General features: G+C 33.6%; 1 protein-coding gene and 1 long non-coding RNA gene across 3 annotated transcripts; both read right to left on the minus strand.

Annotated features, from left to right (window-relative positions):
- Positions 1-15458: 15458 nt before the first annotated feature.
- LOC139866205 (uncharacterized) lies at positions 15459-19175 on the minus strand. 2 transcript variants are annotated; one of them, XR_011765304.1, is made up of 3 exons: positions 18715-19175; positions 16106-17295; positions 15459-15933 (listed from the first exon to the last, which is right to left on the minus strand). It is a non-coding gene; the product is annotated as an uncharacterized lncRNA (long non-coding RNA). The 2 variants fall into 2 exon arrangements; XR_011765305.1 differs by having other exon boundaries at positions 17803-19175.
- Positions 19176-23458: 4283 nt separating this feature from the next.
- LOC139865603 (uncharacterized) lies at positions 23459-24915 on the minus strand. The gene is made up of 3 exons (XM_071853672.1): positions 24816-24915; positions 24280-24704; positions 23459-24146 (listed from the first exon to the last, which is right to left on the minus strand). The coding sequence occupies exons 1-3, from the start codon at positions 24871-24873 to the stop codon at positions 23784-23786; spliced, it is 846 nt and encodes a 281-aa protein (XP_071709773.1). The 5' UTR covers positions 24874-24915; the 3' UTR covers positions 23459-23783.
- Between the last annotated feature and the right edge of the window lie 47174 nt (positions 24916-72089).

Here is a 72089-nt window from a genome sequence, read left to right on the forward strand (position 1 = left end):
GCAAGTCAAAAGAAAGTGGGAGGAAAACGGTGATAAGAATCACCAATACAACAACAACAGCAATTATAACAATAATCGCAACAACTATCCCAACAATCGCAACATAAATCGCAACTACAACAAATGGCCCAACAACAACAACAACAACAACAACAACAACAACAGCAACTACAACAATCATCCCAATAACAATAACAACCGCAACAACAACAACATTCAGAAGCAGCTATGTCAAAGGTGTGAAAAGTATCACTCGGGGTTCTGCACCAAATTTTGCAACAAGTGTAAAAGAAATGGTCATAGCGCTATGAAGTGTGAGGTCTACGGACCAGGGGTTAACAGAACGAAAGGAACAAATGGTGTCAGAACGAGTAATGGTGGAGCAAGTAGTGTCGGAGCAAGTTATGCTAATGTAGTTTGTTATAAATGTGGAAAATCGGGCCACATTATTAGAAATTGCCCGAACCAGGAGAACACGAATGGACAAGGCCGCGCAAGAGTTTTCAATATTAATGCGGCAGAGGCATAGGAAGACCCGGAGCTTGTTACGGGTACGTTTCTTATTGACAATAAACCTGCTTACGTTTTATTTGATTCGAGTGCGGATAGAAGCTATATGAGTAGAGATTTTTGTGCTAAATTAAGTTGTCCATTGACGCCGTTGGATAGTAAATTTTTACTCGAATTAGCAAACGGTAAATTAATTTCAGCAGATAATATATGCCGGAATCGAGAAATTAAACTGGGTAGCGAAATATTTAAGATTGATTTGATACCAGTAGAGTTAGGGAGTTTTGATGTAATAGTTGGCATGGACTGGCTGAAGAAGGTGAAAGCAGAGATCGTATGTTACAAAAATGCAATTCGCATTGTACGAGAAGAAAGAGAACCCTTAATGGTGTACGGAGAAAAGGGCAACATGAAGCTACATCTTATTAGTAATTTGAAGGCACAAAAACTAATAAGAAAAGGTTGCTATGCTGTTCTAGCACACGTCGAGAAAGTACAAACCGAAGAAAAGAGCATCAATGATGTTCCCGTCGCAAAAGAATTTCCCGATGTATTTCCGAAAGAATTACCGGGACTACCTCCACATCGATCTGTTGAATTTCAAATAGATCTTGTACCAGGAGCTGCACCAATAGCTCGTGCTCCTTATAGACTTGCACCCAGCGAGATGAAAGAACTGCAAAGCCAACTGCAAGAACTATTAGAACGTGGTTTCATTCGACCAAGCACATCACCATGGGGAGCTCCTATTTTGTTTGTCAAGAAGAAAGATGGTACATTTAGGTTGTGTATTGACTACAGAGAGTTGAACAAACTTACCATCAAAAACCGTTATCCACTGCCGAGAATTGACGACTTATTTGATCAACTACAAGGCTCGTCGGTTTATTCGAAGATCGATTTACATTCTGGATATCATCAAATGCGAGTAAAGGAGGATGATATTCCAAAAACTGCTTTTAGGACGCGTTATGGTCATTACGAGTTTATGGTTATGCCGTTTGGATTGACTAACGCACCAGCTGTGTTCATGGACCTTATGAACCGAGTGTGTGGGCCATATCTTGATAAGTTTGTCATTGTTTTCATCGATGACATACTTATTTACTCAAAGAATGATCAAGAGCACGAAGAACATTTGAGAAAAGTGCTAGAAGTATTGAGGAAAGAAAAACTGTACGCTAAGTTTTCAAAGTGTGCATTTTGGTTGGAAGAAGTTCAATTCCTCGGTCACATAGTGAACAAAGAAGGTATCCAGGTGGACCCGGCAAAGATCGAAACCGTTGAAAAGTGAGAAACCCCAAAAACTCCGAAGCATATACGTCAATTTTTAGGATTGGCTGGTTACTACAGAAGATTCATCCAAGATTTCTCCAAAATAGCAAAACCCTTGACTGCATTAACGCATAAAGGGAAGAAATTTGAATGGAAGGATGAACAAGAGAAGGCGTTTCAATTATTAAAGAAAAATCTAACTACGGCACCTATATTGTCATTTCCTGAAGGGAATGATGATTTTGTGATTTATTGTGACGCATCAAAGCAAGGTCTCGGTTGTGTATTAATGCAACGGACGAAGGTGATTGCTTATGCGTCTAGACAATTGAAGATTCACGAGCAAAATTATACGACGAATGATTTGGAATTAGGCGCGGTTGTTTTTGCATTAAAGACTTGGAGGCACTACTTATATGGGGTCAAAAGTATTATATATACCGACCACAAAAGTCTTCAACACATACTTAATCAGAAACAACTGAATAGGAGGCAGCGTAGGTGGATTGAATTGTTGAATGATTACGACTTTGAGATTCGTTACCACCCGGAGAAAGCAAATGTGGTAGCCGAAGCCTTGAGCAGAAAGGACAGAGAACCCATTCGAGTAAAATCTATGAATATAATGATTCACACTAACCTTACTACTCAAATAAAGGAGGCGCAACAAGGAGTTTTAAAAGAGGTAAATTTAAAGGATGAAATACCCAAAGGATCGGAGAAGCATCTTAATATTCAGGAAGACGGAACCCGGTATAGGGATGAAAGAATTTAGGTACCAAAATTTGGAGATATGAGAGAAATGGTACTTAGAGAAGCTCATAAAACCAGATACTCAATACATCCTGGAACGGGGAAGATGTACAAGGATCTTAAGAAACATTTTTGGTGGCCAGGTATGAAAGCCGATATTGCTAAATATGTAGGAGAATGTTTGACGTGTTCTAAGGTCAAAGCTGAACATCAGAAACCATCAGGTCTACTACAACAACCTGAAATCCCGGAATGGAAATGGGAAAACATTACCATGAATTTCATTACTAAATTGCCAAGGACTGCAAGTGGTTATGATACTATTTGGGTAATAGTTGATCGTCTCACCAAGTCAGCACACTTCCTGTCAATAAGAGAAGATGACAAGATGGAGAAGTTAGCACGACTGTATTTGAAGGAAGTCGTCTCCAGACATGGAATACCAATCTCTATTATCTCTGATAGGGATGGCAGATTTATTTCAAGATTCTGGCAGACATTACAGCAAGCATTGGGAACTCGTCTAGACATGAGTACTACCTATCATCCACAAACTGATGGGCAGAGCGAAAGGACGATACAAACGCTTGAAGACATGCTACGAGCTTGTGTTATTGATTTCGGAAACAGTTGGGATCGACATCTACGGTTAGCACAATTTTCCTACAACAACAGCTACCATTCAAGCATTGAGATGGTGCCGTTTGAAGCACTTTATGGTAGAAAGTGCAGGTCTCCGATTTGTTGGAGTGAAGTGGGGGATAGACAGATTACGGGTCCAGAGATAATACAAGAAACTACTGAGAAAATCATCCAAATTCAACAAAGATTGAAAACCGCCCAGAGTCGACAAAAGAGCTACGCAGACAGTAAAAGAAAAGATATAGAGTTTGAAATTAGAGAAATGGTCATGCTAAGGTTTCACCTTGAAAAGGCGTTGTTCGATTTGGTAAACGGGGGAAACTAAATCCAAGGTACATTGGACCATTCAAGATTATAGATCGTGTCGGACCAGTAGCTTACCAACTGGAGCTACCTCAACAACTCGCGGCTGTACATAACACTTTCCACGTCTCAAATTTGAAGAAATGTTTTGCTAAAGAAGATCTCACTATTCCGTTGGACGAAATCCAAATCAATGAAAAACTTCAATTCATTGAAGAACCCGTCGAAATAATGGATCGTGAGGTTAAGAGACTTAAACAAAACAAGATACCGATTGTTAAGGTTCGATGGAATGCTCATAGAGGACCCGAGTTCACCTGGGAGCGTGAAGATCAGATGAAGAAGAAATACCCGCATTTATTTCCAGAAGATACGTCAACACCTCCAACTGCTTAAAATTTCGGGAAGAAATTTATTTAACGGGTAGGTACTGTAGTGACCCGAACTTTTCCATGTTTATATATATATTAAATGAAATTGTTATTTACATGATTAAGTGTTTCCAACATGTTAAGCAATCAAACTTGTTAAGACTTGATTAATTGAAATAGGTTTCATATAGACAATTGACCACCCAAGTTGACCGGTGATTCACGAACGGTAAAACTTGTAAAAACTATACGATGACATATATATGGTTATATATATAGTAAACATGATTTTATTATAAGTATGTATCTCATTAGGTATTTTAACAATGAGTTATATACATAAAAATGAGACTATTAATTTAAGAAACTCGAAAACAATATATATAACGATTATCGTTATAACAAGGTCTTACTAGGTACATATTAATCATATTAAGATATTGATACACTTGGTTAATGATGTTAAACGATAAGTAATTATATTATTAAGTGTATTAACAATGAAATACATATGTAAAAATAAGACTACTAACTTAATGATTTCGAAACGAGACATATATGTAACGATTATCGTTGTAACGACATTTAACTGTATATATATCATACTAAGATATATTATATATCATAATATCATGATAATATAACAATTTAACATCTCATTTGTTATAATAAATAATGAGTTAACAACATTCAACAAGATCGTTAACCTAAAGGTTTCAAAACAACATTTACATGTAACGACTAACGATGACTTAACGACTCAGTTAAAATGTATATACATGTAGTGTTTTAATATGTATTCATACACTTTTGAAAGACTTCAAGACACTTATCAAAATACTTCTACTTAACAAAAATGCTTACAATTACATCCTTGTTCAGTTTCATCAACAATTCTACTCGTATGCACCCGTATTCGTACTCGTACAATACACAGCTTTTAGATGTATGTACTATTGGTATATACACTCCAATGATCAGCTCTTAGCAGACCATGTGAGTCACCTAACACATGTGGGAACCATCATTTGGCAACTAGCATAAAATATCTCATAAAATTACAAAAATATGAGTAATCATTCATGACTTATTTACATGAAAACAAAATTACATATCCTTTATATCTAATCCATACACCAACGACCAAAAACACCTACAAACACTTTCATTCTTCAACTTTCTTCATCTAATTGATCTCTCTCAAGTTCTATCTTCAAGTTCTAAGTGTTCTTCATAAATTCCAAAAGTTCTAGTTTCATAAAATCAAGAATACTTCCAAGATTGCAAGTTTACTTCCAAGTTTTCTAAATCCATTCCAAGTAATCATCCAAGATCAAGAAACCTTTGTTACTTACAGTAGGTTATCTTTCTAATAAAAGGTAATAATCATATTCAAACTTTAATTCAATTTCTATAACTATAACAATCTTATTTCGAGTGGAAATCTTACTTGAAATTGTTTTCGTGTTATGATTCTGCTTCAAGAACTTTCAAGCCATCCAAGGATCCTTTGAAGCTAGATCTATTTTTCTCATTTCCAGTAGGTTTATCTAAGGAACTTGAGGTAGTAATGATGTTCATAACATCATTCTATTCATACATATAAAGCTATCTTATTCGAAGGTTTAAACTTGTAATCACTAGAACATAGTTTAGTTAATTCTAAACTTGTTCGCAAATAAAAGTTAATCCTTCTAAATTGACTTTTAAAATCAACTAAACACATGTTCTATATCTATATGATATGCTAACTTAATGATTTAAAACCTGGAAATACGAAAAACACCGTAAAACCTGATTTACGCCGTCGTAGTAACACCGCGGGCTGTTTTGGGTTAGTTAATTAAAAACTATGATAAACTTTGATTTAAAAGTTGTTATTCTGGGAAAATGATTTTTATTATGAACATGAAACTATATCCAAAAATTATGGTTAAACTCAAAGTGGAAGTATGTTTTCTAAAATGGTCATCTAGACGTCGTTCTTTCGACTGAAATGACTACCTTTACAAAAATGACTTGTAACTTAGTTTTCCGACTATAAACCTATACTTTTTCTGTTTAGATTCATAAAATAGAGTTCAATATGAAACCATAGCAATTTGATTCACTCAAAACGGATTTAAAATGAAGAAGTTATGGGTAAAATTGGTAACAAATTGGATAATTTTTCTCATTTTAGCTACGTGAAAATTGGTAACAAATCTATTCCAACCATAACTTAATCAACTTGTATTGTATATTATGTAATCTTGAGATACCATAGACACGTATACAATGTTTCGACCTATCATGTCGACACATCTATATATATTTTGGAACAACCATAGACACTCTATATGTGAATGTTGGAGTTAGCTATACAGGGTTGAGGTTGATTCCAAAATATATATAGTTTGAGTTGTGATCAATACTGAGATACGTATACACAGGGTCGTGGATTGATTCAAGATAATATTTATCGATTTATTTCTGCACATCTAACTGTGGACAACTAGTTGTAGGTTACTAACGAGGACAGCTGACTTAATAAACTTAAAACATCAAAATATATTAAAAGTGTTATAAATATATTTTGAACATACTTTGATATATATGTATATATTGTTATAGGTTCGTGAATCAACCAGTGGCCAAGTCTTACTTTCCAACGAAGTAAAAATCTGTGAAAGTGAGTTATAGTCCCACTTTTAAAATCTAATATTTTTGGGATGAGAATACATGCAAGTTTTATAAATGATTTACAAAATAGACACAAGTACGTGAAACTACATTCTATGGTTGAATTATCGAAATCGAATATGCCCCTTTTTATTAAGTCTGGTAATCTAAGAATTAGGGAACAAACACCCTAATTGACGCGAATCCTAAAGATAGATCTATTGGGCCTAACAAACCCCATCCAAAGTACCGGATGCTTTAGTACTTCGAAATTTATATCATATCCGAAGGGTGTCCCGGAATGATGGGGATATTCTTATATATATGCATCTTGTTAATGTCGATTACCAGGTGTTCACCATATGAATGATTTTTATCTCTATGTATGGGATGTGTATTGAAATATGAAATCTTGTGGTCTATTGTTACGATTTGATATATATAGGTTAAACCTATAACTCACCAACATTTTTGTTGACGTTTAAAGCATGTTTATTCTCAGGTGAATACTAAGAGCTTCCGCTATTGCATACTAAAATAAGGACAAGATTTGGAGTCCATGTTTGTATGATATTGTGTAAAAACTGCATTCAAGAAACTTATTTCGATGTAACATATTTGTATTGTAAACCATTATGTAATGGTCGTGTGTAAACAGGATATTTTAGATTATCATTATTTGATAATCTACGTAAAGCTTTTTAAACCTTTATTTATGAAATAAAGGTTATGGTTTGTTTTAAAAATGAATGCAGTCTTTGAAAAACGTCTCATATAGAGGTCAAAACCTCGCAACGAAATCAATTAATATGGAACGTTTTTAATCAATAAGAACGGGACATTTCATCTTAACACCTCGATGCTACACCCGAGTGGCATCTTAACACCTCGATACTACACTCTTCACGTGAAACGTGGTGTCTTAACACCTTGACACTACACATTTCACGCTACAACAAATAGATACATTATATACCTACGCATATAATTATTCCACTTACCTCAAAGTCTTGTGAAAAGATACCCGAGCTTGCAAGACCTCAAAGTAACGTACCTATCATATTATACACATCATCAATCGCAAACTCAAGTTAGTTAACCAAACCCTTTCACCATTCTAAGCCATTTTGACCCAAGGTGCAATTTCAACCCATTTGCACCCTTAACCCTAAATTGGGTCAATACACACTAAAACCCTAATCATTCGTCAAGATGGGTTTAAAACACACTTAGGTCACAAGGCTAACTCGTTTTCATACTTGCTAGGCCACTTAGGTCATTAAAGACTCATTTGACACATTTCAAAGTCAACACACCCATTTGGGTCATCCATACCCAATAACACCCATTTACATATTATAAAAGTGTTCTAGCCACCAACTAACCAAATTTAAGACTCAAAAGTCCAATTGACACATTCAAACCCTAGGTTAGTCATCAATGAGTCTTCATAACCCATAATCACCCAAAATTCCCAAAATACTAATCAAAATGGGTCTTTGGTTCATCACTAGCCCAAAACCTAACCCTTAAAGCAATTAAAGTAAGAAATTGGGTTTTATAACTTACCAACACAATCACCATGTAGCTATCGACTAGATGAACGACTTTAAAACTTGCACCAAGACCCGATTCAACCTCTTTCACCCTTTAATGGAGCTTTCTCTCTCAAGGATTGCACTCTCTCTCTAGAGTTTAATTGGAGAAGATAAGATTGTTGGGAATGGAGTGAATGAAGCTCCAAAACTGATCCAAGGTATTAAATTCGGGCTCCAATGTGTTTTGACCATAATGCCCTCAAAATATCTATTTTAAAAGAAAAGGAGAATCTGTCGCAGACAGATGGCGCGGCGAGTCAACAGGCCGCGCGGCGTGCGACACATCCAGTTCAGCTTCTTTCGTGCTTTTAAATATATAACCAAAACCCCGTTTCAAGTATCGAACATTACACTTATGTACACTACAAATACTCGGGTCTTACACCAGGGAAATAACATGAGATATTCTGTTCATCCTCTATTTCTCTTATTTTAAATAGAGTACAGATCCTATTAAAAGTACGAAGATGTTCATTTGGATCTTCCTTCGGCGCACCACTAAATTGGCATTGATTAGTTACCATGTGCAGGATTTGTCCTTTTATTTCATAATCTGGCGCATTAATGTCTGGTTGAGTAATTGCGTGACCTTGGCCAGTGCGTTTAGCTCGCATTCAGTCTTCCATACTTAGAGGTTCCAGATTTTCCATGATTGAATTTGTTGAATCTGAATCACTAAGGGATTCTAATTTAATGGGTTGTTCCTCAACAATCTCTGTTTGAATGATTGGTGGTTTCGGAGGAAAGATTAATGGTTCAGGATCTCTGAATTGTCCCTGAATATCCTCCGGATTCTCAATTGTGAGGTCGGGTTCAAAAAATGGATTATCAGAAATTTGAATTGGAGTACTTGGTCGACTTGATGACGATTCTAAAGAAAAATCAACGGTGACAATATTTGCTAGATGTCTTGATCTGGTTACAGGTGGTGAACTTACAAAAGGTGGTGAACGTTTTGCTCGGTGCATTCACTGAATATCCTATTAGTTATAAAATATAAAAATTATATAAGTTATCAAGTTAATAGGCTTTTCTGCTTTTGCCCACGTTTCGAATAGCCAATAGATGTAGCAGGTAGCCAGGACCCTTTAAATCGGAAGCCCACAACTCGCCTCTAACAAATCCAACTATTACTACGAACCAGAAAATTTTGGATGTCTATCAATTTAACCACTTGAAATAATTTTTCGTTGAAATTTTAAAGAAATTTTAGAGAAGAAATAGAAAATTCTATGTCCTAAAAACTAGAGTGGCGAAAAATAAGAAATAAAAAGAGTGCGTCGAAAAACGTCGAAAAATAAAAGGTTGAAAAATAATAAAAAGAACGTAGCGCGTTGAAACTTAAAAGTCTAAAAACTAAGAATTAAAAGTTGCGTCTAAAGGTATTAAAGCTTAAAAGAAATTCTATATCCAAAATGGTATAAACTTAAAAAGTACTAAAATTTATAAAAACGGCGTCGCAAAATTCTAAAGCACCTAAATCTTAGTCTAAATAAAAAGTACTTAAGGAATTTTACGGCAAAGCCTAAAAATCTAGAAATAAAAAATAACTATGGCAAAAACTATGACTTAAAACTAAATACGAACGAAAAATACAAACATTACGCTAAAACAAATAAAAAGTTATAAAATATAAAAACAAACTTAAAGTTGTAAAAAGTACAATTTTTATAAAAATATTATTTTTAAATTATTTATTTTATAAAACTATTAATTTTATATTTTATATATTAATTAAAACTAGATTAAAACTAAATAAAACAAACTAAATAATAAAACTAAACTAAATAATTAAATAATTATAACCTAATTAGAGTTTTAATAATAATTATAATTAATTTAAACCCTAAACTGGTCGGACAAGGTTACCAGACCAGTCAAATCACCTCATGCGATCGCATGAGGTGTTAGTTGGTTTCCCATGCGATCGCATGGCTTGCGAATTCGGGCCAGACTTTGGGCTGCAACAGTGATCGGGCCGAGTGGTTTTTACTACTTTTTTTTTAAAATTCTGTTTTAATATTTATATAAAATATTTATATAAATTAAATAAAAAATTATATTTTTACAAACAAAAAATAGAAATAGAAATATTTATAATTTATATATTTTATCAAACTCTTAAAAATATAAATATATTGTTATTCTTTTTATGGTTTTTGTATTTTTAATAATTAAAACGTATTTTTACAAAAGCGTATTTTTCCAAAAGTAAATTAAAAAGAAGTAAAGTATTTTTTCAAATTTTTTTTTTATATATATATAGCGTTTCGCTTTCGGCGTTTTAGTGTCCCCGGCAGCGACGCCAAAAATACTTGATGTGCGTAGAGGTGTATACAAAATAGTTTATATTTTACAAGAAAAATACTATTAAATACGATACAATTTTACACAAGTTGTTTATTTATTTATAGAGTGGATATACCTAAACCTTGCTACAACACTTATAGGCAGTGCACCTAATCGTACAGTAGTGTAGTTTTTAGTAAGTCCGGTTCGTCCACAGGGAACTCGCCAAGTTTAACGCTATATTAGTTTTAACTTATAATTATAAAAATACAAAAATATATAAATAATATTATTATTATAAAAGGGGGATTTTACCGTTTAATGACCGGTTTGTTGATTTTAAAACTTTAGTCGCAGTTAAAACCTAATGTAAAATATTAAAAATAAATATAACTTAATTTAAAGCGTAAAATAAATAACGATAATGAAATTGCAATAAATAAAAGTGCGATAACATAAAATTGCGATAATTAAAAGCACAATTAAATAAAATGACGGTAAATAAAAGTGCGATAATTAAAAGTGCAATTAAATATGAAATATATAATTATGCTTATTTAAACTTCCGTAATCATGATGTTTGACATGTTAATTTTAGTTTATTCCCATGGGTTAATTGTCCTTTGTCCTGGATTATTCAATATGTCCATACGGATTTGTCCATAATAGTCCATCAGTCATAATCATAAAGTGCGGAAGTCTTCGTCAAATTATTCTTATTCCCGAAGTCAAATATTCCAACTAATTGGGGACTCGAATTGTAACAAGGTCTTAATACTTTGTTTAATGAATACACCAGGTTATCGACTGCGTGTAATCCAAGGTTTTATTACTTTGTTAACAATTACACCAATTACCCTTGAATGTAATCCACCCCTGTTTCAACAAGTCTATTAACTATTAATCCAGTTCCATGTCCTGTAAAATGAACAATTATTGGTATTTATAGATATCCCGCCCACCGTACCCAGTCAAGCGTATGTGGTTATATATAAATACGTCAAATTATAAGTCTATATATTAAATTAACGAGGTATCGTTTAGTTAATATAAAGCCCATTAATAGCCCATAGTCTAATTTCCACAAGTGTCGTTCTTTTATCCAAACTCCAATTATGGTACAAAGCCCAATTACCCAATTTTAATATTTAGCCCAACATCATGATTACTTCGGCATTAAATAAGCATAATAATAACTTAGCTACGAGACATTAATTTAAAAAGGTTGAACATAACTTACAATGATTAAAAATAGTGTAGCGTTACACGAACAGAATTTCGACTTACACCCTTACAACATTCGCTAACATACCCTTATTATTAGAATTTAAAATTAAAATTAAAATTAAAATATAATATATATCTATATGTATACGTGAGAGAGATAGAGAAAAAGATATGTTAATTTGAGCCAAAACACGCGAAATTTATAGATGTAGCCTGACTTCTGCTGCCATGCGATCGCATGGAATTTTAGCTTCCAGGCCATGCGATCGCATGGTCTACTTTTTCAGCTCACAAGAGTTTGTTTGCATCTTGCCGACGGTTTATAAAAATATATATAATATATAAATAAAAATATATATAATATATAAATAATTTTAAGAATTATTTAAATATTATATTATATTTATGTGCATAGTTGACTCGTAATTTTTAGTCCGTTTCGTCGAGCGTTGAGAGTTGACTCTGGTCCCGGTTACGGATTTTCGAACGTCCTTGCGTACAATTTAATATATTGTATTTTACGTTTTGCGTCTTGTACTCTTGTAATTTCGAGACGTTTCTCATCAATAATTGGAACCACTTTGATTGTAATTTGTACTTCTGAGCTTTTTGGTCGGTTGCGTCTTCAATTCGTCGAATCTGTCTTTTGTCTTCACCTTTTATTATTTAAGCGAATATCACTTGTAAATAGAACAATTGCAACTAAAAGCTTGTCTTTCTTGAGGGATAATGCTATGAAATATATGTTCGTTTTTAGCATTATCAATTGTATTTGTTGCATTTTCTCCTATTTTTGGTGCTCTTTTTTTATGTGGTAGCTCGAGTGTTGAGTCGCTGTTTTATAATAGGCTTTGCGACCGTCTTTATAGAACCCACGCATTAGGCATTATGCAACGTTGACATAACTAGGAACACTGTATTTATGGAGTAGGACGTTTAGAGATGTTTGGAGTTTTGAAATTTTATTTTACGTTATCTCTTCTTTATTCTACGGTTTATCTGTTGCTTTTCTTAGCAGTTACGAGAATTTCTTAATCTATCTAAAGTCCGCATTTTTAAGTTTATGAGGAGGACGTGTCAACCTGATAAGAAGGTTGGTTCACGAAAAGCACCGGATACACAAGATTATAAAACTCTAAAGATTATAATTGGTCATAATGAAAAACAGAAGAAACCATTGATGTTGAATATGGACTCCACACCAAAAGATAAAGGTTTGTTCAAAGATCAAGATTTTGGAATTATTGGATTATTCAGGTTAGTATGCCGGCATCTAATATTATTTAATTGTTTTTAGTTATTTCTCTAAAGTCAATGTGCTTGGTAAATGTTTAAAAGGGCTGTTGAAAGTCAAAGGCAACTACAGACCTCAGTAAACTTGCACAAAAGTTGCTCATTTCTAACCAACTTAATGTGAAATAAAATGCCACCGTTTCTGGCAAAAATCACATTAATAAAATTACTTGGGCAAAACTAGCCATGGGACACAATTTGGTTTCATTGTATGTAGATGCTCAGTATGATTTGGATATCACGAAACATGTATTTGATGAAATGTTTAATATCTTGATGGTTATTTACTAGGTGGACATGTTCACATGAACGGATGCAGCTGTGCCAACGCAGTGGTAAGATATATTAACATTTCTTAGTCTTAGCTATCATTTTTATAGTAGCAAGTATGCGACTCAGGTGGGTTGAGTAATGATTCAAAACATGTTTGCATTCGGACGGTTTGTTTTACGTTTGTGGTTTGTTGTACGTTTGTATCACACTATGTAATCGATATAAACCTACGTAATGTATGTCACTATCAGCAGCTTTCAGCCAACTTCTTTCAACGTAATGTATGTGACTAAGTGACAACAACGTTTTGTAATGTATGCAACGCTATAAATTATATAAGAACTTCTGTATACAGCCATTTACAATAAATAAAATTGGTCACCGCAGCAGCGCGCAGTCGACCAACAGCTTGTTCTTGTCATTTGCCCAAACTTATCATTACTTGCTTGCTTTGTGTTATATTTGCTATTGTTACTTTTTGTGATAAAATGTATCAACTTTGCGTTATTTTTTTTTTCAGGTTATAATTTGTTGCTTTATCATGATTAATTGAACATTACTTGACAATTCAAATTTTGATTCGTCCGTAAGAAAACCTCGCGAATTCGCGGGTTTTAAGCTAGTATATATAAAAGCTACATGTAAAATGACTTAAAAGTTAATTTTTTTTTACTTATATGTAATATTATATCTAATAATTATTATTGTATTATAACTAAAATCAGTTTTAAATTTAATAATTATATGTATAAACTTGCGAGTAAATTAAAAAAAAGTGCACGGATTTGCTGATCGGGTTTTACCCATGACAGGTAGTATATACCCACGACCCGCCCGCGACCCGTCAGCGGGTATAAATTTTTACCCGTGCCCGTGGGTAAGAATTTATGATGTTACCCGTCCGTCGCGGATCGAATACCCGCGAGTTACGGGTTTTTTCTCGCCCGTTGTCATCCCTAATGTCATCCCTATTTAGCACATAGCTTAGCTTTTTGAACTTTTTTTTTTTTAAATCTTACTTTTTATGAAAAAAACTCCATCAAAATTTTGTTCGATTAAAAGAGCTTAAACTTTTTAGACATATGATATGTTTGGATGAAACTAAAGTAAAGCGTATAGGAGCTTAAAAAATTTAGAACCTTATTATTTTAGAGCTTATAGTTTTAACTTTTAAGCATTGTTTGGTAAAAAGAATGGTAGAGCTAATAAAAAATGACAATGATCCCGATACACGGATACACCATACACACCATTTATAGTGAACTACCAATTCTACCCTTTTAAATTAATCCTCCGTTAATAATCATTACAAATTAGAGATGGCAAATTGACAATGGATCAGATATGGATCGGATGAGACCGTATCCATATCCATATTCATTTATATTTTTTCATCCATATCTGTATCTATTTATAAAAATTTCATTCATTCATATCCATATCCGTCTGGTGAAGCAGGTTAATGGATAATCATCCATATCCACTTAAATTTATTTCATTATTAACAAATATGATCAAAAGTAATATTTCTTAATAGTTTATGCGACCGAAAGTTACATTTTTACTAATCAATATAATAAATAGTCTACAAATTGCATATTAAACGTGTAAAGATATCGATTACCTGTAAGTTGCTTACTATTTAGTTACATGGAATCATCTTTAAACCACCAAAGTACGATAAATTCATTTAAAGATTTAAACAAAACAAAATATGTTTAGAGAAAATATATACAAAGAGGAATATAATTAATGAAATATCACTATATAAATGATATTAATTCTAGTGATAAATCTATAAATTTAGTTATTTCGGATTAAAGCAGGTTCATCAATGGATAAAACTTTTTATCCATATCCATAAAAAGAGGTTGATTTAGCGTAGAATTATGAAGAGTAGATTTGAAAATTTACAATATAAAGTGTGTTTGAATCAAAATTAGGTGTGTGAGAAACTGAAGATCACATCCCATTAAAATTGTAGAGCTTAAAAACAAAGCTCATTTCAACTATTTTATGAAAAAGAAAAAAAAAAATACAACTTATGAAACATTAAGTTACTAAAGAGCCCTTCAATATATTATTTTACCGTTTTATATTTTGTCCATTTAAATCATTTCCTAACAATAAGTTTTTAGCTTCAGTTACTTTATCAAATACTTGAAAAAAAAAATTAAACTTTAACTTTCAGCTTGAAAAATAAGCTCCAGCTCCAGCAGAAATGACTTGAAGATAGAAATGGCTTCATTTTTTTTTTTTTTTTGAAAGGCAAGAAAACTTTTATTAAACACACAAAATATTACAGTACAAACTTGAAGAAAGGAACAAATCAGCTCGACAACTCAAGAAGCCTTAAAACTCGAGGTGTTGCAAAGAAGGCAACACTATCGAGTATCGACTATATACAATCACTAAATATTAAGAGACTCCCGGGTTGGATAGCCATTCGAGCCACTCGATTTTCCTTTCTCTCATTCTATTAGAAATCCACTCGAACGTCATAATTTGAATTTCGTTTAACGCGACCGGTCCATTCCAACATTTGTTGTTAAACACCTTGTTGTTTCTATTGTTCCAAATGAGGTACATACAAATCCATCTCGTTGCTTGCCAAATAGTAGATCCCCAATTTGACGAGTTTACATTATTATCGATGTTGATTAGTTCATTCAGACTATAACTCGCAAAGTTACCGGTCCATTCCAACATTTCTAGGATTTGCACATGCTTTTGTAAACCTGCAGAAACAACACATCTCGAATTTGAAAATGCGAAAATTAAACAAACGAGGATGTTTTTTTTTTTTCTTTTTTTTTTTTTTTTTTTGTTTTGAAAAACTAAATTTATTGGAATAAACACACACCCACAAGTAGAATGAAAACAACATACACCAAAGTCCAGATTACATACAACTACAAGCATGCTCCAGCTTTTGATTATGGGCCTTTAGCTCAACTCCACTGTTGACTTTGGGTCTCCTTTCCACATATCAAAATTTGAGGAAACTTTGGAACTCCTATTTGATATCCAAAGATGTGACAGAACGCGCAAACTTGAGAAGATATCTTCATTTAAAAGTGATGCCCTGTTGTTGTTGTTCAACCCGTATATCAATCAGTTTCTCCATTTCCAAATAAGCCACAAAAGTGTGTAACGTGTTGCCAACTTCACCTTGTTCATTATACTCGATCCATGATTAATATTAGCAAGGCTGATCAAGTTGTATGCTCCATTTGAGATTTGAGACGAGCCGTTCCATCAATCTAAAAAGGATCTCCAAAGCGGTAATATGACACGACATTGAGTAAACAGGTAGCGACTGATTGTAATTCAACACCTCTACTTAATAGATTTGGCCGGTTCGGTAGCCTATCCAAGTTAAGTCTCCATATAAACACATTGACTTTCTTAGGAAGCCAATTTACTCACTTGCTTAATGTTAGATTTTAGCACGAACCCAACATTTGACCCAGGGGCGGATCTATAGTGTGTCCAGTGGTTGCACGGGACACCACTGAAATACGCGATGTAGTGGAATTTTTTTTGGGTTTTTAACTAGTAATACTAGTGGATAGTGTAATTTTTTTTTGTGACACCACTGCAATAAGCCATTTAGTAGAATTTTTTTGGGTATTTTAACCGGTGACACCAGTGACCACCAATCATAGATCCGCCACTGATTTGACCGTCTATCAGAAGAGGGAATTTATGAACAGAGAAGATCCCGTTTGACCGTCCATCCATCTTGATCTGAAGTCAGTAAGTTGCAGTTGGTTAACTCAGATTCTAATGCATCTAACTCGTCAATTGATCTGCCTCTGATTTCTAATGTCTAGCTCGGATTACCCTTTAATCCGAGTTCGTTGTTAGTAACCCGATCCATCACCTTGGATAGTGTTGTCGAAGACATAAATCAGAATTATAGTTATCCATCCATTTGTCATGCCAAAAAAAAAAAGAAAAAAAAAGTTGAGTCCCCCTTCCCTACCTTTCGGACAATAGAGGCTGTTGCTCTAGCTCTAACATGATTTTAATTATCTCTTAGCTCAATTCATCTGTTTATTCATTTGGCGATATTGTATAAGGAGCCAATCCATTGTCTACACAAATAAACCATAAGTTCTACATTGTTCAGTTTACTGTTAAATAAATTACATAATAGGGTTAATAGTTTTACTCCTGTTGATCATTTATGGATTCATTTAAGAAAGGAGTGTTAGAATGTAGCATCAAAAGTCAACAAGGTCAAATTACTTTTTTAAGTAATTTGACTTTAGGATCAGAAGCTGCAAACTTCATCATCTCCCAAATTAGTAATTCACAAGAAGACATCTACAGCTGGACCAACGGATACAAATCTGACCACAAAACAGCATCTTTTCCTTTTATACAAAAGTGGTTCCAAAAAGTGTTATGTAGCCTACTTAAAGTAGAAATAGCTGTTGTAGTTTAGGTGTTTATAAACACTCATAGCAACATGTAAAGAAACCAATTCAATTTGTATCAATTACTAAAAATCAATACAAAGATCAGTTTCATTCTAAGTATCAAATTCTCAATTATTATCATGGTATCAGAGCTTATGGTGTAGATCAAGGGATCATTACATTCATTAGTGCAGCTTAAATCATTTGCCATTAAGTTTGGGTCACCATGTCTCAAGACGGCAGCCCACCTTCAATACAATCAACAAGCACAAGTCAAATTAATGACTTGACTAGCCAATTGGCTAATCTGTTGAAAAACAGCATGAACTATCAACAACCCAAGATTTCTGATACACTCAAAATCGGGTTGAATTTAAACAGTTCAAATTATGCACTTTGGTCTAGAATGATGAGGGTAGCAATTGGAGGTAAATCCAAAGCTCTCCTTGCTCATCTAACCACAAATCCCATGGATACTAGCAATGAAAACTATGACCAATGGGAGCAAGAGGACTTGATCGTGTTCTCATGGTTAATACAGAACATCGAGCCAAGTCTTGCAAGCAATCTAACATCCTTTTCAACAGCAAAACTGATATGGGATGCTCTAATCACCACCTATAGCAGTGGTGTTGATAAATTGCAAACGTATGATCTTTATGTCAAGGCAACTGAGATAAAACAAGTAAGTATGCATCTCGAAGGGTTGTGGATCCGGATGCAGGGCATTTGGGGGGAGATTGAAACCAGAGATCCAAACCCCATGGAAAACGCCTCAGACATCATCAGGTACAACAAAATTCGAGCTGAACACAAATTATTTCAATTTTTAAATGCCTTAGACAGAAAACATGATACAATAAAGAGAGAGTTGCTTCGGATGAATCCTTTACCAACAGCGGAGGAGGCATACGCCGCCGTTAAAAAGGAAGCTGCACACCGACAAATCCTAGGGTTATCACCGAGTAACCTCTCGACCAATCATGACGTTGCAACCGGATTGGCCACAAGTGATGGCAAGAGGACTCCTGTTCATCTAACCCAGTCAAATCGAAACAAATATTCACCAAAAGTGGACAAATCGAAACTTACATGTACCAAATGTGGCAAATCGAGGCATACTCGAGAGCAGTGCTTCGAAATCAAAGGTTTTCCTGAATGGTGGATAAAGCAAGGAAAGGCAGCAACGGTGGAGGAAGCCGGCGACACCACCACGACGACCACCACTACAACCACAGATCAGGGGTTTGGAGGCATCATGACAGAAAAAGGTACCAATTTTCTCTCTTCCTCTTTATATTCATCAAATAGAATAAAAAAAGGAGATAGAGGGTACACCGGCGATAGCACCACCACCGATTACAATCATGTTACAGAGAAAGCAAAAGCTTTTTCTATATCTACCAAAGTAGATGTATGTGAAAAGATAACAAAGAAAGAGAAAAAGATGCCTTCTCAAAATACCACAACCACCACTGATTACAATAATGTTACAGAGAAAGCAAAAGCTTTTTCTCTTTCTACCAAAGTAGGTGTATGTGAAAAGATAACAAAGAAAGAGAAAAAGATGCCCTCTCAAAATAAAACAATTAAAAGTGGTGGCTGTTTGAAAACGGGCAGTAGCCCTAAAGAGGTTATTTGGGATGGGACTTGGGCTGGATGGTTTAAAAGCCCAACTGAAATATATGACAAATATAACAAGCCTACAGATTATCTAGATAAAAGTAACCTTGGGCCAGAACAGGTTATTAAGCCCAAAATCACCAAACCCAATCCTTTTAAATTTAAAAAGGTTATTACTGAACGCATGCCCAATAGACCTACCAATTTTAATAAATCCACAAAATCGAGTATTTCGTGTCAAAATACGTTTTCTATTTTAGCAAAAATACAAAACGAATCTGAAAACCCTCCTAAAGCTAATATTGTGTCAAACGATTTTAAAACCACAAATTGGATATTTGATTGTGGTGCAACGGACACGATGACATTTGATGAAAAAGATATTGTGGTCAAAACTAAACCTAGGAAAAGTAAAGTCCAAACGGCTAACGGTGAAATTGTGCATGTTAAAAGTGGCGGTACTATTGAAATTTCACCAACTATTAAATTGCCTAATTGTCTATATATTCCAGCTTTGTCTCATAAGCTGTTATCGGTAAGTCATGTTACAAAAGAATTAAATTGTAAAGTCCTGATGTATCCGACTTTCTGCGTCTTGCAGGACATTCGAACAGGACTGTTGATTGGACGTGGCACTGAAAAGGGGGGGTTGTACTATGTTGATGAGGTTTCTCAACAAGGCACCGTGTCACTTGCTCACGGAACACCTACGAGGGAAGCCTGGTTATGGCATAGGAGATTGGGACATCCGTCAGCCGGATATTTACATGCTTTATTTCCTAGTTTGTTTTCATCAAATGCTGTTTTAAACTGTGAAACATGTATTTTGGCTAAAAGCCACCGTAGTACTTTCAAACCTAGTAATACTAGGAAAGATGTACCTTTTGCTTTGATTCATTCTGATGTGTGGGGACCGGCTCCGGTTATTGGGGGGGGGGGAAATTTGCGGTATTTTGTTCTATTTGTTGATGATCATACAAGAATGACATGGATTTATTTTTTAACACACAAATCAGAAGTATTTGAGAAATTTTCTCACTTTTATAAAATGGTACAAACTCAATTTAATAAAAATATTCAAATCTTACGTTCCGATAATGGAGGTGAGTTTGTCAACACCTCCATGAAACTTTTTTGTGAACAAAACGGGATCATTCATCAAACCTCTTGTGCTCATACTCCCGAACAAAACGGAGTGGCTGAACGGAAAAATCGACTACTTTTAGAAATGACAAGAGCGTTATTAATTGAATCTAAAGTCCCAAAAAGTTTTTGGCCCAAAGCTCTTGCGTCCGCTACCTACCTTATCAACCGTTTACCAACAAAAGTTTTGGGCACAAAAATCCTAGAGATGCTCTATCTCAATTTCACACCCTACCGACCTCATTAAGCATTGAACCACGAATTTTTGGGTGCTCAGTATTTGTTCACATTCCAAAAATTGAACGCACCAAACTTGACCCATGTGCTGAAAAATGTGTTATGGTTGGTTATGGCATAAACCAAAAAGGGTATCGATGTTATAGTCCGCGAAAACGTCATGTCTTCACTACAATGAATTGCGATTTTATTGAAACTGAATATTTTTATAATACCCAACTCACGAGTGAGGGGGAGAAAGAGAGTAATGACACTCTAAGTTGGGTAACATGGACACCTAAGCCCCACAACATCCAAACTGAATCACCTAATCCTAGTCCCGAATCACCTAAATCACCTAATCCTAATCCCGAATCACCTAACCCTACTCCCGAATCATACAATCCGAGTCCAGAATCACCTAATCCTAGTCTTGAATCACCAAACATTGAACCTAATGGAATTCCTTCAAATGATGAGGAAGATATTCCGACTAAGGACACACCACTCAATAATGAATCCACTTCCGTTGAAACCACCGAAAGATATGTTTTACCACAACGAATAAATAGAGGTGTCCCACCTAAACGTTACTCTCCGGAAAAAGAAAATCAAAGATCAAGGTATCCTATTGCCAATATAGTACTAGGAAACCTATCAAGTGAAGCACAGAAATTCAACTCTGTCCTATACTCTGAAAAAATCCCAAACACGGTTGAACAAGCGTTAAAATCTGAAAAATGGAGGAAGGCGATGGAAGAAGAAATGGAAGCACTTAAGAAAATTGATACATGGGAAAAATGTGTCATTCCTCAAGAAAAAAAACCAGTAGGGAATCGATGGGTGTTTACAATAAAATACAAACCAGATGGTACCATTGAAAGTACAAAGCTCGGTTAGTTGCCAAGGGTTATACTCAAACATATGGAATAGATTACTCCGAGACTTTCTCTCCAGTTGCGAAGATTGATACCATCAGGGTTCTTTTCTCAGTTGCTGCAAATGAAGAATGACCACTTTACCAATTTGATGTAAAGATTGCCTTTCTACATGGTGAATTAAAAGAAGAAGTCTATATGGAAGCTCCTCCAGGATTCTCCGGAAACTTCAAAAATGGGGAAGCTTGTCAACTTAAAAAATCTTTATATGGGCTAAAACAATCCCCACGGGCTTGGTTTGGGAGATTTACGTTATTTATGAAAAAATACGATTTTAAACAAAGTAACTCGGATCATACTCTCTTTTTTAAACGAAAAGGAAATCTGATTACATGTTTAATCATTTACGTTGATGACATGATAATAACAGGAAATGACAAAGAAGAAATTTCAAAATTAAAATTGAACTTATTTAAAGAATTCGAAATGAAAGACTTGGGCAGACTTAAATACTTTTTGGGAATTGAGGTTTTACGATCCCAACAGGGAATATTTATCTGTCAAAAGAAGTATGTTCTCGATTTTCTTGCAGAAACAGGTATGATTGATTGCAAACCAGCCGATACACCAATGATTCCAAATCAGAAACTATATATGAAAGAAAAAGGTGATCTGGCTGATAAAGGGCAATACCAAAGAATAGTGGGAAAATTAATTTATCTTGCTCACACTCGACCTGATATAGCACATGCAGTTGGAATTGTGAGTCAATTCATGCACCAACCACAGGTTTATCACATGGAGGCTGTAATGAGAATTCTCAGATATTTGAAGAAAACAGCAGACCATGGAGTTGTTTTTAAGAGGCATGGGCACATGAAGACTAAAATATATACAGATGCAAGTTGGGGTGGAGAAAAAGGGGACAGAAAATCTACATCCGGATTCTTCACACTTGTCGGGGGTAACTTGGTTGCTTGGAGAAGTAAGAAACAAAAGGTTGTTAGTCTTTAAAGTGCAGAATCCGAATTTAGAGGAATAGCAAAAGGGGTAGTGGAGGCCTTATGGATCAAAAAGCTACTGACAGAGATTGGTTTCCCACCACAAGAAGCTATTCAAATCCTGTGTGACAATGAAGCAGCAATCGCTATTTCGGAGAACCCTGTTCAACATGATCGAACTAAGCATGTTGAAATCAATCGACATTTTATCAGACAAAAATTAGATGACGAAATCATTTCTCTTCCATCAATCAGAACAGAAGATCAGCTAGCTGACATCCTCACCAAATCGGTCAATGGGAGACTCTTCAGCGAAGTACTTGGCAAGTTGAATATTGGAAACCCCACTAACTTGAAGGGGAGTGTTAGAATGTAGCATCAAAAGTCAACAAGGTCAAATTACTTTTTTAAGTAATTTGACTTTAGGATCAGAAGCTGCAAACTTCATCATCTCCCAAATTAGTAATTCACAAGAAGACATCTACAGCTGGACCAACGGATACAAATCTGACCACAAAACAGCATCTTTTCCTTTTATACAAAAGTGGTTCCAAAAAGTGTTATGGAGCCTACTTAAAGTAGAAATAGCCTACTTAAAGTATAAACACTCATAGCAACATGTAAGTATCAAAGATCAGTTTCATTCTAAGTATCAAAGTCTCAATTATTATCAAGGAGATGTTCCCTACTAAGAAGAACATGTGTGTTGATGACAAGAAATGAGGGTCCATTCAAAGTCTTGGAGAAAATTGATGATGAGTTTATGAATTTGTACTATGTTGCCAAAGAAAAAAAAAAAAACCAAAGGGCCTGAGCATTGGACGTGTGTTTGACATTCTGAAAAAATTGTTTTCAAGCGATTGTTGAAGAAATATTATTTGAAATTGTTGTTTCTTGGTTGTCATATTATGAACGGTCCCCGTTGTTTATATGATTCGAGAGTTGATAACTAAGGATCCTGTTCAATGAAATAGCATAACTGAGCCCTTACACGTATTGCAAGAAATCAGAGATTTTGAGTACCAATACATTTTATTTTAGACAGAAGGCCTAGCCAAATCCAAGTTGTTCTTTGGTGTAAAAACACTTTTTTAGCTTGGTCCATACATAAAAAGAAAATATAAAGAAAACTTAATAAACTTCAACTTCAATCCTTAGAGAAGCAACAATTAATAAACCATGATTGGTGTCACCAGAAAGACAGCCAAAAGCAACAAACAAACAAACAAACATATTATAATGATTCAAACAGATCAAATGCTTCTTCCTTCCTCTTCAATACCTCATCAGCAAACCATCTTCATTTAAATGCTTCTCCCGTTTTGATATTTGCAGTCTTTGATGATAATGAGTCCAACAACTCCCCTTCAAGTTCCCCATCACTGTTGTACACAAACCTTTTATGTTTGCCACTAAATTTGTTCAAACTTATCTGACTCATCCCTTCACACAAGTCATCCACTACCACATGATCATAATCCTCCTCCAAATCATCTTTATATTCATCACTTGTGCTTGCATTTACTTTAACAGACCATAAAGATGAATCACTAGAACCTTCAGAAAAATCTATCAACAACGACCTTGTTATCACATTCTTTTCATCACTTTCACTTTCCCTCTTAGCTTCTTGATTTGGTGAAGCTATTATCTCATTAAGCATCTGTACATAATCAATCAGTCCACAGCAAATAGCAAACAAACTTCAATCGAAATAATTTAATAAACATAAACATATTAATAAAGGATATTGAAAAAAGAAAACCCAATAGGGGTAATTGAATATCAAAACAAACCTGAGTAAAATTGAAGTTTTCTGCAACAGGGGAGACAGCAAAAGATTCAAACCCCTTATTGTTACTATCCGAAAAGTCATAAAATTGAGGGGTATTTGCAGGCGTTGAAGTAAAAATACCCATTGGATAGTTGAAAGATTTAGGTTCAAAATGGACCTTTGAAATCACACCACCTTCTTCTTCAACTTTTTGCAAAAGGGTTTTCACTTGACCCCTCAATAAAGATTCACCAGATCCAGGAGCTGTTATCCTCTTTTTACAACATGTTGATAATGGAGTCTTTAAACTCCCCATTGCAAGCCCAACAATTGGTGATCCATTTGTTATATCAATCAACGCCTTATTTTCCTTTACTTGATTTTTTCCAGTTTTTGATCTTGATTTCAATCCACCTTTTAATGATTCTTCATTCTCACTTCCTAAAACTAGAAAAGATAAAAACTTATTTCAATGAACAAAACACAGATTCATTAAAAATATAAAAATAATAATAATAATACGAGTAAAACAAATTAATCAATGACAGATTAACTCACTTGATGACATGGCCTTTGCTTGTGATCTTGTAATTCTTCTTGATGAAGGTGTTTCCATTTTGATTTGTAAAATGTGAAATTGATTTGATTTAGGGTGAAATAGAAAGAGAAATACAGAATGATTTGAAGGACGGGTTGTTTGTTTAGGGTTTATAAGAGCGATTTGTGAGAATTTAGGGAAAATATGACCGTTGTAGAAAACGGGAGCGTTAACTAGCCGTTGTCACAATAGTGGGTAATACAAATTGGGCTTTGATTATGGGCTTACATTATGGCTTCTAAAAACTGAACGATTCAATTCTAGGTTTTCTTTTACTTCCACTATATATCAAAATATCAAAATAGCAAAAATACACTTCTTGATACACTTTTTAAATAACGCTAATGTTTAATGTTTAAAGTTTAATGTTATAGATTACTTATATATATATAATATAATATATAATATAATGTATCTCTTCCTATCTAATAAAAGGCTATGGAGATGATGTCATAAAAAGCTTTTTCTCAAGCTTAAAGAAAATCAAAAATAAAAAAGAAAAGTTTTAAGAGAACTTGATAATGTCATTCTCAAGAAAAAAAAACTAAATTTTTTTAAATGTATCAGATTAATAAAATTAATTAAATTTAATTAAATTAACTAAAACATGCGCAAAAAAAAAAAAAAAAACACAAAAGAGCTTCGGCCTTCGGTCCTTCCTGCATCATTGTATCGCTAAAAAAACACGCCACACTTCCAGATACACTCCTGTTTCACAAATAACAAAGATCCTAGAAAATTCAAACGATCATGAATTCTTTCAATTACAATAAATCCTTTCAATTCTTCAAACGATTACATACTCAAAATTAAACTCGGCTCAGGAAGATAAGTCAGTTAAACACTTCGAATCGGGTGTAACGACCCTGGAATTTCCAACGTTTATTTATTAAAAATTGTTATTATTAATACTTGTGATTAAACGAATATATGTTATTACATTTACATGTTGCCATGACTTAACGTACTTGACTTTAATTGTCCGAAACGTCTTTGTGACACCCGGAACTTACACGAATAATATTTTTAGATATTATTTGCATTCATGATTAAGTTTATTAATCATTTTAATTAACTAAGACTATTAGTTAGTTACTTGGGCTTTAATTGGATTTATTTGTTAATAACTTGGAACTTGGGCTTTATATTTGTACATGGACTTAAAGAGCCCACCCTACACCATACATGGACTTAACTAGCCCATTCTACTTCATGTAAGTATCACTTTAATTTGTAACTAGTTAGTTAACTTGCATGGAATCTAGTTAACATGTAATCCCCATAAACAACCATCTAGTAACCACCTTTTATAAGCTTTACATGTATAAACCTAGTGGACTTATCCCTCCCCCTTGGAACCACTCCTAACCGTCGGCATTGGGATGTAAAAGGGGCGAGTTTTCATTTTTTTTTACTACTTGTTCACTAGTACCTTTCATTCATTTATCATTCTCAAAACACACACTTCAAACTCACTTTCAAATTTCTCTCATTTCTCTCTAACACTTGTAAGTAACATGAAGCTTTTCTCTTTTCTTTCTTTGTCCCAAAACCGAATACTAAACACCCATAATCATCATCATACTTTGTTTGTTTTAATCTTGTTTACTTGTAATGATTTCTAGTAGTTGTTAGTTACTTACTTACTTTGTTACAAGAATAAACTTTCTAGTTTGATTCTTCTTTTATCTTGTATCTTCAAGAACACACAAGAACTTAACTTACTAGTTATGTTCTACATATACTTTCTTAAAGGATTGCAAGTTCATGTGTTGATTAAAATCATACTTGTGATTCATGAAGTAAACTTTAAAGTTTACTTTCTTAAAGATCAAACTTTGGTTTGAATCTTTAAAGTATGAACAAACCATGAACTAATTACTTATTTATTTAGTCTTACTTGCACTTTAATTTTATGATTTTGGTTGTTGTTGGTCAAGTACTACAAGTTAGTCTTGATCTCATATCTCTTGGAACTAAAAGTTAACTTAAAAGTTCAAGAACATGTAAATAAGTTTTCTTTAAATATAACTTTGTATACTTATGCTTGATCTAGACTTTTGGGTCTTGGATCTTCAAGATCTAACTAAGAACTAGGTTCTACATCTTAAGATCTTGATTAGTTAGTTTACTTTCAAGTTTGTAACTTGTTATTAGCTTTAAAGTTCATATATGTGTTAGATCTAAGACTTTGATGTAACTTTGGTTCATCAAAACACTTGCAACACTTAAGTGAGTTGTGCTTCATGTCTTAGACTTGTACTTGGGTTATGATGGTCAAATCTTGGTCAAGATGATGCAAACACATCAACGAGTTGTACACTTGAAGCTATATGCATCAAGGATGAGAACCGTGATAAGCATCGAGCACCGGAACCCATTATTTTCTGTTTACTGTCTTCTGCCTACTGTTCTGCTGTTTCTGTAACTGACCAGTAGACCTGGGCTGTTGTGATTATGATTTTCGAATAAATCTTTTCGAGTAGATAACTTTTCATATAGGACTCGTCTTAATCCGAGTTACGGTTTAGGATTTATGGCCCTCCGATCGTCACTATGTCCTTTAACGTTGTGCAGAAATTTCTGACCTACTCGCACTTAGACCGTCGCCACGGTCAAACGAAGACGAGTTTGCTTCTGTAAATTTTACCACACTTAAAGGACTCATATACAGAGCCATGGCCACTGGTCTCACCTTGTTTCAGTAAGGGTAGAGCCGTGGTGACTGACTGAATCAGCCTTTGTTGTAAACTACTTTCATAAACGAAACTTACTTTACGCCTTTTGTTTGATGATGAATGATGATGACCCTTAAGACCTTATTTACATACTTTTAAACCTATTAAGACGATTTACTGACTTAGTACTATTTACCTTAGGTTGAGGACCTTCGGACCGATTACTTGCACACCTTTTCCGAACTGACTTTACGACTACATTATCATTGTGAGTTATAGCATTCCCTTTTTACTTTAACTTATTTTGGGAACTGAGAATACATGCGGATTTTATGTTTTACATACTAGGCACAAGTACTTAAACTTATATATGTGTGGGTTATACAACGGCATAAACATTCCCTTTAGCTCGGTAACGTTTAATCATTGGTTTTTGAACCGTGAACGCGAATCTTAGATATGGATCCATAGGGTTTGACATCCCCACTCAGGCTAGTAGCGCTAGCATTTAACGAGTGTTTAATACTTCGTAGACATACGCACTTTCCAAGTGTACTTTCAGGGGGTATAAACGTTAAGTTAGTTACCAAGTGCCCACGGTTAACATATACTTTATCATACTGTTTTGAAACGCTCTTTGTAGCACTGAAATCTCGTGGCCTACCTTACATTACTGTTATACGTAAACTATAGCTCACCAACCTTTGTGTTGACGTTTTTAAGCATGTTTTTCTCAGGTGCTTGAGGTTAGCTTCCGCTGTGTACTAGTCGTGCTGTAGACACCCGCTGCTTAGAGTTGCTATCGCATGAACTAATTTATTTTGCATTCAAACATTAGTACTTCTGAACTATGACTTGTAACGACCATTGTGGTCACATACACTTATTATTTGCTTCTACTTAGTGAAGCATGCTTTTGGATTGTAAAACATTCGATGTTGGTTTAGACATCACTTTATTAATGAAGGCAAACTCTTTTTGAAAATGCATATAGTACTTAACCTTGTAATGATCCCGTTGTTGATGATTCGTACGTGATGGTTTTGTACGGGGCATCACATTGGGTGAGTTGAATATTGAGAAATACTGGAAGATGGAAGAAAATGATCCCTATCATTGAGTGGACATCAAATCGCCCATTTTTATTATACATATGGTCCATGTGGAGTGATGAACCTCCGGTCATCGCGTTCTTTCCCGCTGTTTTCAGCGGTAGGAATACCGGACGGCCACACCATCCGACACGGCTTTATAAGTTGACTGAAAATGGAATCGGTTGCGTATCAAGCCAGTTATAAAAGACAACAAGTCCATAATGTTAAACTTTCCTAATTGACTGAAAAGAACATCGGCTGCGTATCAAGCCATTTGTTGAAAGAGTGCTATTATGTTATTTAGCTTCATAGATCATAAATACCCCAGATTTCTCCAACATGGTATTTATCATAGTTTTTGAAAACACATTTATCTCGAATCTTATACCCCGTGCCCGGCCCAATCTTTCAATTTTCGAGATACCGACCATCACGATTTTCAAGCCTACAATACTTAAAACACTTGTTCAGAATTAAGCACACTACAAGTTGGATAACTTTATATAAGTTAAAAATCCACTCTGTTTATAAAACATTGAATCAAACACTTATAATGATTTAAACGACAACAATAGTAAAGCATCCTAAACTTACATTTTTAATAAACACAAGAAGTAGTTTAGCTCATTATAATGAACTTAACGTTCATTATAACAATCAGATATAATACAGAGAAAGTCATAGTTGATACCTGAAATGCTGAATTAAAAATGTTTCTTGATAACGCTTTTCAATAAGTACCTCCTTTATTGCTAAAGTAACTACATTACTAGAGGCACTAATATGAATTGTTTACCTCTAGTTATTACATCATTATAACTTCTAAATGCTAGAAACTAGAAAATACTTGAAAAGAGTTTCTTTGAGTTGAATTGAAAGTGAAATTGAGTGTGTGTAAAAGTGAACGATCAGTAGTCTATTTATAGTGAAGTGAGTCGCTAGTTGTAAACACATGATCCACACAAAGAAAATGGTAATTTGATATGTTTACACACAAAACACATGATTCACACAAAGAAGACAATGATTTCTTAATGTAATTAATAAAACATTTATTTAAAAGAGACTTTAAAACATTGACAACGGGATGGCCGAGTCTATAATGCCACAAGTCTTGAGAAACAGCAACGAAAGTAGACGGACGTGTGATCTTATTCAGAATAGAAGACGTTCTTAGTTCTCCTTGGCTATCACATCTCAAGATTGGTATGCTCGTCGGGAACTCCTTCACAGTAAAACTAAACGGGTCAAATTTAAGTGTAATATAATTGTCAATGGATAGACGTCGTACAGAGATTAAGTTTTTAATAAGTTATGGTGCATGGAGTATATTTTTATGATTTAAAGGTCGATGTTTATTTGGAATGTCTGAGTGTCCGAGTCCAAGAATTGGTATGCCATAGTCATTTCCACAATTCTTTGTTTAGGAGATCTTAAAGGATAATATTACGAGATTTTATCTGAATTTGTCGCCATGTGAGATGTAGCTCCCATGTCCATGTACCAAGTGTTGTCTGAAGGGTTGAGAGTCATTGTGTGCATCAAAGTCGGTCGGGCAATAAGATGTAGTATCCGAAGTATTGGTGTAACGGGCCTGTGTAGGACACGACCCAAGAATATGAAGCTGTCCAGTTGGGTTGTTTGGCATGTTCCAAGGTTAGGTGTTCATAGTTGGATACGAAACAAGAGGTGCCTGCCAAGTATTTGGAGCCCATGGTAAGGATTAGGTGCATAGTTGTAGCCGTTATGGCCTTGTGGAACATAACCGTTATGGCCGTTGATAAGACATCGTGTTGTAACGTCGTCAAAGGGACGAGGGTTACGTAATGTCCAACAGTCCCGTAACAATCTAAAAACCTCATTTCTTACCCCAATTACCGACTCCGTCACTTGTGAGAACGTTTTGTTTAATAGTTGTAGCCCGATGTTCTTGTTCTCACTTTGGTGAGAAGCGAACATTACTAATCCGTAAGCATAACATGCTTCTTTATGTTGCATGTTAGCCACTTTTTCTAAATCACGAATCCTATATTCGGATATATTGAGTCAAAATAATTTCTTAACCCGTTGCGTAAAATAGCATTTGGGTTCCCCGCAATATATGCGTCAAAGTAAACACATCGTAACTTATGGATTTCCCAATGTGATATCCCCCATCTTTCGAACGAAAGCCTTTTATAAACCAAGGCATTCTTGGAACGTTCTTCGAATGTCTTACAAACTGATCTCGCCTTAAATAGTTGTGCCGAGGAATTCTGACCGACTCTAGACAAGATTTCATCAATCATGTCTCCAGGTAGGTCTCTTAAAATATTGGGTTGTCTATCCATTTTGTGTTTTTATACTGTAAAATAGACAAGAGTTAGATTCATAAAAAAATACTTATTAATACAAGAAATTTTTACATATATCATAAAGCATAAGCACACTATATTACATATATTACACCACACGAATACAACTATCTTATTCCGACTCGCTCGTTTCTTCTTCTTCGGTTTTAGTTTGTTTTGCCAAGTTTCTAGGGATATATGATGTTCCCCTAATACAAGCCGTCATTTTTCACATTGGTTTAGAAAAACCTGGTGGTTTAGAGGTTCCCGGGTTATTGTCACAACTTAAGAAATACGGGTGTTGATGATACATATAAAGTTCATTGGGTTTGGAATCAAATTTCTCTATTTTTATGCCCTTTCCCTTATTGTTCTCTTTTGCCTTATTAAATTGTGTTGGGGTAATTTCTATAACATCATCGGAATCCTTGTCGGGATCCGATTCATCGGAGAATTGGTAATCCTCCCAATACTTTGCTTCCTTGGCGGAAACACCATTGACCATAATTAACTTTGGTCGGTTGGTTGAGGATTTTCTTCTACTTAACCGTTTTATTATTTCCCCCACTGGTTCTATTTCTTCTTCTGATTCCGATTCTTCTTCCGGTTCCGATTCTTCTTCCGGTTCTGACTCTTCTTCCGGTTCCTCTTCGGGAACTTGTGAATCAGTCCATGAATCATTCCAATTTACATTTAAGTCTTCATTATTATTAGGTGAGTCAATGGGACTTGTTCTAGAGGTAGACATCTATCACATAATATCAAACACGTTAAGAGATTAATATATCACATAATATTCACATGTTAAAAATATATAGTTTCCAACAAAATTTGTTAAGCAATCATTTTTCAAGTAAACACGGTCGAAGTCCAGACTCACTAATGCATCCTAACAAACTCGATAAGACACACTAATGCAAAATTCTGGTTCTCTAAGACCAACGCTCGGATACCAACTGAAATGTCCCGTTCTTATTGATTAAAAACGTTCCATATTAATTGATTTCGTTGCGAGGTTTTGACCTCTATATGACACGTTTTTCAAAGACTGCATTCATTTTAAAACAAACCATAACCTTTATTTCATCAATAAAGGTTTAAAAAGCTTTACGTAGATTATCAAATAATGATAATCTAAAATATCCTGTTTACACGCGACCATTACATAATGGTTTACAATACAAATATGTTACAACGAAATAAGTTTATTGAAGGCAGTTTTTACACAATATCATACAAGCATGGACTCCAAATCTCGTTCTTATTTAAGTATGCGATAGCGGAAGCTCTTAATAATCATCTGAGAATAAACATGCTTAAAACGTCAACAAAAATGTTGGTGAGTTATAGGTTTAACCTATATATTATCAAATCATAATAATAGACCACAAGATTTCATATTTCAATACACATCCCATACATAGAGATAAAAATCATTTATATGGTGAACACCTAGTAACCGACATTAACAAGATGCATATTTAAGAATATCCCCATCATTCCGGGACACCCTTCGGATATGATATAAATTTTGAAGTACTAAAGCATCCGGTACTTTGGATGGGGTTTGTTAGGCCCAATAGATCTATCTTTAGGATTCGCGTCAATTAGGGTGTCTGTTCCCTAATTCTTAGATTACCAGACTTAATAAAAAGGGGCATATTCGATTTCGATAATTCAACCATAGAATGTAGTTTCACGTACTTGTGTCTATTTTGTAAATCATTTATAAAACCTGCATGTATTCTCATCCCAAAAATATTAGATTTTAAAAGTGGAACTATAACTCACTTTCACAGATTTTTTACTTCGTCGGGAAGTAAGACTTGGCCACTGGTCGATTCACGAACCTATAACAAATATGTACATATATATCAAAGTATGTTCAAAATATATTTACAACACTTTTAATACATTTTGATGTTTTAAGTTTATTAAGTCAGCTGTCCTCGTTAGTAACCTACAACTAGTTGTCCACAGTTAGATGTACAGAAATAAATCGATATATATTATCTTGAATCAATCCATGACCCAGTGTATACATATCTCAGTATTGATCACAACTCAAACTATATATATTTTGGAATCAACCTCAACCCTGTATAACTAACTCCAACATTCACATATATAGTGTCTATGGTTGTTCCGAAATATATATAGATGTGTCGACATGATAGGTCGAAACATTATATACGTGTCTATGGTATCTCAAGATTACATAATATACAATACAAGTTGATTAAGTTATGATTGGAATAGATTTGTTACCAATTTTCACGTAGCTAAAATGAGTAGTTTTTACCAATTTTGTTTTGCTCGCCATTTCTTCGTTTCTAATCCGTTTTGAGTGATTTAAGAGGCCACGGTTTCGTATTGAACTTAACGTTATGAAACTAAACAGAAAAGGTATAGGTTTATTGTCGGAAATACAAGTTACAAGTCGTTTTTTAAAGAGGTAGTCATTTCCGTCGAAAGAACGACATCTTGATGACTGTTTTGAAAAACATACTTTCACTTTGAGTTTAACCATGATTTTTGGATATGGTTTCATGTTCATAAGAAAAATCATTTTCCCAGAAGTATAGCTTTTAAATCAAAGTTTTTCATAGTTTTTAATTATCCAAACCAAAACAGCCCCCGGTTGTAACTACGACGGCGTAAATCCGGTTTTATGGTGTTTATCGTGTTTCCGGGTTTTAAATCATTAAGTTAGAATATAATATAGATATAGATCATGTGTATATTTGATTTTAAAAGTGTAGTTAGAAGGATTAACTTTATTTGCGAACAAGTTTAGAATTAACTAAACTATGTTCTAGTGATTACTAGTTTACCACTTCGAATATGATAGCTTTTTATGTATGAATCGAATGATGTTATGAACATCATTACTACCTTAAGTTCCTTGGATAAACCTACTGGAAAAGAGAAAAATGGATCTAGCTTCAACGGATCCTTGGATGGCTCGAAGTTCTTGAAGCAGAATCATGACACGAAAACAAGTTCAAGTAAGATCATCACTTGAAATAAGATTGTTATAGTTATAGAAATTGAACCAAAGTTTGAATATGATTATTACCTTGTATTAGAATGATAACCTACTGTAAGAAACAAAGATTTCTTGAGGTTGGATGATCACCTTACAAGATTGGAAGTGAGCTAGCAAACTTGAAAGTATTCTTGATTTTATGTAACTAGAACTTGTAGAATTTATGAAGAACACTTAGAACTTGAGAGAGATCAATTAGATGAAGAAAATTGAAGAATGAAAGTGTTTGTAGGTGTTTTTGGTCGTTGGTGTATGGATTAGATATAAAGGATATGTAATTTTGTTTTCATGTAAATAAGTCATGAATGATTACTCATATTTTTGTAATTTTATGAGATATTTCATGCTAGTTTCCAAATTATGGTTCCCATATGTGTTAGGTGACTCACATGGGCTGCTAAGAGCTGATCATTGGAGTGTATATACCAATAGTACATACATCTAAAAGCTGTGTATTGTACGAGTACGAATACGGGTGCATACGAGTAGAATTGTTGATAAAACTGAACGAGGATGTAATTGTAAGCATTTTTGTTAAGTAGAAGTATTTTGATAAGTATCTTGAAGTCTTTCAAAAGTGTATGAATACATATTAAAACACTACATGTATATACATTTTAACTGAGTCGTTAAGTCATCGTTAGTCGTTACATGTAAGTGTTGTTTTGAAACCTTTAGGTTAACGATCTTGTTAAATGTTGTTAACCCAATGTTTATAATATCAAATGAGATTTTAAATTATTATATTATCATGATATTATGATGTACTAATATCTCTTAATATGATATATATACATTAAATGTCGTTACAACGATAATCGTTACAACGATAATCGTTACATATATGTCTCGTTTCAAAATCATTAAGTTAGTAGTCTTGTTTTTACAAATGAAGTTCATTGTTAATATACTTAATGATATGTTTACTTATCATAATATCATGTTAACTATATATATAACCATATATATGTCATCATATAGTTTTTACAAGTTTTAACGTTCGTGAATCACCGGTCAACTTGGGTGGTCAATTGTTTATATGAAACCTATTTCAATTAATCAAGTCTTAACAAGTTTGATTGCTTAACATGTTGGAAACACTTAATCATGTAAATAACAATTTCATTTAATATATATAAACATGGAAAAGTTCGGGTCACTACAGTACCTACCCGTTAAATAAATTTCGTCTCGAAATTTTAAGCAGTTGGAGGTGTTGACGTATCTTCTGGAAATAAGTGCGGGTATTTCTTCTTCATCTGATCTTCTCATTCCCAGGTGAACTCGGGTCCTCTACGAGCATTCCATCGAACCTTAACAGTTGGTATCTTGTTTTGTTTAAGTCTTTTAACCTCACGATCCATTATTTCGACGGGTTCTTCGATGAATTGAAGTTTTTCGTTGATTTGGATTTCGTCTAATGGAATAGTGAGATCTTCTTTAGCAAAATATTTCTTCAAATTCGAGATGTGGAAAGTGTTATGTACAGCCGCGAGTTGTTGAGGTAACTCAAGTCGGTAAGCTACTGGTCCGACACGATCAATAATCTTGAATGGTCCAATATACCTTGGATTTAATTTACCTCGTTTACCAAATCGAACAACGCCTTTCCAAGGTGCAACCTTAAGCATGACCATCTCTCCAATTTCAAATTCTATATCTTTTCTTTTAATGTCGGCGTAGCTCTTTTGTCGACTTTGGGCGGTTTTCAACCGTTGTTGAATTTGGATGATCTTCTCGGTAGTTTCTTGTATTATCTCCGGACCCGTAATCTGTCTATCCCCCACTTCACTCCAACAAATTGGAGACCTGCACTGTCTACCATAAAGTGCTTCAAATGGCGCCATCTCAATGCTTGAATGGTAGCTGTTGTTGTAGGAAAATTCTGCTAACGGTAGATGTCGATCCCAACTGTTTCCGAAATCAATAACACATGCTCGTAGCATGTCTTCAAGCATTTGTATCGTCCTTTCGCTCTGCCCATCAGTTTGTGAAGGAATTTCGTATGCCCGAGCGACATATTAAATTAATGTGGCTAGTATGTTATGATCCAAGTCGGGTCATACCCAATAACAAACTTACCGACACCTTAAAACGTATTTAGTCTTGAAGATTGAGTCATTAAATAAATACGCGACACTTGGACTTTAGAAAATCGATTTTCTAAAGTATGATCACTTGAGATAAATTATTTGGATAATTTATATATAATTGTTTATAGGTTTAAATGATTATTTTGTGTTATATTTTATAAAAATGTTTATAAAATGTGAAAGTAACAAAATAAATACATGTTTATATATATATATATATATATCAAATTTATGTATATATATATATATATATATATATATATATATATATATATATATATATATATATATATATATATAACATTATTATTTTATAAAAAGAGTGTGCAGAATTTTTGGTCTTCAAGATAATATCCCATGCTCATTTGTTACTTCCAACTCACACACAACTTTAGAGGGACATGCTATTTACTTGAACCAAAGCTTGACCACTTCACTTAAGTGCATCTCCACATTTTAGCTTGAAAAAAAACTGCATAACTCATTTTTTCTGCACTGCAGCTGCCGTGGCCCTTTTAGACTCAAAAGGGAGTTCTTATTTTTTTTCCAAGCTCTATTCAAGTGTCTAATTAAATCCTAACTAAAGTATTAGGTGTTGGGCAAAAGTTTGGGGTATTATCTCTTGAGGTTTCATAGTTTTGAGACTCCATTCACCATCATCTTTTGACAAGCTGCTGTCCAGAATTTTGGGTTCAAAGGAAGTGGGTTACAAGCTTGGTTTAAAGGTGATTAAGTGTCTAAAACATAACTAAGTTCAAGGGTGTTGTTGGTGCATCAAAGGTTTAGGATTTTACACTCTTGTTCATCATCTTCATCATCATTTTAACCTCCTAACTAGGAGTAGGTACATCCTTTACTAGCTCTCTTATATTTGTGAGTATATTTCTAGACTTGATCCTTTTGGAATTCATGTATAAAAGGTTAAACACATATTAATTTGTTTATGTAAAATTGCTTCCGCTTCACTTTAAAATCGGGTTTTGACATGCATGTTAATATAACTTGTTAATATGATGAATTCCAATAATGGTATCTAGAGCCGAGGTCATAGAAATATGCTTCTTGTATTTGGCTTAAAAACCCATTTAGATTACAATCTAGTAACATGCATGAAACTAGTATGTAAAAATTTTGGGTTTTGGGTGGGATGTTAAAATGGCCGAATTTATGGGGCTTCCAAAAGGGGTTTGGAGCTTCAAATTTGGTCATGTTTTGTTGTTAGTTGTTGTTCACAATCAAGCCTTGACCTTGTGGTTGGATGTGTGTATGATTTGGTTGATTTATTCATTCTTATGGTTTGTAATATTTATTCATTCATTTGGTTTGTAATAATCTTGTAATTTGACAATGTAATTTATTTTATTTTGGTATGTAAAATAGATTAGGTTGTAATTTCTTTTTCCTAGAAAAAATGTATTAGATTGTATATTTTTTTGTAAAAAGAAAAGAAGATTCAAGATGATGAATGAAGAACACAAGATGGAGCATATGGATGCAAGATTAAGTGGGAGATTTTTCTCTTACTTTGTGATCTAACCCTTTAGGTGACACTTGTTTTCGGCTAAACAAGTGTCCACCACCTTGGATTGATTGTGAACATTGTTGTTATGCATGCTTGTATGATTATTGTGTTTGTATGTTTGGATGATACAAGTAAAATCACATATTAACAACTTGCAAAATGCAATTATAATTGGTTATATTAAAAACAACAAAAGGACACTAATAAATGGTTATTAAGGACATGATGAGAATGTATATAAAATGGTTTATATCAAGTAATTGGTTTTATTACTAAAGACATGAAAATAGGTTTTTCATAATATGCTATATACCAAATGCATGTTGGTGTATGGCAAATGTTTTCTTAAACTAGAATTTATGAAAACTTAAAATCCCTTAAACTAAAATAAGGTAAACAAGTTAAACGCCATCCTTTTGTGGGACACTTGAACATAGTAGAGAACTCATAACGGGATAAAGGTCACCTAACCGTTATGAGCTAACTAATATGGTTAAGGTAAAATTCGCATGCTTGTGGGATAAAGGTCACCTAACCACTTGTATGTTAATTTTACATGTTTACACAAATAGGACGACTTGATTTGAGAATCATGAACTTAGGGTCACCGAAGCATGAGGAACAAATAGGCGTTGATGGGATAAATATGCCATGCAAAAGGATTGCATGATCCCATAATTTAGAAGTTGCAAAAGGATTGCAATTGTCATATAAATGACTACCTAGCTAAATCAAATAACGGGATAAAGGTCACCTAACCGAAATTTGATTTACCATTGGATTCTAATATTTAATAAGTCAATTAAAATATAAAAGGGTATTGTTTATTTAATTTAAAATCAATACTTAAAGGAACTTTGTTAAATTTTGTAGATGGCCGCCAATAACAACAACAACATGCAAAATGCACCACTTAACCTAAACAACCTATCGTTAAGGTCTCTCCTCGAGAAAGACAAACTCAGCCATACAAACTTTATGGATTGGTTCCGTAATCTTAGAATTGTCCTCAAACTTGAAGATAAAGCGTATGTGTTGGAGGACCCTATTCCCGACCAACCGGATGAGGAAGATGTAGAGGGCATGGCTTATTGGGATAAGTATTGCGCCGATTCGGTGCAAGTCGCTTGCCTAATGCTTGGGACTATGATACCCGAACTCCAAAAGGATTTCGAGCATCATAGTGCATATGACATGATCACTCAATTGAAGGAGATGTTCCTTCAACTAGCTCGTGTCGAGCGCTTCGAAACAGTTCGAGTGCTACATGCATGTCGTATGGATGACACCCAATCCGTTTCATCTTATGTCCTTAAGATGAAAAGCCTCATTGATCGTGCAAACCGTCTTAATCTCAACATATCTAATGAGCTAGCCACGGATCTTATCCTAAACTCCTTGTCAAAGAGGTTTGACCAATTTGTAATCAATTACAATATGAATGGAATGGATAAGACCATTGGCGAACTTCATGGCATGCTTAGGACGGCGGAAACTAGCATGGGTAAGAGGGCTTCACCTGTGCTAATGGTCAATGATGGTGGGTCCAAAGGTAATAACACCTCTAAGCTAAAGGCAGCTAAGAGGAAAGGACCCGCTCATCAAGGCAAGGGAAAGGGGAAGATGGTTACCCCAACTAAAAACAAGAATAAGAAGCAAAAGGTTGCCGGACAAGCAAACCCCAAGGAAGACCCATGTTTCGGTTGCGGTGAAATGGGTCACTGGAAACGAAACTGCCCGGTCTACCTTAAGGAGTTGAAGGAAAAGAGGGATGCGGGGCAATCCTCAGGTAATATATATATGGTATATATAGAGCTTAGTATTACTTCTTCTAATACATGTATATTAGACACTGGATGTGGAACTCACATTTGCAATTCTTTGCAGGGGTTCAAAAGAAGTAGCAAGCAAGCGGGAACATCAAGTCTCTTTATGGGTAATGGAGCCAAAGTGCAAGTGAAGGCTCAAGGAGACTTTGTGTTAAAGCTTCCAAGTGGTTTGGAACTTATTTTGAACAATGTTTTGTATGCACCGGATTTATGTCGAAACATTATTTCAGTTTCCCATTTGAAACAATGTGGTTTTAATCTTAATTTTGTTAATGATGATATCCACATTTATTTAGATAATGTATTCTATTTTAAGGCTTCGCCTTCAAATGGAATTTATGAATTGGTTCATGATGACACATCATCTAGTAGCTCAATTGTAGTGACCCGAACTTTTCCATGTTTATATATATATTAAATGAAATTGTTATTTACATGATTAAGTGTTTCCAACATGTTAAGTAATCAAACTTGTTAAGACTTAATTAATTGAAATAGGTTTCATATAGACAATTGACCACCCAAGTTGACCGGTGATTCACGAACGTTAAAACTTGTAAAAACTATATGATGACATATATATGGATACATATATAGTTAACATGATATTATGATAATTAAACATATCATTAAGTATATTAACAATGAACTACATATGTAAAAACAAGACTACTAACTTAATGATTTTGAAACGAGACATATATGTAACGATTATCGTTGTAACGACATTTAATGTATATATATATCATATTAAGAGATATTCATACATCATAATATCATGATAATATAATAATTTAAAATCTCATTTGATATTATAAACATTGGGTTAACAACATTTAACAAGATTGTTAACCTAAAGGTTTCAAAACAACACTTACATGTAACGACTAACGATGACTTAACGACTCAGTTAAAATGTACATACATGTAGTATTTTAATATGTATTCATAAACTTTTGAAAGACTTCAAGACAGTTATCAAAATACTTCTACTTAACAAAAATGCTTACAATTACATCCTCATTCAGTTTCATCAACAATTCTACTCGTATGCACCCGTATTCGTACTCGTACAATACACAGCTTTTAGATGTATGTACTATTGGTATATACACTCCAATGATCAGCTCTTAGCAGCCCATGTGAGTCACCTAACACATGTAGGAACCATCATTTGGCAACTAGCATGAAATATCTCATAAAATTACAAAATTATGAGTAATCATTCATGACTTATTTACATGAAAACAAAATTACATATCCTTTATATCTAATCCATACACCAACGACCAAAAACACCTACAAACACTTTCATTCTTCAATTTTATTCATCTAATTGATCTCTCTCAAGTTCTATCTTCAAGTTCTAAGTGTTCTTCATAAATTCCAAAAGTTCTAGTTTCATAAAATCAAGAATACTTCCAAGATTGCAAGTTTACTTCCAAGTTTTCTAAATCCATTCAAAGTAATCATCCAAGATCAAGAAACCTTTGTTAATTACAGTAGGTTATCTTTCTAATACAAGGTAATAATCATATTCAAACTTTAATTCAATTTCTATAACTATAACAATCTTATTTCGAGTGGAAATCTTACTTGAAATTGTTTTCGTGTCATGATTCTGCTTCAAGAACTTTCAAGCCATCCAAGGATCCTTTGAAGCTAGATCTATTTTTCTCATTTCCAGTAGGTTTATCCAAGGAACTTGAGGTAGTAATGATGTTTATAACATCATTCGATTTATACATATAAAGCTATCTTATTCGAAGGTTTAAACTTGTAATCACTAGAACATAGTTTAGTTAATTCTAAACTTGTTCGTAAATAAAAGTTAATCCTTCTAACTTGACTTTTAAAATCAACTAAACACATGTTCTATATCTATATGATATGCTAACTTAATGATTTAAAACCTAGAAACACGAAAAACACCGTAAAACCGGATTTACGCCGTCGTAGTAACACCGCGGGCTGTTTTGGGTTAGTTAATTAAAAACTATGATAAACTTTGATTTAAAAGTTGTTATTCTGGGAAAATAATTTTTATTATGAACATGAAACTATATCCAAAAATTATGGTTAAACTCAAAGTGGAAGTATGTTTTCTAAAATGGTCATCTAGACGTCGTTCTTTCGACTGAAATGACTACCTTTACAAAAATGACTTGTAACTTATTTTTCCGACTATAAACCTATAATTTTTCTGTTTAGATTCATAAAATAGAGTTCAATATGAAACCATAGCAATTTTATTCACTCAAAACGGATTTAAAATGAAGAAGTTATGGGTAAAACAAGATTGGACAATTTTTCTCATTTTAGCTACGTGAAAATGGGTAACAAATCTATTCCAACCATAATTTAATCAACTTGTAATGTATATTATGTAATCTTGAGATACCATAGACACGTATACAATGTTTCGACCTATCATGTCGACACATCTATATATATTTCGGAACAACCATAGACACTCTATATGTGAATGTTGGAGTTAGCTATACAGGGTTGAGGTTAATTCCAAAATATATATAGTTTGAGTTGTGATCAATACTGAGATACGTATACACTGGGTCGTGGATTGATTCAAGATAATATTTATCAATTTATTTCTGTACATCTAACTGTGGACAACTAGTTGTAGGTTACTAACGAGGACAGCTGACTTAATAAACTTAAAACATAAAAATATATTAAAAGTGTTGTAAATATATTTGGAACATACTTTGATATATATGTATATATTGTTATAGGTTCGTGAATCAACCAGTGGGCAAGTCTTACTTCCCGACGAAGTGAAAATCTGTGAAAGTGAGTTATAGTCCCACTTTTAAAATCTAATATTTTTGGGATGAGAATACATGCAGGTTTTATAAATGATTTACAAAATAGACACAAGTACGTGAAACTACATTCTATGGTTGAATTATCGAAATCGAATATGCCCCTTTTTATTAAGTCTGGTAATCTAAGAATTAGGGAACAGACACCCTAATTGACGCGAATCCTAAAGATAGATCTATTGGGCCTAACAAACCCCATCCAAAGTACCGGATGCTTTAGTACTTCGAAATTTATATCATATCCGAAGGGTGTCCCGGAATGATGGGGATATTCTTATATATGCATCTTGTTAGTGTCGGTTACCAGGTGTTCACCATATGAATGATTTTTATCTCTATGTATGGGATGTGTATTGAAATATGAAATCTTGTGGTCTATTGTTACGATTTGATATATATAGGTTAAACCTATAACTCACCAACATTTTTGTTGACGTTTAAAGCATGTTTATTCTCAGGTGAATACTAAGAGCTTCCGCTGTTACATACTAAAATAAGGACAAGATTTGGAGTCCATGTTTGTATGATATTGTGTAAAAACTGCATTCAAGAAACTGATTTCGATGTAACATATTTGTATTGTAAACCATTATGTAATGGTCATGTGTAAACAGGATATTTTAGATTATCACTATTTAATAATCTACGTAAAGCTTTTTAAACCTTTATTTATGAAATAAAGGTTATGGTTTGTTTTAAAAATGAATGCAGTCTTTGAAAAAAAAACGTCTCATATAGAGGTCAAAACCTCGCAACTAAATCAATTAATATGGAACGTTTTTAATCAATAAGAACGGGACATTTCATCAATATACCATACAAGCACCAAGAAACTCAAATGGGATTTAAGTGATTCCTACTTATGGCATTGTCACCTTGGTCACATAAACAAGAACCGAATGCATACACTTCAAAAGAATGGACTTTTGAAATCAAATGAGATAGACTCGTTTGATGTATGTGAATCTTGTTTACAAGGCAAAATGACTAAAGTACCTTTCAAAGGGACCAATGAAAGGGCTAAAGACTTATTGGAATTAATACATTCGGATGTATGTGGACCCTTTAAGCCCATGACTAGGAATGGTGAAAGATACTTTGTTACTTTCATTGATGACTTTAGTCGTTTCGGATATGTCTACTTATTAAGACACAAGGACGAAACTTTTGAAGCATTCAAAGAATATCAAAATGAAGTACAAAATCAACTCAATAAGAAAATTAAGGTACTTCGTACCGATAGAGGAGGTGAATACCTAAGCGATGCCTTCCAAGATCATCTTAGGAGTCGTGGGATTATCTCACAACTTACTCCACCAGGAACACCCCAACTTAATGGAGTTTCCGAAAGGAGGAACCGAACCCTAATGGATATGGTTCGATCTATGATGGCAAGAAGCTCGTTACCTCTATCATTTTGGGGTTATTGTCTAAGCTCCGCGGCTCGTATTTTAAATATGGCCCCAACCAAGAAAGTGGAACGAACTCCTCACGAGATGTGGTTTGGAAAACCTCCTTCTCTATCATACTTGAAAGTGTGGGGATGTGAAGCTTATCCTAAGTGCTATGATGCTAATAAGTTGCATGCTTGATCCACGAAGTGTATCTTCATAGGATATCCCAAGGATGATATGGGATACTATTTCTATGATCCGATCGAGAAAAATGTATTTGTTGCTCGAAAAGCAGAATTCCTTGAAACTAAGTTCCTAATGGAAGGTAATAGTGAAAGGAAGATAGATTTTGAAGAGGTTCAAGATCAAGTAATTGATACACAATTGGTTGACACTAGCACTCAACATGAAAATGTTGAGAATGATCAAGTGGTTGATCAAAGTATACAAGACGTTCGAAGATCTAGTAGGACTAGTAATCCTCCCGAGAGATATGGGTTTCTCATGGATGGTTGCTATGTGGTTGATTTGGATGAACCCACAAACTACAAAGATGCTTTATCAAGGATTGATAAAGATAAATGGAAGGGAGCCATGAACGCCGAGATGCAATCCATGTATGACAACTAAGTTTGGGAACTGGTTGTACAACCTACTGACTCAAGGCTAGTTGATTGTAAATGGCTTTTCAAAATGAAAACCGACATACATGGAAACTTGGATACATATAAAGCTAGACTTGTAGCAAAAGGTTTCACTCAAACTCAAGGGGTTGACTATGATGAAACTTTTTCGCCTGTGACAATGCTAAAGTCTATTAGGATATTATTTGCCATTGCTGCTCATTATGATTACGAAATATGGCAAATGGATGTCAAGATTGCTTTCCTAAATGGATACCTTGTGGAAGATGTCTATATGGTTCAGCCTGAAGGTTTTGTTGATCCGAAACATCCTAAAAAGGTATGCAAGTTAAAGAAGTCAATCTACGGATTGAAACAAGCATCTAGAATGTGGAATCATCATTTTAATGAGGAAGCCGAGAAATTTGGCTTCATTAAAAATGGTGATGAAGATTGTGTATATAAGAAAGCTAGTGGGAGCACTATCATGTTCCTTGTTCTATATGTGGATGTTATATTGTTATTTGGAAATGATATTCCGGCGATGCCAGGTGTTAAAACTTGGTTGAGTAAATGCTTCTCCATTAAGGATCTTGGAGAAGCACAATACGTTTTGGGGATCGGGATCTACAGGGATAGATCCAAGAAATTGATAGGTTTGAATCAAAGTGCATACATTGAAAAGATCTTGAAAAGGTTCAAGATGGAGAACTCTAAGAAAGGTTTGGTACCTATTTAAAGAGGAACGCTCCTTAGTTCATCTCAGTGCCCTACCACGAAAGATGAACATGAGAGAATAAAGAAAGTCCCATATGCATCTGCTATTGGGTCAATCATGTATGCAATGATATGCACTAGACCGGATGTGTCATGCGCCCTAAGCTTGACAAGTAGATACCAGAATAACCCAGGAAACAATCATTGGATTGCTGTTAAAAGTATATTGAAATACCTTAGAAGGACTAAGGATATGTTTCTAATATACGGGTCTGGTGAGGAGGAACTTGCTGTAAAGGGTTACGTGGACGCAAGTTTCCAAACTGATCGAGATGATTCTCGATCACAATCCGGCTATGTCTTCACATTAAATGGAGGTGCGGTCTCTTGGAAGAGTTCAAAACAGGATGTTGTTGCTCTATCCACTACAGAGTTGGAGTACATCGCCGCATCATTGGCAGCTCAGGAAGCTGAATGGATGAAGAAATTCATCGACGACTTAGGAGTAGTCCCTTCCATTCAGGACCCTCTTGAGATCTTTTGTGACAACGAGGGTGCGATTGCTCAAATCAAAGAACCTCGTGCTCATCAAAAGACCCGTCACATTGAGCGGAGATTCAACTACATAAGGGATGAAGTTGAAAAGGGAAAGATATGTATTCACAAAGTTCACACAGATCTTAACATAGCGGATCCACTCACAAAGCTCTTACATGGATCAAAACATGCAGGACATGTTTGTGCTTTAGGGCTTCGATATTCTAGTGATTGGTCATGATCTGTTTTAAGTATTGTTACGGAACGAAATTGTTCAAACTCATTAATATAATTATGGTATTAATTTATGTTGAGTTATGTTCCTATTTTGTATATTTTATCCATGAATAAGTAATTATTCTAAATTCCGTAGTCGATTACATTTGTGGGAACAAGTGTGAGGTTTAGACTATTATGAACTTGGATTGGTATACATTCACGGGAGAAATGTGGGGCAAGGTTGCAACCAAGGTTCATAGATATTTGTGGGATACAAATATTGGAAGACCCGCCCTCAAGACTTACTAAATGGAGCCTTTGTGGTAGATCACATGTAATCTTGAGTAAAGGCGAATATCATTGTATCCTCTGACCTGAGATACATATTGAGTTCGAATATTTACCAAATATTGTACCTTGATTCCTTCCTTCGCTATTCTGAAAATGGTAGTCCATAAGGAAGAGCTCAGGTATAATACAAAGTACATATTTAGGACGTATGTAGTCAAGAAGGAATTTGTCCCTCTTATTCGTTGAGAGTCAGATGTCTAAGGCCTGATAAAGTTAAATCTAAAAGAGAGTGATCACTCTGTATCTCTTGGAATTAACATGACATCTAGGATGAAAGGATAAATGAAAGATTCACCTATTCATATTCGAGATGGGAACTCGAAAGGGATGATGTTATTGAATGGCACAAAGTCATAACATATTGGGGGTGATGGACGGTCGTTAGGTGGTATCCATCACTTGCATTAATTTCTTATGTTTCTCGTGCAAGTGGGAGATTGAAGGAATTTCGTATGCCCAAGTGACATATTAAATTAATGTGGCTAGTATGTTATGATCCAAGTCGGGTCATACCCAATAACAAACTTACCGACACCTTAAAACGTATTTAGTCTTGACGATTGGGTCATTAAATAAATGCGCGACACTTGGACTTTAGAAAATCGGTTTTCTAAAGTATGATCACTTGAGATAAATTATTTGGATAATTTATATATAATTGTTTATAGGTTTAAATGATTATGTTGTGTTATATTTTATAAAAATGTTTATAAAATGTGAAAGTAACAAAATAAATACATGTTTATATATATATATATATATATATATATATATATATATATATATATATATGTATATATATATATATATATATATATATATATATATATATATATATAACATTATTATTTTATAAAAAGAGTGTGCAGAATTTTTGGTCTTCAAGACAATATCCCATGCTCATTTGTTACTTCCAACTCACACACAACTTTAGAGGGGCATGCTATTTACTTGAACCAAAGCTTGACCACTTCACTTAAGTGCATCTCCACATTTTAGCTTGAAAACAAACTGCATAACTCATTTTTTCTGCACTGCAGCTGCCATGGCCCTTTTAGACTCAAAAGGGAGTTCTTATTTTTTTTCCAAGCTCTATTCAAGTGTCTAATTAAATCCTAACTAAAGTATTAGGTGTTGGGCAAAACTTTGGGGTATTATCTCTTGAGGTTTCATAGTTTTGAGACTCAATTCACCATCATCTTTTGACAAGCTGCTGTCCAGAATTTTGGGTTCAAAGGAAGTGGGTTACAAGCTTGGTTTAAAGGTGATTAAGTGTCTAAAACATAACTAAGTTCAAGGGTGGTGTTGGTGCATCAAAGATTTAGGATTTTACACTCTTGTTCATCATCTTCATCATCATTTTAACCTCCTAACTAGGAGTAGGTACATCCTTTACTAGCTCTCTTATATTTGTGAGTATATTTCTAGACTTGATCGTTTTGGAATTCATGTATAAAAGGTTAAACACATATTAATTTGTTTATGTAAAATTGCTTCCGCTTCACTTTAAAATCGGATTTTGACATGCATGTTAATATAACTTGTTAATATGATGAATTCCAACAGTTTGTGGATGATAAGCAGTACTCATGTCTAGACGAGTTCCTAATGCTTGCTGTAATGTCTGCCAGAATCTTGAAATAAATGTGCCATCCATATCAGAGATAATAGAGATTGGTATTCCATGTCTGGAGACGACTTCCTTCAAATACAGTCGTGCTAACTTCTCCATCTTGTCATCTTCTCTTATTGGCAGGAAGTGTGCTGATTTGGTGAGACGATTAACTATTACCCAAATAGTATCAAAACCACTTGCAGTCCTTGGCAATTTAGTGATGAAATCCATGGTAATGTTTTCCCATTTCCATTCTGGGATTTCGGGTTGTTGAAGTAGACCTGATGGTTTCTGATGCTCCGCTTTAACTTTAGAACACGTCAAATATTTCCCTACGTATTTAGCAACATCGGCTTTCATACCTGGCCACCAAAAATGTTTCTTGAGATCCTTGTACATCTTCCCCGTTCCAGGATGTAATGAGTATCTGGTTTTATGAGCTTCTCTAAGTACCATTTCTCTCATACCTCCAAATTTTGGTACACAAATCCTTTCAGCCCTATACCGGGTTCCATCTTCCCGAATATTAAGATGCTTCTCCGATCCTTTGGGTATTTCATTCTTTAAATTTCCCTCTTTTAAAACTCCTTGTTGCGCCTCCTTTATTTGAGTAGTAAGGTTATTGTGAATCATTATATTCATAGATTTTACTCGAATGGGTTCTCTGTCCTTTCTACTCAAGGCGTCTGCTACCATTTGCCTTCCCTGGGTGGTAACGAATCTCAAAGTCGTAATCATTTAACAATTCAATCCACCTACGCTGCCTCATGTTCAGTTGTTTCTGATTAAATATGTGTTGAAGACTTTTGTGGTCGGTATATATAATACTTTTGACCCCATATAAGTAGTGCCTCCAAGTCTTTAATGCAAAAACAACCGCGCCTAATTCCAAATCATGCGTCGTATAATTTTGCTCGTGAATCTTCAATTGTCTAGACGCATAAGCAATTACCTTCGTTCGTTGCATTAATACACAACCGAGACCTTGCTTTGAGGCGTCACAATATATCACAAAATCATCATTCCCTTCAGGCAATGACAATATAGGTGCCGTAGTTAGCTTTTTCTTCAATAACTGGAACGCTTTCTCTTGTTCATCCTTCCATTCAAATTTCTTCCCTTTATGCGTTAATGCAGTCAAGGGTTTTGCTATTCTGGAAAAGTCTTGGATGAACCTTCTGTAGTAACCAGCTAGTCCTAAAAATTGGCGTATGTGTTTCGGAGTTTTCGGGGTTTCCCACTTTTCAACAGTTTCTATCTTTGTCTGATCCACCTTAATACCTTCTTTGTTCACTATGTGACCGAGGAATTGAACTTCTTCCAACCAAAATGCACACTTTGAAAACTTAGCGTACAATTCTTCCTTCCTCAATACTTCTAACACCTTTCTCAAATGTTCACCGTGTTCTTGGTCATTCTTTGAGTAAATAAATATGTCATCAATGAAAACAATGACAAACTTGTCAAGGTATGGTCCACACACACGGTTCATAAGGTCCATGAACACAGCTGGTGCATTAGTTAAACCAAACGGCATGACCATAAACTCGTAATGACCGTAACGTGTTCTGAAAGCAGTCTTTGGAATATCATCTTCTTTCACTCGCATTTGATGATACCCGGAACGTAAGTCAATCTTTGAATAAACAGACGAGCCTTGTAGTTGATCAAATAAGTCGCCGATTCTCGGTAGTGGGTAGCGGTTCTTGATGGTAAGTTTGTTCAACTCTCGGTAGTCGATACACAACCTGAATGTACCATCTTTCTTCTTGACAAACAAAACAGGAGCTCCCCACGGTGATGTGCTTGGTCGAATGAAACCACGCTCTAAAAGTTCTTGTAATTGGCTTTGTAGTTCTTTCATCTCACTGGGTGCAAGTCTGTAAGGAGCACGAGCTATTGGTGCAGCTCCTGGTACAAGATCTATTTGAAATTCAACAGATCGATGTGGAGGTAGTCCCGGTAATTCTTTCGGAAATACATCGGGAAATTCTTTTGCGACAAAAACATCATTGATGCTCTTTTCTTCAGTTTGTACTTTCTCGACATGTGCTAGAACAGCATAGCAACCTTTTCTTATTAGTTTTTGTGCCTTCAAATTACTAATAAGATGTAGCTTCATGTTGCCCTTTTCTCCGTACACCATTAAGGGTTTTCCTTTTTCTCGTATAATGCGAATTACATTTTTGTAACAAACGATCTCTGCTTTCACTTCTTTCAACCAGTCCATACCGATTATCACATCAAAACTCCCTAACTCTACTGGTATCAAGTCAATCTTAAATATTTCGCTAACCAGTTTAATTTCTCGATTCCGACATATATTATCTGCTGAAATTAATTTACCATTTGCTAATTCGAGTAAAAATTTACTATCCAAAGGCGTCAATGGACAACTTAATTTAGCACAAAAATCTCTACTCATATAGCTTCTATCCGCACCCGAATCAAATAAAACGTAAGCAGATTTATTGTCAATAAGAAACGTACCCGTAACAAGCTTCGGGTCTTCCTGTGCCTCTGCCGCATTAATATTGAAAACTCTTCCGCGGCCTTGTCCATTCGTGTTCTCCTGGTTTGGGCAATTTCTAATAATGTGGCCCGGTTTTCCACATTTATAACAAACTACATTGGCATAACTTGCTCCGACACTACTTGCTCCACCATTACTCGTTCCGATACCATTTGTTCCTTTCGTTCTGTTAACCCCTGATCCGTAGACCTCACACTTCGCCGCGCTATGACCATTTCTTTTACACTTGTTGCAAAATTTGGTGCAGAACCCCGAGTGATACTTTTCACACCATTGGCATAGCTGCTTCTGATTGTTGTTGTTGTTGTGATTATTATTGTTATTTGGATGATTGTTGTAGTTGTTGTTATTGTTGTTGTTGTTGTTGTTGTTGTTGTTGTTGTTGGGCCGTTTGTTGTAGTTGCGATTGATGTTGCGATTGTTGGGATAGTTGTTGCGATTATTGTTGTAATTGCTGTTGTTGTTGTATTGGTGATTCTTATCACCGTTTTCCTCCCACTTTCTTTTGACTTGCTTCACATTGGCCTCTTCAGCAGTCTGTTCTTTAATTCTTTCTTCAATCTGGTTCACTAGTTTGTGAGCCATTCTACATGCCTGTTGTATGGAGGCGGGCTCGTGTGAACTTATATCTTCTTGGATTCTTTCCGGTAATCCTTTCACAAACGCGTCGATCTTCTCTTCCTCATCTTCGAACGCTCCCGGACACAATAGGCATAATTATGTGAATCGTCTTTCGTACGTGGTAATATCAAATCCTTGGGTTCGTAACCCTCTAAGTTCTGTCTTGAGCTTATTGACCTCAGTTCTGGGACGGTACTTCTCGTTCATCAAGTGCTTGAATGCTGACCACGGTAGTGTGTAAGCATCATCTTGTCCCACTTGCTCTAGATAGGTATTCCACCATGTTAACACAGAACCTGTGAAGGTATGCGTAGCGTACTTCACTTTGTCCTCTTCAGTACACTTACTTATGGCAAACACCGATTCGACCTTCTCGGTCCACCATTTCAATCCGATCGGTCCTTCAGTTCCATCAAATTCCAAAGGTTTGCAGGCAGTGAATTCTTTGTAGGTGCATTCTACACGATTTCCTGTACTGTTAGATCCAAGGTTATTGTTGGTATGTAGCGCAGCCTGTACTGCAGCTATGTTTGAAGCAAGAAAGGCACGAAATTCCTCTTCGCTCATATTCAAGGTGTGTCGAGTAGTCGGTGCCATTTCCTTCAAAATAGTCAAATGAAACGAGTTAATCATATAGAATATCAAGAGTAGTCAATAGTATTTCGTAGCGTAATATGAACTTATTTATAAAAGCTTTTTCTTCATATTAGCATTTTATAAGTTTAAATTCGGGTAGTACCTACCCGTTAAGTTCATACTTAGTAGCTAATATACAATTCAACTACTACAATTCTATATGAAAAACTGATTATAATAATATTTCGCGTTCAAACTTTTACACAATATTTTACAAACTTACAATACCGCTTATTTTACATATAGCATGAAATATAGCACACAATAACTTTGATACAAGATAGTTGTGAAGATAATTCTAGCTAGTACACAAGTCGTTCAGCAAAGGCAATAAAGACACATAATTCATACGTCCAGAAACAAGTCATGCATTCTGGTTTTACTAGGACTACTTCCCATCCTTGGTCATGTGGAACATAAGCGTGTTGTAACGTCGTCAAAGGGACGAGGGTTACGTAATGTCCAACAGTCCCGTAACAATCTAAAAACCTCATTTCTTACCCCAATTACTGACTCCGTCACTTGTGGGAACATTTTGTTTAATAGTTGTAGCCCGATGTTCTTCTTCTCACTTTGGTGAGAAGCGAACATTACTAATCCGTAAGCATAACATGCTTCTTTATGTTGCATGTTAGCCGCTTTTTCTAAATCACGAAGTCCTATATTTGGATATATTGAGTCAAAATAATTTCTTAACCCGTTGCGTAAAATAGCATTTGGGTTCCCCGCAATATATGCGTCAAAGTAAACACATCGTAACTTATGGATTTCCCAATGTGATATCCCCCATCTTTCGAACGAAAGCCTTTTATAAACCAAGGCATTCTTGGAACGTTCTTCGAATGTCTTACAAACTGATCTTGCTTTAAATAGTTGTGCCGAGGAATTCTGACCGACTCTAGACAAGATTTCATCAATCATGTCTCCGGGTAGGTCTCTTAAAATATTGGGTTGTCTATCCATTTTGTGTTTTTATACTGTAAAATAGACAAGAGTTAGATTCATAAAAAAATACTTATTAATACAAGAAATTTTTACATATATCATAAAGCATAAGCACACTATATTACATATATTACACCACACGAATACAACTATCTTATTCCGACTCGCTCGTTTCTTCTTCTTCGGTTTTGGTTCGTTTTGCCAAGTTTCTAGGGATATATGATGTTCCCCTAATACGAGCCGTCGTTTTCCACATTGGTTTAGAAAAACCTGGTGGTTTAGAGGTTCCCGGGTTATTGTCACAACTTAAGAAATACGGGTGTTGACGATACATATAAAGTTCATCGGGTTTGGAATCAAATTTCTCTATTTTTATGCCCTTTCCCTTATTGTTTTCTTTTGCCTTATTCAATTATGTTGGGGTAATTTCTATAACATCATCGGAATCCTTTTCGGGATCCGATTCATCGGAGAATTGGCAATCCTCCCAATACTTTGCTTCCTTGGCGGAAACACCATTGACCATAATTAACTTTGGTCGGTTGGTTGAGGATTTTCTTCTACTTAACCGTTTTATTATTTCCCCCACTGGTTCTATTTCTTCTTCTGATTCCGATTCTTCTTCCGGTTCCGTTTCTTCTTCCGGTTCCGACTCTTCTTCCGGTTCCTCTTCGGGAACTTGTGAATCAGTCCACGAATCATTCCAATTTACATTTGACTCTTCATTATTATTAGGTGAGTCAATGGGACTTGTTCTAGAGGTAGACATCTATCACATAATATCAAACACGTTAAGAGATTAATATATCACATAATATTCACATGTTAAAAATATATAGTTTCAAACAAAATTTGTTAAGCAATCATTTTTCAAGTAAACACGGTCGAAGTCCAGACTCACTAATGCATCCTAACAAACTTGATAAGAGACACTAATGCAAAATTCTGGTTCTCTAAGACCAACGCTCGGATACCAACTGAAATGTCCCGTTCTTATTGATTAAAAACGTTCCATATTAATTGATTTCGTTCGAGGTTTTGACCTCTATATGAGATGTTTTTCAAAGACTGCATTCATTTTAAAACAAACCATAACCTTTATTTCATCAATAAAGGTTTAAAAAGCTTTACGTAGATTATCAAATAATGATAATCTAAAATATCCTGTTTACACGCGACCATTACATAATGGTTTACAATACAAATATGTTACAATGAAATAAGTTTCTTGAATGCAATTTTTACACATTATCATACAAGCATGGACTCCAAATCTCGTCCTTATTTAAGTATGCGACAGCGGAAGCTCTTAATAATCACCTGAGAATAAACATGCTTAAAATGTCAACAAAAATGTTGGTGAGTTATAGGTTTAACCTATATATTATCAAATCATAATAATAGACCACAAGATTTCATATTTCAATACATATCTCATACATAGAGATAAAAATCATTCATATGGTGAACACCTGGTAATCGACATTAACAAGATGCATATTTAAGAATATCCCCATCATGAAATGTCCCGTTCTTATTGATTAAAAACGTTCCATATTAATTGATTTCGTTGCGAGGTTTTGACCTCTATATGAGACGTTTTTCAAAGACCGCATTCATTTTAAAACAAACCATAACCTTTATTTCATCAATAAAGGTTTAAAAAGCTTTACGTAGATTATCAAATAATGATAATCTAAAATATCCTGTTTACACACGACCATTACATAATGGTTTACAACAAAATAAGTTTCTTGAATACAGTTTTTACACAATATCATACAAGCATGGACTCCAAATCTCGTCCTTATTTAAGTATGCGACAGCGGAAGCTCTTAATAATCACCTGAGAATAAACATGCTTAAAACGTCAACAAAAATGTTGGTGAGTTATAGGTTTAACCTATATATATCAAATCATAATAATAGACCACAAGATTTCATATTTCAATACGCATCCCATACATAGAGATAAAAATCATTCATATGGTGAACACCTGGTAACCGACATTAACAAGATGCATATATAAGAATATCCCCATCATTCCGGGACACCCTTCGGATATGATATAAATTTCGAAGTACTAAAGCATCCGGTACTTTGGATGGGGTTTGTTAGGCCCAATAGATCTATCTTTAGGATTCGCGTCAATTAGGGTGTCTGTTCCCTAATTCTTAGATTACCAGACTTAATAAAAAGGGGCATATTCGATTTCGATAATTCAACCATAGAATGTAGTTTCACGTACTTGTGTCTATTTTGTAAATCATTTATAAAACCTGCATGTATTCTCATCCCAAAAATATTAGATTTTAAAAGTGGGACTATAACTCACTTTCACAGATTTTTACTTCGTCGGGAAGTAAGACTTGGCCACTGGTTGATTCACGAACCTATAACAATATATACATATATATCAAAGTATGTTCAAAATATATTTACAACACTTTTAATATATTTTGATGTTTTAAGTTTATTAAGTCAGCTGTCCTTGTTAGTAACCTACAACTAGTTGTCCACAGTTAGATGTACAGAAATAAATCGATAAATATTATCTTGAATCAATCCACGACCCAGTGTATACGTATCTCAGTATTGATCACAACTCAAACTATATATATTTTGGAATCAACCTCAACCCTGTATAGCTAACTCCAACATTCACATATAGAGTGTCTATGGTTGTTCCGAAATATATATAGATGTGTCGACATGATAGGTCGAAACATTGTATACGTGTCTATGGCATCTCAAGATTACATAATATACAATACAAGTTGATTAAGTTATGGTTGGAATAGATTTGTTACCAATTTTCACGTAGCTAAAATGAGAAAAATTATCCAATCTTGTTTTACCCATAACTTCTTCATTTTAAATCCGTTTTGAGTGAATCAAATTGCTATGGTTTCATATTGAACTCTATTTTATGAATCTAAACAGAAAAAGTATAGGTTTATAGTCGGAAAAATAAGTTACAAGTCGTTTTTGTAAAGGTAGTCATTTAAGTCGAAAGAACGACGTCTAGATGACCATTTTAGAAAACATACTTCCACTTTGAGTTTAACCATAATTTTTGGATATAGTTTCATGTTCATAATAAAAATTATTTTCTCAGAATAACAACTTTTAAATCAAAGTTTATCATAGTTTTTAATTAACTAACCCAAAACAGCCCGCGGTGTTACTACGACGGCGTAAATCCGGTTTTACGGTGTTTTTCGTGTTTCCAGGTTTTAAATCATTAAGTTAGCATATCATATAGATATAGAACATGTGTTTAGTTGATTTTAAAAGTCAAGTTAGAAGGATTAACTTTTGTTTGCGAACAAGTTTAGAATTAACTAAACTATGTTCTAGTGATTACAAGTTTAAACCTTCGAATAAGATAGCTTTATATGTATGAATCGAATGATGTTATGAACATCATTACTACCTTAAGTTCCTTGGATAAACCTACTGGAAAAGGGAAAAATAGATCTAGCTTCAATGGATCCTTGGATGGCTCGAAGTTCTTGAAGCAAAATCATGACACGAAAACAAGTTCAAGTAAGATCATCACTTGAAATAAGATTGTTATAGTTATAGAAATTGAACCAAAGTTTGAATATGATTATTACCTTGTATTAGAATGATAACCTACTGTAAGAAACAAAGATTTCTTGAGGTTGGATGATCACCTTACAAGATTGGAAGTGAGCTAGCAAACTTGAAAGTATTCTTGATTTTATGAAACTAGAACTTTTGGAATTTATGAAGAACACTTAGAACTTGAAGATAGAACTTGAGAGAGATCAATTAGATGAAGAAAATTGAAGAATGAAAGTGTTTGTAGGTGTTTTTGGTCGTTGGTGTATGGATTAGATATAAAGGATATGTAATTTTGTTTTCATGTAAATAAGTCATGAATGATTACTCATATTTTTGTAATTTTATGAGATATTTCATGCTAGTTTCCAAATGATGGTTCCCACATATGTTAGGTGACTCACATGGGCTGCTAAGAGCTGATCATTGGAGTGTATATAACAATATTACATACATCTAAAAGCTGTGTATTGTACGAGTACGAATACGGGTGCATACGAGTAGAATTGTTGATGAAACTGAACGAGGATGTAATTGTAAGCATTTTTGTTAAGTAGAAGTATTTTGATAAGTGTATTGAATTCTTTCAAAAGTGTATGAATACATATTAAAACACTACATGTATATACATTTTAACTGAGTCGTTAAGTCATCGTTAGTCGTTACATGTAAATGTTGTTTTGAAACCTTTAGGTTAACGATCTTGTTAAATGTTGTTAACCCAATGTTTATAATATCAAAAAGAGATTTTAAATTATTATATTATCATGATATTATGATGTACGAATATCTCTTAATATGATATATATACATTAAATGTCGTTACAACGATAATCGTTACATATATGTCTCGTTTCAAAATCATTAAGTTAGTAGTCTTGTTTTTACATATGTAGTTCATTGTTAATATACTTAATGATATGTTTACTTATCATAATATCATGTTAACTATATATATAACCATATATATGTCATCATATAGTTTTTACAAGTTTTAACGTTCGTGAATCACCGGTCAACTTGGGTGGTCAATTGTCTATATGAAACATATTTCAATTAATCAAGTCTTAACAAGTTTGATTGCTTAACATGTTGGAAACATTTAATCATGTAAATATCAATATCAATTAATATATATAAACATGGAAAAGTTCGGGTCACTACACATCATTCCGGGACACCCTTCGGATATGATATAAATTTCGAAGTACTAAAGCATCTGGTACTTTGGATGGGGTTTGTTAGGCCCAATAGATCTATCTTTAGGATTCACGTCAATTAGGGTGTCTGTTCCCTAATTCTTAGATTACCAGACTTAATAAAAAGGGGGCATATTTGATTTCGATAATTCAACCATAGAATGTAGTTTCACGTACTTGTGTCTATTTTGTAAATCATTTATAAAACCTGCATGTATTCTCATCCCAAAAATATTAGATTTTAAAAGTGGGACTATAACTCACTTTCACAGATTTTTTACTTCGTCGGGAAGTAAGACTTGGCCACTGGTCGATTCACGAACCTATAACAAATATGTACATATATATCAAAGTATGTTCAAAATATATTTACAACACTTTTAATACATTTTGATGCTTTAAGTTTATTAAGTCAGCTGTCCTCGTTAGTAACCTACAACTAGTTGTCCACAGTTAGATGTACAGAAATAAATCGATATATATTATCTTGAATCAATCCACGACCCAGTGTATACATATCTCAGTATTGATCACAACTCAAGCTATATATATTTTGGAATCAACCTCAACCCTGTATAGCTAACTCCAACATTCACATATAGAGTGTCTATGGTTGTTCCGAAATATATATAGATGTGTCGACATGATAGGTCGAAACATTATATACGTGTCTATGGTATCTCAAGATTACATAATATACAATACAAGTTGATTAAGTTATGGTTGGAATAGATTTGTTACCAATTTTCACGTAGCTAAAATGAGTAGTTTTTACCAATTTTGTTTTCCTCGCCATTTCTTCGTTTCTAATCCGTATTGAGTGATTTAAGCGGCCACGGTTTCGTATTGAAATTAAATTTATGAAACTAAACAGAAAAGGTATAGGTTTATAGTCTGAAATACAAGTTACAAGTCATTTTTGAAAGAGGTAGTCATTTCCGTCGAAAGAACGACATCTTGATGACTGTTTTGAAAAACATACTTTCACTTTGAGTTTAACCATGATTTTTGGATATGGTTTCATGTTAATAATAAAAATCATTTTCCCAGAAGTATAGCTTTTAAATCAAAGTTTTTCATAGTTTTTAATTATCCAAACCAAAACAGCCCCCGGTTGTAACTACGACGGCGTAAATTCGGTTTTATGGTGTTTATCGTGTTTTCGGGTTTTAAATCATTAAGTTAGAATATTATATAGATATATATCATGTGTATAGTTGATTTTAAAAGTGTAGTTAGAAGGATTAACTTTATTTGCGAACAAGTTTAGAATTAACTAAACTATGTTCTAGTGATTACTAGTTTACCACTTCGAATATGATAGCTTTTTATGTATGAATCGAATGATGTTATGAACATCATTACTACCTTAAGTTCCTTGGATAAACCTACTGGAAAAGAGAAAAATGGATCTAGCTTCAACGGATCCTTGGATGGCTCGAAGTTCTTGAAGCAGAATCATGACACGAAAACAAGTTCAAGTAAGATCATCACTTGAAATAAGATTGTTATAGTTATAGAAATTGAACCAAAGTTTAAATATGATTATTACCTTGTATTAGAATGATAACCTACTGTAAGAAACAAATATTTCTTGAGGTTGGATGATCACCTTACAAGATTGGAAGTGAGCTAGCAAACTTGAAAGTATTCTTGATTTTATGTAACTAGAACTTGTAGAATTTATGAAGAACACTTAGAACTTGAAGTTAGAACTTGAGAGAGATCAATTAGAGGAATAAAATTGAAGAATGAAAGTGTTTGTAGGTGTTTTTGGTCGTTGGTGTATGGATTAGATATAAAGGATATGTAATTTTGTTTTCATGTAAATAAGTCATGAATGATTACTCATATTTTGGTAATTTTATGAGATATTTCATGCTAGTTGCCAAATGATGGTTCCCACATGTGTTAGGTGACTAACATGGGCTGCTAAGAGCTGATCATTGGAGTGTATATACCAATAGTACATACATCTAAAAGCTGTGTATTGTACGAGTACGAATACGGGTGCATACGAGTAGAATTGTTGATGAAACTGAACGAGGATGTAATTGTAAGCATTTTTTTTAAGTAAAAGTATTTTGATAAGTGTCTTGAAGTCTTTCAAAAGTGTATGAATACATATTAAAACACTACATGTTTATACATTTTAACTGAGTCGTTAAGTCATCGTTAGTCGTTACATGTAAGTGTTGTTTTGAAACCTTTAGGTTAACGATCTTGTTAAATGTTGTTAACCCAATGTTTATAATATCAAATGAGATTTTAAATTATTATATTATCATGATATTATGATGTACTAATATCTCTTAATATGATATATATACATTAAATGTCATTACAACGATAATCGTTACAACGATAATCGTTACATATATGTCTCGTTTCAAAATCATTTAGTAGTCTTGTTTTTACAAATGAAGTTCATTGTTAATATACTTAATGATATGTTTACTTATCATAATATCATGTTAACTATATATATAACCATATATATGTCATCATATAGTTTTTACAAGTTTTAACGTTCGTGAATCACCGGTCAACTTGGGTGGTCAATTGTTTATATGAAACCTATTTCAATTAATCAAGTCTTAACAAGTTTGATTGCTTAACATGTTAGAAACACTTAATCATGTAAATAACAATTTCATTTAATATATATAAACATGGAAAAGTTCGGGTCACTACATCATAGCTTTCTGGTAACCCGTTAATTAGCTGTAGATCCATTCGATTGTTGTTGATGTCTTCTCCAACGTTAGCTAGTTGGTTGATAGTGCTCCAAATGAACATATATTTAGGCACAATATCCTTCCAATATGTAAATCTTTTAGTTGCAATTGTTCTATTTTTATGTAATATTCGTTCAAATAAATAAGTGCGAAGACAAAAGAAGAAAACGACGATTTGAAGATGCAAATGACCAAAAAGCTTAAAAGTACAAAGTACAATCCAAGTGGTTCAAATTATTGATAAGAAACGTCTCAAAAGTTACAAGAGTACAAGACGCAAAACGCAAAGTACAAGATATTAAATCGTACGAAAGGACGTTCGAAAATCCGGAACCGGGACCTGAGCCAACTATCAACGCGCGACGCAACGGAGCCAAAATTACAAATCAACTATGCACATGAATATAATATAATATATATATAATTATATAAAATTATATATATATATAATATATTAAATAAATATGTCGACAAGCTAGGAGCCAAAAAGTATGTGACCAGGAAATGACGGCCATGCGATCGCATGGCCAGAAGGCACAAATCTCATGTGACCGCATGAGTTACTGTAGCAGGCCACATTCTATAAATTCAGCATTTTTCGAACGAATTTAACACATCTTTTTCTATCTCTTACTCTCAAAATATATATTTATATTTATATTATAATTTTAATATTAAAGTTTAATAATAATAAAGTTATGTTAGCGAATGTTGTAAGTTTGTAAGTCGAAATTCTGTCTTTGTAACGCTACGAGATAAATAATCACTGTAAGCTATGTTCTTCCTTTTTAAATTAATGTCTCGTAACTAAGTTATTATTATGCTTATTTAAATCAAAGTAATCGTGATGTTAGACTAAAAATTAAGATTGGGTTATTAGATTTTGTACCATAATTAAGGTTTGGACAAAAGATCGACACTTGTAGACATTGGACTATTGACTATTAATAGATAGGGGATATTGTCTAATCGAATGACAACTCATTAGAATCTGTCAAACCTATCTTCAAATTAGTTAATCTAATAATTATTAAAATGATTATGTATGTTCTATTTAGTGACGTTTATACGACATCTTTTACGATCATTTAATTAATTATTCGGGTTGGGTAATTGATTATTCATTGTGATCAAGTGGGTAAATTAATATTCATATCTCATTAAAACAGGGGTGGATCACATACAAGGATAATTGGTGTAATTATTAACAAAGTAATAAAACCTTGGATTATACGCAGTCGATAACCTGGTGTAATCATTAAACAAAGTATTAAAACCTTGTTACAGTTCGAATCCCTAATTAGTTGGAATATTTGACTTCGAGAATAAGGTTAATTTGACGAGCATTTTATAATTATGACCGATGGACTATTATGGACAAAAACCAAATAGGTATCAAATAATCCAGGACAAAGGACAATTAACCCGGGTACCAATTAATTAAAATCAAAACGTCAAACATCATGATTACGGAAGTTTAAATAAGCATAATACTTTTATTTCATATTTCATCGTACCTTTATTTACTGTCATTTTAATTACTGCAATTTACTTTATCGCAATTTAAATTCTGTCATTTATATTATCGTCATTTATCTTTATGCCTAAAATATAAAATCGACAAACTTGTCATTAAACGGTAAAAACCCCCTTTTATAATAATAATACTATATATAATTATATATATTTTGTATAAATATAGTTGTTAAAAATATAGCGTTAAACTCAGCCGTCTCCCTGTGGAACGAACCAGATTTACTAAAAAACTACACTACTGTACGATTAGGTACACTGTCTATAAGTGTTGTAGCAAGGTTTAGGTATATTCCATCTGTAAATTAATAAAACTTGTGTAAATTGTATCGTATTTCATATTAAAAATAAATACTATTTCGTACACCTCCGCTCGCACATCAAGTTTTTGGCGCCGCTGCCGGGGACTCGGCGAAACGCTATATTTTTACGCTATATTTTAGTAAAACTATATTTTTGTAAAAATATATTATTTCTTATTTCATAAAAATATTTTTTATTTATAATAAGTGTTAAAAATAATATAAAAAAATATATAAAAATATAAATATTTTTAAGATTTCGTTTAAAATATATAAAATTAAAAAGTATTTTTATTTTATTTTTATTTTTTTTAATATAAGTTTGTTTTTATTATTTTGTAAAAATTAAAATCTGAATATATATATATATATATATATATATATATATATATATATATATATATATATATATATATATATATATATAATTAAAACGAACTGGGCCGAACACTGTAGCAGCCCAACTTATGGCCTGGATTCACAGTCCATGCGACAGCATGGCCTCATAACAGAAGACTCATGCGATCGCATGAGCCTGTCTGACAGGTCTGATCCCTCTGCTGGTACGGATTAGGGTTAATAATTTTAATTATTATTATTATTAAACCCTAATTAGGGTTAATTATTATATTAATTAGTTTTAGTTTTATTTATTTTGTATTTTTAAGTTATAATTAGTTTTATTAATATATAAATTAATACTTTTACAAAATAATAATATAAAAATAATATTTTTATAAAAATATGTAATTTTATTATTTTTTATATCTTTTTATAAATTGTATATTTTAATCGTTTATTTCGTAATTTGTATATTTTTCGTTCGTAATTAGTTTTAAGACTAGTATTTTGCCGTAGTTATTTTTATTTCTAGATTTTTAGGCTTTGCCGTAAAATCCCTTAAGTGATTTTTCTTTAGAATAAGATTTAGGTGCTTCAGAATTTTACGACGCCGTTTTAAGATTTTAGTACTTTTTAAGTTATTGCCGTTTTGGATATAGAATTCCTTTTAAGCTTTAATACCTTTAGACGCAAGTTTTTAGATTTAGTTTTTAGACTTTTAAGTTTCGACATTTTTCTTTCTTATTTTTATTTTTTTCGACCTTTTATTTTTCGACGTTTTTCGACGCACTCTTTTTCTTTCTTATTTCTCGACGCTCTAGTTTTTAGAACATAGAATTTTCTATTTCTTCTCTACAAATTCAAAACGAAAAATTATTTTAAGCGGTTAAATTGATAGACATTCAAAATTTTCTGGTTCGTAGTAATAGTTGGATTTGTTAGTGGCGAGTTGTGGGCTTCCGATTTAAAGGGTCCTGGCTACCTGCTGCATCTATTGGCTATTCGAAACGTGGGCAAAATCAGAAAAGTTTATTAATTTGATAACTTATATAATTTTTATCTTTATAACTAATAGGATATTCAGTGAATGCACCGAGCAAAACGTTCACCACCTTTCATACGTTCACCACCCGTAACTCGATCAAGACATCTAGCCAATATTGTCGCCGTTGATTTTTCTCTAGAATCGTCATCTAGTCGACCAAGTACTCCAATTCAAATTTTCGATAATCCATTTTTTGAACCCGACCTCACAATTGAGAATCCGGAGGATATTCAAGGAAAATTCCAAGATCCTGAAACACTAATCATTACTCATGAACCACAAATCGTTAAATCAGAATCTTCTAGTGATTCAGATTCAACAAATTCAATTATGGAAGTAACTGAACCTCTAAGTATGGAAGACCGAATGAGAGCCACACGCACGGGCCAAGGTCACGCTATTATTAAGCCAGATATTAATGCGCCAGGTTATGAAATCAAAGGACAAATCCTACACATGGTAACTAATCAATGCCAATATAGTGGTACGGCAAAAGAAGATCTAAACGAACATCTTCGAACCTTTAATAGGATTTGTACTCTATTCAAAATCAGAGAAGTTGAGGATGAACAGATTTATCTCATGTTGTTTCCCTGGACTTTAAAGGGAGAAGCCAAAGATTGGTTAGAATCGTTACCTGAAGGGGCAATTGATACATGGGATGTTTTAGTTGAAAAATTTCTTAAACAATTCTTTCCGGCATCTAAAGCTGTGAGACTTCAAGGAGAAATAGTTACGTTCACACAAAAGCCAAATGAAACTCTATATGAGGCGTGGACAAGATATGAAAAATTGTTGAGAGGATATCCACAACATGGTTTAGATACTTATCAAATAGTACAAATATTCTACCAAGGATGCGATATCACTACACGAAAAGACATCGACATAGCAGCTGGTGGTTCCATTATGAAGAAAACCGCAACCGAAGCTCACAAAGTCATTGATAACACAGCCTCCCACTCACATGGGTGGCATCAAGAAAAAGATATCTTTCGTTCATCTAAAGCGGCTAGAGCCGATTCTAGCCATGACTTTGATTCCGTTTTCGCAAAAATAGATACTTTCGAGAGACGAATGAAAAAGATGAATAAAGATATTCACACAATACGAATTAGTTGTGAGCAATGCAGTGGACCACACTTAACGAAAGATTGTCATATTGAGCAAACGATGGAACAACGAGAGAATGTTTCCTACATGAACCGAAGGCGGGGAAATAATTATCAAATAATTATCAACCACCAAGGCCAAACGTCAATCGAAATCAAAACATTCTTTACAATCCAAATGGACCCAACAATAACTCGTATAACCAACAAGGTCCGAATAACCAACCAACTCAAAACAATACTTTCAATCATCAAAGACCTAGCTTGTATAAACCACCACAACAAACCGAAGAGAAAAAGTCAAATCTAGAAGAAATGATGGCAAAGCTAATGGAATCTCAAACACAATTTATTATATCTCAAACCCAAACAAATGAGAGGTTTGATCAGTCATTAAGAACTCAACAAGCTTCCATTTTGAATCTAGAAAAACACGTAGGTACTCTTGCTAGCATGATGAGTGAGAGGGAACAAGGAAAGTTGCTGAGTAATACTGAAGTAAATCCTCAAAATGAGAATGTTAATATGGTGTCAACAAATTTTGAAAAACCATCATCAGAAGATGGAAAGGTTTTAGATGTGAGTAACAATGAAGAATTTAAAACATCACCACCACCCGAGTATGTAAAGCCAGTGGTGGCACCATACAGACCACCCATCCCGTTTCCAAGAAAAGGAGTTGAGTATGAGCAAGTAATAGGTAATAAAGTTTGTGATACCTCTGGAAAGAAGAAGAAGAATAAGAAAGTGCAAGAAACAAAAACCGTAAAAGTAAACCCGGTGAAGACAGTTCCACCAAAACCTCCACCCAGGTTGGGTGATCCGGGTGAATTTATTGTTCCTTGTCTACTTAGTGATTGTGTCATGTATGATGCACTAGCAGATTTAGGTGCGAGTGTGAGTGTTATGCCTCTTTCATTATATAAGAGATTAGGAGTAGGTGAGTTAAGTCCAACGGAAATGAGTGTTCGACTCTTTGATCAAACCATTAGGCACCCAGTTGGAATTGCTGACAACCTACCCGTTCAAGTGGGTAATTTAACCTTTCTAGTCGAATTTACTATCATTGACATAGAAAAGGACCCAAACATTCCTCTAATTTTTGGTCGACCATTCTTAGCGTCCACCGGGGCGTTATTTGATGTAAGAGAGGGTAGAATGACACTTAGTGATGGTGAAAAATTGATCACCTTTGTGAGTCGAAAATCTAAATCTCCACCAACCAAAACCGTTGAACCAAAAAGGATTGGTAAGAACCATATTGTTTTACCAACTCCAACAGTAGTGCTTAACAATAATAAAACGCCTAAGTGTGGGGAAGATGAAGTAACACCTAATGATGACCTGATAACAAAGAACCCCATTGTTGATACGAAATTAAATGACCCCGTTATTGATAATTCAATGAAGAAACTTATTAAACGGATTCGTGATGCTAGAATTAAGGGGAACTTTAAGTTATATAACCGATTAGTATCCAATCTATCGCCTAAAGAAAAGGCGAAACTTGTTGAATTTGTAGATATTACACAGGAATCCAACCAATGGCTTAAAGCAAAAGTCACAGATATGCAAGTTGATTATGGTCCAAGAGAAATTGACAATGAAGTTAATCACAATTTCGACACCACAGCTACGTAAGTATGGGGAGGTTCATATGTTCTAAAAAGAAAATACTGTCTAGAGTTAGTTATTCTGTTCTCGTGTAGTTCCGAGAATGGAATCCGGTTGGTCTTTTCCACTAGCAGACACTAAAGAACTAGTTTTCTCCCCCCATTCTGAATTTTTGTTTTGTAGGTTTTGTATGAAATTAATATGCATTTTTAAATTTAATTTTTGTGTGATTTTAAAAAACAAAAATTACTTTATTTCATTAAGTTTAAAAAAATGATTTCTAAAATTCGTCGTAAGTTAAAGACTAGGTCATGGAACCGAAATTGCTTTACCCGAGTGCGGGGCGACAAATTTTGTTATCATTATTTTTAATATTATTGATCTAAAGTATACCAAAAAAAATTCAAAAACCCAAAAATCTTTACTTTTAAAACAATCGCTTTAAAAATGACAAATTTTAAATTTTGTCGAGAGACGGACTAGGTAAACATACTAAAACTACCTAAAGTAAAAGGAAACAAAATTTTAAAAAAATTATTCATTTAAATTGTTTTAATAAATAAAGGTTTTATAAAAAAATATATATATTATATATATGTTTGTAGTTTATCTCATGTACAAAACAGAGTAAAACAGCGCACTTTCAAAGATTAAGTTCAGCAAAAGCTACTAATTTTAACGACAAGACGTAAAATATCAAATGTGATATAAAAAAATATGTTTGCAAACTCGGTATTTTTAATCATTTTTCTACACTAATCACCCTCATGAATTTAAATTTTTACTGATTTCTTGCAAATGAGGGCATTGCATGATCTCAAGTGTGGGGAAGGGTTATAAATTCTCTCGGGTTTACACTTAGTTTAATTGCCAAATTTTGTGAAAATTTGAAAAATTTTCAACTAAATGAATTCAAAATCATGTTTACACATATTTATGAACGATAAAACTAGGTATTAATGTCGAAATTATTGTTACCTCTGAGAGAACATAAATGGAGAAACAACCCAAAACGTTAGAATTCATTTAAAATGAAATAGAGGAGAACAAAAAGGCAAAGAAAAAAATAAATAAAAACTAAGTGTGGGAAGAATTTATCAAGTTCTTTAAAACACATCACATATTTGGTACAGATTATTGAAGGTACTTTTGCTTTGGACTAAACAAATCAGTTTTACCCGATTTATTATAATACCTTTGAAAGAATAGATGGATCTACACGATGAATCAATTCCATCATTAAAAGAAAGTAAAGTCTTCTGAAAAAGACACGCGCTTCTTGATTTAGGTCAGGAAGTTGTCGTCCAGACCAGCTGTAGGTTAACGAAAAATCTAGAAAAGTCATCTCTAAAATTAGCAGGAAATCCACGGACCTCAGCATCAAACAGGGTCGCCAAGTGTTCAGATTTATCCTAACCATGAGAAGAATTTATCTCGTAAAATGGGGAGGGCGCCGTGCAAATTAGCTTGATAAGACTAATGAATCAGACCCCCAGGAAAGGATAATCTCCTTAAAGATTAAAAATCAGCTTTTAAGATTGATATTACTCAATCCTTGAGATTGAATTTAAAGATTGAGAATTACAAACTCATGGAATTCAATGATATCTAAACTCGAGCTTGAACGAGAAAATATTTTGATCAAATTAAAACTGATTTGTTTTCTGAAAACCTATTTTCAATGCATTCATTACCATTGAACGTAAAATCCTAAGAATTCACTGGAATTCATTAGGTCACCTGAACCAAATCGGGTGTCAACCGTAAGAACGGTGGTTTCATAGCATGGTCGAAGTCAGGACCTTGTGCCAGACCAAAAAACTATAGGGTAATCTTTACTATTGCTCCTACAAAGGATAGTAATTGCATCCGACACGATATAGACCATAATCAAAAGCATGTCACGGGACATTGCCTTAACAGTTGCTTGTTCAACGCTTTCCTTTACAACCGGACAATAGTTTACCAAAAGGTAATATCCGGAGCAAGTATACTGGACGTGTTGCTTTCCCAATACAAGGTTAGCAAGTGGGTGACACAAAACCATAAGTTTTGAGCTAAAATTTTCAAATCTGAAACCCACCAAATCCATAAAAACAATTTGCAAACACCGGTGAAGGGTTATTCTGGAAAACTTATCTAGGGTAAAAGCTAGAATAAATTTTCAAAAGATCAAATGTTTTCATAAAGATCCAATTTCCTTAAAGGATCTAAATTTTTATAGTCATGTGGGACTGTAAACCACATCGTTACTATCATTGTATATATCGCCGTATCAAAATCACTGATGTATAAAGTGTGAGAATAAAAAAAAAAGTGATTCGAGTGAAGTGTGATTTTATTTCAAAGTTCTGTATTGCTTGAGGACAAGCAACGCTCAAGTGTGAGGATATTTGATAGTGCTCCAAATGAACATATATTTAGGCACAATATCCTTCCAATATGTAAAGCTTTTAGTTGCAATTGTTCTATTTTTATATAATATTCGTTTAAATAAATAAGTGCGAAGACAAAAGAAGAAAATGACGATTTGAAGACGCAAATGACCAAAAAGCTCAAAAGTACAAAGTACAATCCAAGTGGTTTAAATTATTGATAAGAAACGTCTCAAAAGTTACAAGAGTACAAGACGCAAAACGTAAAGTACAAGATATTAAATCGTACGAAAGGAAGTTCGAAATTCAGGAACCGGGACCTGAGCCAACTATTAACGCGCGACGCAACAGAGCTAAAATTACAAATCAACTCTGCACATGAATATAATATAATATATATATAATTATATAAAATTATATATATATATATATATATATATATATATATATATATATATATATATATATATATATATATATATATATATATATATATATATATTAAATAAATATGCCGACAAGCTAGGAGCCAAAAAGTATGTGACCAAGAAATGATGGCCATGCGATCGCATGGCCAGAAGGCACAAATCTCATGCGACCGCATGAGTTACTGTAGCAGGCCACATTCTATAAATTCAGCATTTTTCGGACGAATTTAACACATCTTTTTCTATCTCTTACTCTCAAAATATATATTTATATTTATATTATAATTTTAATATTAAAGTTTAATAATAATAAGGTTATGTTAGCGAATGTTGTAAGTTTGTAAGTCGAAATTCTTTCTGTGTAACGCTACGCGATAAATAATCACTGTAAGCTATGTTCTTCCTTTTTAAATTAATGTCTCGTAACTAAGTTATTATTATGCTTATTTAAATCAAAGTAATCGTGATGTTAGACTAAAAATTAAGATTGGGTTATTAGATTTTGTACCATAATTAAGGTTTGGACAAAAGACCGACACTTGTGGACATTGGACTATTGACTATTAATAGATAGGTGGTATTGATTAATCGAATGACAACTCATTAGAATCTGTCGAACCTATCTTCAAATTAGTTAATCTAATAATTATTAAAATGATTATGTATGTTCTATTTAGTGACGTTTATACGACATCTTTTACGATCATTTAATTAATTATTCGGGTTGGGTAATTGATTATTCATTCTGATCAAGTGGGTAAATTAATATTCATATCTCATTAAAACAGGGGTGGATTACATACAAGGATAATTGGTGTAAGTTTTAACAAAGTAATAAAACCTTGGATTATAAGCAGTCGATAACCTGGTGTAATCATTAAACAAAGTATTAAAACCTTGTTACAGTTCGAATCCCTAATTAGTTGGAATATTTGACTTCGAGAATAAGGTTAATTTGACGAGCATTTTATAATTATGACCAATGGACTATTATGGACAAAAACCAAATAGGTATCAAATAATCCAGGACAAAGGACAATTAACCAGGGTACCAATTAATTAAAATCAAAACGTCAAACATCATGATTACGGAAGTTTAAATAAGCATAATACTTTTATTTCATATTTCATCGTACCTTTATTTTCTGTCATTTTAATTACTGCAATTTACTTTATCGCAATTTAAATTCTGTCATTTATATTATCGTCATTTATCTTTATGCTTAAAATATAAAATCGACAAACTGGTCATTAAACGGTAAAAACCCCCTTTTATAATAATAATACTATATATAATTATATATATTTTGTATAAATATAGTTGTTAAAAATATAGCGTTAAACTCAGTCGTCTCCCTGTGGAACGAACCGGACTTACTAAAAAACTACACTACTGTACGATTAGGTACACTGTCTATAAGTATTGTAACAAGGTTTAGGTATATTCCTTCCGTAAATTAATAAAACTTGTGTAAATTGTATCGTATTTCATATTAAAAATAAATACTATTTCGTACACCTTCGCTCACACATCATTGGTTAGCAATTACTTTTATCTCTTGAAAATAAGAAGAAGCATTGGGAAATTTGTCAAGAGTAATAGTAGAGAATTGTCTTTGAAGATAAAGTGCACGAGAATTTTTGTTGTCTTGGAATATGCTTTGAAGGCAGTTCCAGGCTTTAGCTGCTGTAGTGTTCGGTTGAAGGAATGTGTGGTGTAAATCATTGGAGATGATACTGTAAATCCATTGTAGAACTAAAACTTTAATTCATTTCCATTAAGGAGTTGAAGCAAGAGCAGTGGGTGGGGTTGTGATTGAGGATTCAGTTTCAGTGGTTTCAGAAGGAATGATATGATCAGGCACATCATAAGTGGTACAATGGATCTTAAAGAGTTCCGCCCAAGAAGCATATTGTCTGTTCTTAATTTAAAGAACAATTATAATCAAGTTCTTAAGTTGGTGATGGTGAGTGCAGGACGGAATGTTCATGAATCGGCCATTGTCTATTTGGATAGTGATGATTACAGAAGAAAATGTCAGAGAAAAGAAGGAACATGTTTTAGATGTTTAGGCCTGATACCATAATAGAGTTTAAACTGATGATCTCATTAATCGACTGATACTCAATATATACAGGAGTATTTTATCTCTAAGCCTAACCTATTGGTAACAAACTTTACACTTTTGTAGGCTAACAAACTATACATGAGACTAGGTAATTTTGTTTACCCGTACATTTACTTATACATACGTTATGTAGCAAATTTTATTGTATAGACTAAGACTACTTCCAACTATGACATTCTTCATTAGAAAGACTGACTATCACATCAGCGCTACCTCAACATTTTTTGAAAAAGACTTAAAAATACTAACCACTACTAACCATTACATATCTCTTTAGAAAGACTCACTCATTATTTAACAAACAACTAACTTTGTAAAATACTAGATGTATTTTATTTATTATACGTACTATTATATTTAAAAACAACACTTTAAGAATTTAAATAATATCATATGTTTGGTTTGTACTTGACTGTAGGTTTAGAAGTTGAGATTGATTTTTTTCGTTGTGACTATCTGATATGGCCGAAACGGACGGTTTTTATTCTCGCAGTGTCATCGGTGTGACGACCCGGAAATTCCTGACCAAATTTAAACTTAATCGTTATATGTTTCTGACACGATAAGCAAAGTCTGTAATGTTAAATTTCAAAAACTTTGAAATTATATTCATGTATTCACTTACCCTTCGACTGTTCTCGATGATTCACGAACAATTATGTGTATATAGATATGTATATATAATATATAGTTAAATTAATTAAAAAACGTTAACAAAGCATTAGATATATATAACGCTTTACATGAACGTAGTTGTTTCAATATATTTATCGACAGAAGTAAAAGATAATATTAAATGATTGAATTAATAGATACATTGTGATATATGGGTCTCTGTTGTAAGGTCCACTATAATTTGAGAAGTTAAAATAAATGTTAGCCCATAAATGAATTATATCAAACAAAGTTCTAGAACGTAAACGTTAAGTGATATAATAATATCTATTATTTAAACTATTTTAAATTATATATATTAAACTTTGAAATATAATTAGTTTTGAAAAACTAAATAGTATATTATTATTTAAATATTTCTATTATATATAATTAAACTACTGCTACAATAAATATATATATATAAATATGATTTCTAAATATAATTGATGACTGTATGTAAATTGTAATATATAGAAATGTATAAATAATAAAAATTAAATATATGTTATTATATATATGTTATAATTATTAAATATTAT

The sequence above is a fragment of the Rutidosis leptorrhynchoides genome, chromosome 9, assembly GCF_046630445.1.
Source record: "Rutidosis leptorrhynchoides isolate AG116_Rl617_1_P2 chromosome 9, CSIRO_AGI_Rlap_v1, whole genome shotgun sequence".
Classification (NCBI taxonomy): Eukaryota; Viridiplantae; Streptophyta; class Magnoliopsida; order Asterales; family Asteraceae; genus Rutidosis; species Rutidosis leptorrhynchoides.

Bases quoted from the DNA above. Each gene is read 5' to 3' on its own strand.
- LOC139865603 (XM_071853672.1), bottom strand. From the start codon at position 24,873: ATGGAAACACCTTCATCAAGAAGAATTACAAGATCACAAGCAAAGGCC. The intron at 24,705-24,815 runs GTGAGTTAATCT...TATCTTTTCTAG, and splicing joins AGCAAAGGCCATGTCATCAA to TTTTAGGAAGTGAGAATGAA. The intron at 24,147-24,279 runs GTTTGTTTTGAT...GATTATGTACAG, and splicing joins AAAACTTCAATTTTACTCAG to ATGCTTAATGAGATAATAGC.